Source organism: Tursiops truncatus, chromosome 17, assembly GCF_011762595.2.
Source record: "Tursiops truncatus isolate mTurTru1 chromosome 17, mTurTru1.mat.Y, whole genome shotgun sequence".
Taxonomy (NCBI): domain Eukaryota; kingdom Metazoa; phylum Chordata; class Mammalia; order Artiodactyla; family Delphinidae; genus Tursiops; species Tursiops truncatus.
Window position 1 is genome coordinate 32396430 of NC_047050.1, and position 72089 is coordinate 32468518.

General features: G+C 40.2%; 2 protein-coding genes, 1 long non-coding RNA gene and 1 pseudogene across 3 annotated transcripts; 1 reads left to right on the plus strand and 3 right to left on the minus strand.

Annotated features, from left to right (window-relative positions):
- Positions 1–1277: 1277 nt before the first annotated feature.
- LOC117308685 (UDP-N-acetylglucosamine--peptide N-acetylglucosaminyltransferase 110 kDa subunit pseudogene) lies at positions 1278–4585 on the minus strand (annotated as a pseudogene).
- A 3074-nt stretch (positions 4586–7659) lies between these two features.
- Positions 7660–20858, minus strand: LOC117308641 (uncharacterized). The gene is made up of 8 exons (XM_073794249.1): positions 20421–20858; positions 20195–20370; positions 19840–19886; positions 13301–13588; positions 12347–12517; positions 10743–12045; positions 9731–9826; positions 7660–8556 (listed from the first exon to the last, which is right to left on the minus strand). The coding sequence occupies exons 1-5, from the start codon at positions 20856–20858 to the stop codon at positions 12384–12386; spliced, it is 1083 nt and encodes a 360-aa protein (XP_073650350.1). The 3' UTR covers positions 7660–8556; positions 9731–9826; positions 10743–12045; positions 12347–12383.
- LOC117308720 (receptor-interacting serine/threonine-protein kinase 2-like) lies at positions 20370–38903 on the plus strand. Its single transcript, XM_073794571.1, is given in 9 exon segments — positions 20370–21029; positions 25726–25899; positions 28532–28688; positions 29563–29597; positions 30019–30105; positions 36540–36675; positions 36678–36697; positions 37765–37814; positions 38651–38903. Coding segments are annotated over 9 exon segments (999 nt in total). The 5' UTR covers positions 20370–20856; the 3' UTR covers positions 38818–38903.
- A 13000-nt stretch (positions 38904–51903) lies between these two features.
- Positions 51904–53396, minus strand: LOC117308722 (uncharacterized). Its single transcript, XR_004522892.2, has 2 exons — positions 52964–53396; positions 51904–52005 (listed from the first exon to the last, which is right to left on the minus strand). It is a non-coding gene; the product is annotated as an uncharacterized lncRNA (long non-coding RNA).
- Positions 53397–72089: the final 18693 nt, after the last annotated feature.

The following is a 72089-nucleotide window of genomic DNA, read 5'->3' on the forward strand; positions in this document are numbered from 1 at the left end:
CTTCGAGCAGCGGCCGCATGCCTAGCATGTCCTTACCTGCTCTCAAGGCTGACTGCTTCCCACACATATGTTGCCTTGTTTAAGCCTCAAGCCCTCAATCCTTTGTTGAAATACAATAATTTCATTCCTATGGTTTTCAATACCAAAAACTCAACCTCCAGGAGGGCTAAAGTCTAATTTGTACTCCAAACCAAGTAGCAGTGCAGTTCACTACTACTGAGGCTGAATCCATAAAGACTTCAAGACCACGTCCAGAAGACAAGTTATTATATATAATACCCTAGAAGGTCTGAAACATAATTATCATATACATAGCTGGTCCTTCAGAGCTTTTTACCTATAACATGTTTTTTGATGAAAGTTATTTAATGTACTAGAGATAACTGTGACTTACTGATCAAATATTTGAATACTTATACTTACCTGGGATTTCATTTCTGCTGAAAGAAAAAGGAAGAACAGGACTCACTAAAAAAAAAAACAAACTTTAGAAGTGAACGTAAAAATCTTAACACACACTATCACTTTTGGAAGCAGCATAGAGGGGCAGTCAATGGTAAACACTGGTGAAATAGGTCAAAACTCTAGGCCAAAAATCCATTATTATTATCATCAGTGACAGTACCACAACTGTGCCCTTCAGAATTAATAATCACTCCTAAGAATCTTCATTTGGCACCAGATGATGCGGTTAAGAGAAACACTCTGGGAGGTTTTGAATCAGACTTGGTTTTTTGTTAGCCAAGTTACAGGAGAATTTTTAAAGTGGGGGGAAGGGAAGAAGGAAACGGACCAGGAGAAGAATTGAAGCCATCATCTATAAACCAACAAAGCACTGATAGTTCCAAACATTATGTCAGAAACTAAAATGACTGATATAGGCTCAAGTGGTTTATAAAACCTATAAAAAGACTATACCAGCAAAGTCCCCATTTATCTGTAGAGTTCAGAAACTAAAACAAGGAATATTTTAGCTTAAAAGCTTATCTCAAGAGAATCATATACACTTCACATGAATAAAAATACCTGAAACCAAACATTTTTAAAAGCTCCAATACCCAAAATATAAAGAAAAATATTAATTCAGAAGACTCAATCAATCCATGATAATCACAAAACGGCTGGGCAATCTCTATCTCCCTTCCACACTAACCATCCATCCCATGGAAGACCAAGGGAGATCAGACCTTCCAGACTTACCTTCCAGACCTTCCAGACACCTGGCTGCTGCAAAATTCTATGGAGACTCCTTGTGCAACAGCAGTTTCCCATCTCTTGTGTCTCTCCCTATCATGATCATGATCATGCAGGAAGCAAGTCTGGCTGTGCTATTTCTTATCATTGTCTGTCACCCATCTGCAGCATGGTATTGTACAGATAAGGAAAAAGTAGTTCCCTTTCCCCCAGAAGGTTGAGGCTCAGGTACAGGGTAATTCTCCTGTGCACACAGTCATTATTTAGGCCGACTCAGTGACTTCAACAGGCTTAATCATGTGATCAGGTTTGTTGCCAGCTGCATAATGCTCCCACATCTGTAGACAGAGCCGCTCTAGGTCCATTGTGTATTGTTTGGTGTTGAACAGAAGGCTAGATGTTCTCTGCTTCCAGACTTTGCCACGAATTTTCTTCAGGTATTCTAGATCAGTTCCCAGTTTCACAGCTATGTCTTCATATTCTTGTCTATTTTGAGCAGTAAGCTCAAGACAGCCTAAACAAGTGAGCTGGGAAGCTGCAATTCGGGAAGCAAGAGTCTCTCCTGGCATAGTCACCACGGGTGTCCCTGACCAAAGGACATCCATCCCTGTGGTGTGTCCAAGCAGACATCAGCCAGTTGGCCTCTCCGAACATGTTCCTCTTTAGGAGCAACAGGTGAAAAAATGATACGCTTCTGGGGGAGGCCCATATTTTGTGCATACTGTTGAATATTAGGTTCTCCTACTGCTGGAAAACGCAACAGCCACAGTACGCTATTGGGAACACGCTTCAGGATATTTGCCCACATCTGCAAAGTAGATGGGTCAATTTTATATAACTGATTGAAGTTACAGTACACAATGGCATCTTCCGGTAACCCGTACTGAGAACGTGTGGTTACAATAATGGTACGGGGAACCTCCTCTCCAGTGGCAGCCTTAATGTTGATCTGGGTAGTTGCCAGTCCATTGCTAAGACTGAATCCATTAATTGTTATCTGAATTTGTCCTCTGTTAATCATTTCAATAACTGCCTCTGCAATAGTATTCATAGGAATGACAGGCATATTAAGAGCCGTATTACTGCTGTCTGCGTTGTCTCCTCCATCAGGACATTTCATCTTGACAATCTGCACATCTGGGAGACTATCAAGAAATGCTTTGAGGTCGATGCCATTCAGCACAATCCGATTGTCATAAATGTGCCCATTGGACTTAAAATCGATGACTGCCTTCTTCTTCAGGTGAGGGAACATATTGGCATGATCACCAATAAAGAAAGTATGGGGCATATAAGCCAGTTTCTCAGAATACTGCTCAGCAACTTCAGCAGGTGAAGTTTCCTGATCAGTGATGATATAATCCATGAAAAGCACGCCACTGGTCCCAGGGTAGCCCAGCCACATTGCCTGAATAGGAGCTGGCCTGAGAGCAAAGAGTTCATTTCGAGCACCCCTGGTATAACCATTCATATTTACAAGGATGTGTATACCATCTTGATGGATGCGATCAGCTGCTTTCCCATTGCATGGAATCTGAGAAAGATCAATGAAATGATGGGCTTCTGCCATCACCTTCGCTCGGAAGTTTGTGCCATCACCTGGGCTCAGGGCATAACAGAATACCTCAAATTTATCAGGATTGTGCATGCCTGGAATAGACTGCATAAGATGAGAAGTAGGATGATTCCCAAAGTCAGAACTCACGTATCCTACACGCAGTCGACCATCACTGAGCTTCAAGTCTTTTGGATGTTCGTACGGTGGTTTATGAAGGGCACTGATCTCATCCAAGCAGAGGTTTCCATGGCTCTCAGCCATGAGAACCTTCCTGAAGCCATGAGAAAGAGGATAGAGCATACTATGATGAGGCTGCACAGAAGGCAACCTATTCTTCTCCAGCTGGTCAGCCACAATGCTGACCAACTTCTTCATTCGCTCATCATAGTCTGTCCAATCACAGACAATCTGCAGGCAATGAGCCAAATCACAATAAGCGTCAGGAAAATCAGGTTCAAGCTTCAGAGCAGTGCGATAAGAAGCAATTGCTTCTGGAATATTCCCTGAATACTTGTGAATGGAAGCCACATTGCTGTGGGCATCCGCAAGTGCAGGGTTAATCTGAATGGCACGAGTATAACACTGCAAGGCTCCCTGAACATCCTGCATCTCCTTTAGGGTGTCTCCCATGTTACAGTAGGCATCAGCAAAGGTAGGACTGATTCGAACAGCCTCCTTATAATGCATCAGAGCTTCCTGCAGTTTTCCCTGCTGCTGCAATACACTTGCTAAATTTGAATGGGCAACAGCAAACTCTGGGAAGACTTCTAATGCTTTACAATACAAGCGAACTGCCTCTTCAAAGTTTCCCTGGTCTCCTTTGATATTGGCTAGGTTATTCAGAGAGTCTACATGGGTGGGACACAGCCGCAGAGCTGTATTATAACACTCTTCTGCTTCGGCAACACTGCCCTTCTCTTCCAGAGCGTTGGTTGGCTAGGTTGCAGTAAGCATCAGGGAAATGTGGTTGCAATTCAATAGCTCGCCTGTAGGTGTCTACTGCCAGATCCATCAGGCCTTGCTCATAGTATACACAAGCCAGGTTGGCATGTACCACTGCATGATTTGGGCTCAAGCTTAGGGCACAAAGGTAAGCTGCCACAGCTCTGTCAAAAATCCGTGCCTCTTTCAAGACATTTCCTAAATTGATATAAGGATCCAGAAAATTGGGGTCAAGGGTGACAGCCTTTTCAAAGTGATGAATTGCAAGCCAAATCTCCCCTTGTGCATTGAAAACACAGCCAAGATTACTCCAAGCTACTGCAAAGTTCGGTTGCGTCTCCATTGCTTTCAAATAACATGCCTTGGCTCCTTCCAAGCGACCCAGGGCTTTGAGCAGGTTCCCCAGGTCACTGCAAACACACTACAAATCAGGATTGCACTGAAGAGCAGAGACGTAAGCTTGTACTGCCCCTTCCATGTCGCCTGCTGCTACCAAAGCGGCTGCCAGGTTAATATAACCATCGATGAAATCTGGTTTGAGATGCAATGCATGCCGGTAATGCTCAATCGCTTCCTGCAACTGCCCTCTTTCCTTGTACACATTCCCCAAATTCGAATAGGCTTCTGCCAGAAGAGGGTTCTGTTTAATTGCCAGAGTACTAAAGTGGGCAGATCTGTCCAGCCTTTGACACTGGAAGTGTAGAGATGAAAGTAATAAAAGTACTCCAGTATTGTCTGGCTCTTGTCTCCACAGCTGCATGCAGTGTCTCTCAGCTGCCTCAAAATCTCCTGCCTGATATTCTCATGTGCCAACTCAGCTAACCCTTGGAAGGAAAGCATACGTTTCATTGGTTCTGTGCTGTCGGCCACATTGCCCACAGAAGACGTCATCTGGAGCTTCTGGAGAGAGTGAGAAAAGGGGGTAATTGAGTCCCGCTGCCGCCACTACTGGCAAGAATGTTTCTAGAGGTAGCAAATACGAGGGCAGCAGCCATACCACTGCTTTGGTAGGCTTAAGCGGCGGCAACAGTTACAGGCACCGAACCTTAGGAACTCTGGTTGGCCATCTACCTCTCATGCTCTTGAAATCTTAATTCTTAACCCTGCCCTCTTCCACCATTTTTCTCCTAATCAGGGAATAAAAATTACCTATACACTTGCCTTAGAAGAAATCAAAAGTCAGTAGTCCAAACACTGTTTAAAATTTTGTTTTCTGTCCAGTTGGGAAGGAAATACATGATTGACTTTACTTCATCATTCATGTAGTCAATGTGGAAAACATTAGGGCCGTGAATTTCAATACAGTAAGATCAGAAAGTTTTAAATTGGCCTTCCCAAACCACTAATAAGTAACCGATGTTGCATATAATGCTAAAATCTTAGAGACTGAGTTTGATATTTTAAAAGTTCTGAAAGGATTAGCTAATTTCTCTTCATCATACTTCTCATGCCTCAAACCTGAGTATTACTTTTTTAAAAATAAATTTATTTATCTTTATTTATTTATTTTTATTTTGGCTGCGTTGGGTCTTCAATGCTGCGTGCAGACTTTCTCTAGTTGTGGCGAGCGGGGGCTACTCTTTGTTGGGGTGCCTGGGCTTCCATCACAGCAGCTTCTATTGTTGTTCCACAACTCTATGGGTTCCTTTTTAGGTCCTATGAAGAACCCTAGAAATTAGTTCGTGGAATTATAGGTTTTTGCAAAAATTGTCAAAAGTGAGATATTTTAACTTCCATCAGTTAAGACCAGCGTCTCTTTCTTTGCCAATTTTCCTTCTATCATACTCCGCTATGTTGGATCATATTGGAATGGCCACAGGCTTTTTTGAAATCTTGCTAAGGAGATTTTCTTTTTTCTGTGGTACGCGGGCCTCTCACTGTTGTGGCCTCTCCCGTTGTGGAGCACAGGCTCTGGACGCACAGGCTCAGCGGCCATGGCTCACGGGCCTAGCCGCTCCACGGCATGTGGGATCTTCCCGGACCGGGACACGAACCCGTGTCCCCTGCGTTGGCAGGTGGACTCTCAACCACTGCGCCACCAGGGAAGCCCTAGGGAGATGTTTTAAGTGAGGCTATTATGTGATTTTCAGACACCGCCATATGTAATTGACTATATACCATCCCATTACAGGAATAACTTCCAGTACTCATACTGACTACTCTACTGACTTAACTAGCACGAGACACAGAAGCATAAGGACAAACACCACCTTACAATATAGCCATGTCTTGCACTTCACAGCTCTCAAAGCATGTGCGTTTGAAGAAGAAAAAAAGAACTGAAAAGTACAAAACCAGAAGCTAATCTGTGGAAAATTATTTCAATCATCAGGCATGTGAAAGATAAGTCAAAGATTCAGTTCTCATCAATGCTTAGTCAAAACGGAAATTTTCTTCTGTCAAGAATATACTCCAGGGGCTTCCCTGATGGCGCAGTGGTTAAGAAGCCACCTGCCAATGCAGGGGACAAGGGTTCGAGTCCTGGTCCGGGAAGATCCCACATGTCACGGAGCAACTAAGCCAGTGTGCCACAACTACGGAACCTGCGCTCTAGAGCCCGTGAGCCACGACTATTGAGCCTGCGAGCCACACCTACTGAAGCCTCCGTGCCTAGCGCCCGTGCTCTGCAACAAGAGAAGCCACCGCAATGAGAAGCCTGTGCACCGCAACGAAGAGTAGCCCCCAGTCCCTGCAAGTAGAGAAAGCCTGCGCACAGCAACGAAGACCCAACACAGCCAAAAATAAATAAATAAATAAATAAATGAATGAATGAATGAATGAATGAATATACTCCGTCAACAATGTGTGTAATGGAATGGTGTGAATGAGTATTTTATCAGAATCCCTGTAATGCACAAACCTATAGCAGTACTGAAATCAGTAATGCATTTATAATAGTAAATACTTATGAGGAAGTAATGCATAGAGGTTTTCTCAAAGTTAACAATGAAAATTAATGTGACATTATCAATAATAAATTGTGAAGCTGAAATAAACTTTTCTAAACTATTAATAACTAGAAGCAAATTCTAATCAACCATGGTACAAGAACTCTATGTGTAAAAACTACAAAGTTTATTTCTTAAAATTTTATTTCGAAAATACATAAACTGTCGTATGAGGAGGCAGTTAAAGAATATATAGCTAAAAGAGTGGGGGAAAAGTTTTATAGAGACACATCTGGCAGTAGTTAATTTTTAAATGTCATTTTTCTAGATTTTGTGACACCTATAGTATTGATATTTGAAAGCATTTAAAAAATTGTAATTTGAAGATTTGCTACTTCCAGGTAGAATAAAATATTTTGAAGCAAAACAACGTTTCCACTGAGAAAAACAAAAAAAGCCAAATAAAATAGCCAGCATTCAATCAAAAACGGACTTGAGGATATGGGGAGGGGGAAGGGTCATCTGTGACAAAGTGGGGGAGAGGCATAGACATATATACACTAACAAACGTAAGGTAGATAACTATTGGGAAGCAGCCGCGTAGCACAGGGATATCAGCTCGGGGCTTTGTGACCGCCTGGAGGGGTGGGATAGGGAGGGTGGGAGGGAGGGAGATGCAAGCGGGAAGAGATATGGGAACATATGTGTGTGTGTGTAACTGATTCACTTTGTTATAAAGCGGAAACTAACACACCTTTGTAAAGCAATTATACCCCAATAAAGATGTTACAAAAAAAAAAAACACAAGAAAATATATAGGTGAAGTGTAAAAGGGTTGGAATAGATATACCATAACAGTAAAAACAAAACAAAACAACAACAACAGAACTGGAGTGGCTAAGAAAATATCAGAAAAAAATTACATTTTAAGACGAAAATTTTTACTAGCGACAAAGACATTTTAAAATGATTATTCCATCTAGAATGCATAATAATTATAAACTTATATGCACCTAACAACAGGACTTCAAAATACAATGAAGGAAAATCGGCACAACAGAAAAGAGAAACAGACAGTTCTACAATAATAGTTGGATACTTTAATACCCTTCTTTCAGTAGCAGAACAACAGAAAATCAACAAGAAAATAAAAACCTTGAACAGCATTATCAATCAAGTAGACGTAACAGCCATCTATAAAACATTCCACCCAACAGCATCAGAATATACATTCTTTTCAAATGCACACGGATATACTATATGCTAGGCCATAAAACAAATTTCAGTACATTTTAAAGGACATAAACAATACAAAGAGTGCTCTCAAATGACAACAGAATGCAATAAGAAATCGTTAACAGAAAGAAATTTGTTGAAAATCACAAATGGAAATTAAAGAATATATTCCTAAATAATTCATGGGTCAAGTAAGAACTCATAAGGGGAATTAGAAATAATTTGAGATGAATTAAAATGAAAGTATAACATATGAATACTTGATTGGTCCCACATACTCTTCTGAAAAGCAGAGGGGTTAGACAAAGAGATCTAAATTAATTAAAAAATCATTTATTATTCTGGGAATAAAAAGAACTGGGCTTAGTCTCAGTTTTGCCTTTATCTTTGTGTCTGTTGATTATCTTGGAATAGTCATTACATAGTCAAAATACAGTTGCCAGCTCAGGAATCAAATACTGTCATCTCTAGGGCTACCATAACAAGATACCACAAACTTGTTAGCTTAAAAGAACAGAAATTTATTTTATCACAGCTCTAGAGGCCAGAAGTTCAAACTCAAAGTGTTGAGAGGGCCATGTTCTTTCTGACGCCTCAAGGGGAGGATCCTTCTTTGTCTTAACCAGATTCTGGTGGTGGCCATCAATCACTGGTGTTGGCAGTTGTTTGATTTGCAGCTGCATCACTCTGGTCTCTTTCACTGTAGTCACATGGAATTGTCTCTGTGTGTTTCTGTCTCTGGAAACAATTTGAATAGAAATTTCTATTTTTAAAAAACAAACTGTTGATTATTATGCTCTATTTAGATGCTTCCTATAACCCACACCCACCTCCATTTCCCCATATGTATTTGAGAAGGAAAGAGGAACTCCTCTGAGCTATCCTATTGGAAAGAATCAATAATACAATGTTTTACTAGAGATGCCTCTTATCTAAAATATTTGAATTAAATATAAAATCTGGGGAAATTATCGCCCAGTTTCCCTCTTCTAGAGGCATGTTCTAAATGATAGGCAGCAGAATATTTTATACCCATGAGGTTTGCTGACATTATTGATTTGGTCCAGGATCTGTATTTTCTCTCTAAAGAAAACAGTATTCTCTCTTTACTTTCTTTAATATATAATGTTGGTGTCTTAAGTTTATTGTCAGAGAGGATGCTTATATTTCAAATGGTTTGGTTGTATTTCACCAGTATTATTACAAGATAGTCAAACAATGGCTGGGCTCCAGGATAGACCTCAGTCCCTTTGTTCCACTGGGATACTGATCTGAAAGCCACTGTTTTCTTATATTCCAAAGACCAAATAAATAAAACAAATAAATAAACAAACAAAAAAAAAAGTCAATGAAACTATTTTAAAACCAACTCTCTTTTCTTCCTCATCCATGTTAATTCTCTTCTACCTAAAATTGCTTCCTGGAAGTGATTTTTATGTTTCTTAGAGCTTCTTTATGTATATATCCACACTAATGCAACAAAAACTGTGCCTTGTAGATCTTATACTTTTTCCATTTGAATAACTATTTTCTCATGTCATATAGAGTTTATCCATTGTCCTAGATATGCATTTTTCCTGTGTATTTGAGCATCATAGGAAGATAAATTCTACTCTTGAAAATGTTAACTGGTCACTGAGACGCAGAAAGCTATTATTCTTACCAGTTTTCAATAGTGAGTAGATTTTGTAGGGGTGGAATTTTAAGATGTAAGTATACTGTTTTTCTACACTCAAATTCCGTTCCCCTTATCATAGAAATTGACCAGTGAAGTGTGCTGCTGACTTTTCAGAATCCGTGTACATATAATCCATTAGGGTATTAGATATAACATTGGTCAGAAAAGCATACTGTGAAATGTTGCTTTTATTTAAACTCCCACTATTTTCACTACATGGTTTCAAGATTTTACTTCATTATTGTCCTCTGGTGGTGGGCTCTGTGAACTGCATATTTACGGGTCTGGAGCACATATCTTCCTGGAGGTATACAACTCCTCAGGTACCAGCTAAAGAGTAGATGATAAGAAGCATTCAGATTTATTAAAACTCATTAAGAATATCAGTAGCCTGACTGTTGTTTCTAAAAATATAAAATATTTATCCTTCTGTTGTCAAACAACCATATTTCATGAAAAGAAGTATAAATTCTTTTTTGCTTGCAATAGAAGAACAATAATTGAAGATATTCTTCATTTGGACCAAATACCTTCTCTGAAAATATAAGTTAAAATAGGAGTTGAAATTTCCAAAATATTCTTTAGGAAATAAAACTCCATATATAATTTCAAATTATAATTTAATTTTACCTTAAATTTAAATATCTATATTGAATTTAATTTAAGGAAGGAAGAAAGAAAGAAGAAAAGAAGGAAAGAAAGAAAGAAAGAAAGAATGGAGGGAGGGAGGGAAGGTGGGAGGAAGGAAGGAAGGAAGGGAGGAGGGAAGGAAGAAGGAAAGAAAGAAAGAAGATAAAGTAAAATATAATAAGGTTATTAAATTAAAAACTACTTATTAAGAAAAAAAACGAACGGATAGAACCTTTGGATAAATGGTGGAAGCAGAGCTATACAGACAAAATCTCATACAGAAGCATACACTTACAAACTCACAAAAAGAGGAAGAGGGGAAAAAATGATAAATCTTGCTCTCAAAGTCCACCTCCTCATTTTGGGATGATTCTTTGTCTAAATGAGGGAAGGAAAGAAGGAAGGAAGGAAGGAAGGAAGGAAGGAAGGAAAGAAAGAAAGAAAGAAAATAAAGAAAGAAAGAAAGAAGATAAAGTAATATAAAATAAAGTTATTAAAATAAAAATAATTATTAAGAAAAAAATTTTAAAAAAAACAGACAGAACCCTAGGACAAATGGTGGAAGCAAAGCTATACAGGCAAAATCTCACAGAGAAGTATACACATACACACTCACAAAAAGAGGTAAAGGGGAAAAAATGATAAATCTTGCTCTCAAAGTCCACCTCCTCAATTTGGGATGATTCGTTGTCTATTCATGTATTCCACAGATGCAGGGTACATCAAGTTGATTGTGGAGCTTTAATCCGCTGCTTCTGAGGCTGCTGGGAGAGATATCCCTTTTTCTTCTTTGTTCTCACAGCTCCCAGGGGCTCAGGTTTGGATTTGGCCCCGCCTCTGCGTGTAGGTCGCTGGAGGGCGTCTGTTTTTCACTCAGACAGGACGGGGTTAAAGGAGGAGCTGATTCGCGGGCTCTGGCTCACTCAGGCCGGGGGGAGGGAGGGGCACGGAGTGCGGGGCGAGCCTGCGGCGCCAGAGGCTGGCGTGACTTTGCACCAGCCTGAGGCTCACCGTGCGTTCTCCCGGGGAAGTTGTCCCTGGATCCCGGGAACCTGGCTGTGGCGGGCTGCACAGGCTCCCCGGAAGCAGGGTGTGGATAGTGACCTGTGCTCGCACACAGGCTTCTTGGTGGCGGCAGCAGCAGCAGCCTTAGCGTCTCATGCCCGTCTCTGGGGTCCGCGCTTTTAGCCACGACTCGCGCCCGTCTCTGGAGCTCCTTTAAGCAGCGCTCTTAATCCCCTCTCCTCGCGCAGCAGGAAACAAAGAGGGAAGAAAAAGTCTCTTGCCTCTTCGGCAGCTCCAGATCTTTTCCCGGACTCCCTCCCGGCTAGCCGTGGTGCACTAACCCCTTCAGGCTATGTTCACTCCACCAACCCCAGTCCTCTCCCTGCGCTCTGACTAAAGCCCGATCCTCAGCTTGCAGCCCCGCCCACCCCCGCAGCTGAGTAGACAAACCTCTCGGGCTGGTGAGTGCCAGTTGGCACCTATCCTCTGTGCGGGAATCTCTCCGCTTTGCCCTCCGCACCCCTGTGGCTGTGCTCTCCTCCACGGCTCCAAAGCTTCCCCCCTCCGCCACGCGCACTCTCCTCCCGCGAAGGGGCTTCCTAGTGTGTGGAAACCTCTCCTCCTTCACAGCTCCCTCCCACTGGTGCAGGTCCCGTCCCTATTCTTTTGTCTCTGTTTTTTCTTTTTTTCTTTTGCCCTACCCAGGTATGTGGGGAGTTTCTTGCCTTTTGGGAGGTCTGAGGTCTTCTGCCAGCATTCAGTAGGTGTTCTGTAGGAGTTGTTCCACGTGTAGATGTATTTCTGGTGTATCTGTGGGGAGGAAGGTGATCTCCGTGTCTTACTCTTCTGCCATCTTCCCCTCCCAGCTATCCGTTTTTTCTAGACTTTTCTTTCTTCAGTTCACAAAGGGGCCCCTGAGGATTAAGCAGAGGAACGTCAGGGTTTCTTCCAGGCCAGCTTCAGCCCTGGGATGTTCAGGGCAGACTCTCATTACAAACCTCAGTTTCTGAGGCTCCTGGCTTATGGCCATTTAGTATAGAAGGAGGCTCCTGGCTGGGGAAGGCTCAGACAAAAAGATGCAGGTTCTAATCTGTGGCAGTGGGCAGTGGGCGGGGGGGGGGGGGGGGGGGGGGGGGAGGTGGTGGTGTCAGTGCAGGAAGAGGCATTCCCTGCCTTAGGCATTTAAACCATTGCCTTCTCTTCAGGATGGCTCACCTGCAAGATTCTGTGGGGTCCGCCTCCTGGCACCATGCTACAATTGCCGGATTTTGGGTCTGGAGCAACCCAGGTCTTCGTCCGGCATTTCCGGAGAGTGCTTTCTCTTCGGAGCACGTCTGGGGACTGGCTTCTCTGCTTCCACCTTGGCTGGCGTGGCCAAAGGAGCATCTTCCAAGGGGAAGAGAGGGAAGACATTCCAGTTTGGAAGAATAAAAGCAAAGACACACTCTTCGCTACCTTGTCCTGCCCCAAATATAAATTCATAGCACCTTCACATTTTTACAACTATGGACTTAAAAAGACCAAGAGGGTAAGGGGCCTACCCAGTGTTACACAGGTAGTGGAGAGGTGTTCTGTTCAATGATTAGGTTCATGTTGGGGCTCCGGATTTACAGCTGATAGGAATGTGAGGACAAGCTCATGCCATTTCAAACATTTCCAAGTGATACTGAGAGAGATGTTAAAGGTGCAAAACAAGGGTGCTGAATGACCTCACAAAGTGGGAATGGTGGGCCCATTTTAACATGAAATTGAAAAGAAATTCATGACAAAAGGACATCATAGAAAATGACAACATAATCATAACACTCCCCTCTCCCGTGGAAGTAAAATTCATTAGAATCCTCTCTCTCTCTACCATGAAAGGATGAGATAAAGCCTCAGCAGCAGCCCCCGTGAAAAACATGGTCAACAGGGTGAAGAGGTGTTACTAAGACCATATGGTGCGACTCAGAGAAGCAAAGAGACAACTCTGCCCTTAGCCTGATGAGGCCCACAGGAAGGAACATTTGTGGCAACCTTGGATAGTGTGGCAATGAGAGAGAACCTTCTTTAGGAGGGGACTCCCTGCTGCCGACCTTGAAAGAGCAAATATGGGACATTCGTTTACTGTGGCTCTTGCAGAGGCGATGTGCCCAGAGGTTGGGCCACCCTGCTTGACAATCAAAGCACCTTGTATTCCTGTGCTGCTTGAAAGCTCCAATCGCCGGATTTTGGGTCTGGGGCAACCCAGGTCTTCGTCCAACCATTCCAGAGAGTGCTTTCTCTTCGGAGCACGTCTGGGGACTGGCTTCTCTGCATCTACCTTAGCTGGCGTGGCCAAAGGAACATCCCCGTAGAGCCGGTAGCCACCAACCAGGCAGTATGTCTCCCCGTGCCAGCCCAACTGCGTTTCTCCACACCCGCGGTACAGGACATGGTAGTGACCAGGTGTAGGACGAGAAACGGGAGGCACTGCTGCTGCAAAGAAAATCAGAACTGATCAGTCACTTCTGCTGTGCACAGTCTCCTGCCAGAATTTCCCTCTCTCATGTCTCTCCCAGTTTCTGGCTGAAGACCTTTTAATCTACTTGACGTCCAAAACACAGCCTTGGCCCATCATCTCTATGAGTCCCTAGAGAAGGGACACTGGCTGCAAAAGCAATCCCTAGAGCCTAGGGCTGCAGCAGATGAGGAAGTCTCTTCACCGTTCCCAGGGAAAACAGTAGAACCCGAAAGTAATTGCAATCATGATCCTCTCCATCTCTCCCTTCCGCAACAGAGAAAACATTTCTTGCAGTCTGTCACTTCTGAGGCTTTCATGGAAATGTCTTTCAAGTTTTGGAAAAAAATAATCTAATATAAATTGGTTAAGAACCCTGCCCACCTTGGCAACCCCTCTTGGCCCCATTTATACTGCCTATTTCAACCACACTGAATTCTAGCTGTCTAATACTTTTATGTCGATTAGAACAAGGACAAATACTGAGGCAGAGTGATCAGGAGACTCAGAACCGGGTTCTGGGTACCAAGTCTAGCCTCCTGGGACACCATCTCCTCAGCCCTCCATTCTCATTAGCACTTCATCACCCCCCCCCTTCGTTCTTACGGTCTTCCCATCAATATGGCAACACCCTCTCCCCTAGTACTCAGCAACTCAGTAAGGGATGTGTCTGAGGGGACCGATATAGATGTCTCCATGATAGCAAAGTGGTGCCTGGGTTTGGAGGTGCGGTTCAAGAGTGGTCCGGTTCCTCAAACCGCTCCATTTACAATTTGCCAACAAAAATGCACTTGTCTTTTGTTAATAGGCCAATCAGGAAAGGGTCTGAATGGAAGCATCCTGTAGCCCAAAGGGTAAGGCTACATTTATAAAGCTCAGAACCGTCCTGCACACTTGTCCAGGGATGACCTTTCACTTGTCCTCAGCAGTGAGAACTGTGCGTCCCTGAAGGCGTCCCAGGTCACCGGTATTACTTACATCTGGGAAAGTGCTCAGCTGTACGTAGTTGGCAACCCCCACAGGAACATGTGCCAGCCAGGTGAGGTTGTGTGTGTATCATACCTCCTGTAGAGTTGCCCTGTCTGGGTGTACCTGCTGCACTGCCCACCCAGGGAACAGAGCACAGGTTAGAGTACACATACACTATCCGGTCACACATTCTCACACAGACAGCCAAAAAGATTGGTATCTGGTGGAGAACTGGTAGGGAAGTTTCTCTGAGTGCAGCCCGTTTGCACAGTTATGCTGCCATGGAAACTCTGAGAATGCCTGTGAGGGCATCACTACCCAGTGAGGTCATATATGGAACCTTTGACTTGAGGGGCAGGCTTGAGGAGGAGGGGCAGTTTTGTGGAGGAGAACAGGGTAGAGGCAAAGGTACTCTGCCTCGCCCCTCACCCCTGGGCCTCCCCACCCATGCCCTAGTGTAGTAGACACCCCACGTGGGGTGTGCCAGTGGGCTGGCACAGCCGCAGGGGCCACAGGAGGGCAAGAGAGACCCATATCCTGAGTTTGGCTTGAGAGACAAGATTAACGTAAGAGACAGCTAGGTTGTATGGCACTGACCCTAAGAGGCAGAGATTTGTGTGGCCTGGGGAATCGGGGAAGGCTCCTTGGCAGTCGGCCTGAAGGACAAGTGAGATTTGGACCCATGCGCAAGAGAGGGAAGACATTCCACTTTGGAAGAATAAAGGAAAAGACACACTCTTCTCGACCTTGTCGTGCCCCAAATATAAATTCATAGCACCCTCACATTTTTACAACTGAGGACTTAAAAAAACCAAGAGGTTAAGGGGCCTACCCAGTGTTACACATGTAGTGTGTACTGTAATTGTATGCTTAGGTTCTCTCTCCCTTAGAACACTAAAAGCATTTTAAGGACAGAGACCATGTGTCTTTTGTTATCCCTCTATTTCCAGCACCTAGCATTATGGCACATAATATTTGTTAAATTTATTTGTTGTCTTAGGGAAGGTGAACTGGAGATCTGAAGAATCAGGAAGCCTTATTTCTCATTTACATACCTTTTTATAATTCTTGTGGTTCTTTGATATGGCAGTCCCTGGAAACTAATACACCCAGGTACAACTTTTTAAAACTTTTTATTTGGAGATAATAATAGACTCACAGGAAGTTGTAAAAATAATACAGAGAGGTCCCACATATCCTTCACCCATTTTCCCCCAATGGTTACCAGATGCTTTCAGACCAAAGAATAGAAAAAATTAGAATATGAGATGTTTTAAATTCTTGCATTTGTACTTTTTTAAGTGGTTTATTTTTCAACTTTTCTGTCTTGTTTCTAATTTAAAAGACTATGAGATATATCCCCTCTTTTTTTGGATTTCCTTCCCATTTAGGTCACCACAGAGCATTGAGTAGAGTTCCTTGAGCTATATACAGTAGGTTCTCATTAGTTATCTATTTTATACCTAGTAGCAATAGTGTATATATGTCGATCCCAATCTCCCAATTCATCCCACCTCCCCCACTTCCTCCCTTGGTGTCAATACGTTTGTCCTCTACATCTGTGTCTCTATTTCTGCTTTGCAAATAAGATCATCTATACCATTTTTCTAGATTCCACATATAAACATTAATATATGATAACTGTTTTTCTCTTTCTGACTTACTTCACTCTTTATGACAGTCTCTGGCTCCATCCACGTCTCTACAAATGACCCAATTTCATTCCTTTTTATGGCTGAATAACATTCCATTGTATATATATACCACATCTGTTTTATCCATTCCTCTGTCCATGGACATTATATGTATACATATAGCTGATTCACTTTGCTGTACAGTAGAAATTAACACAACACTGTAAAGCAACTACACTCCAATAAAAATTAATTTTTTAAAAAATTAGAAAAATAAATAAATAAAAAGAACTTACAGGAATAAAAGGCATTGAAGTTAAAAAAACAAGCAAAACAAAAAAACAGACTATGAGAGATTTCAAGCATGCCATTTCAAGCTACCATGTCCCTAAAATAGCACATGCAGATATAAATAACCTTTATTCTCAGTAAATGGAAAATATGACTTAATATGATTCTACAGAATTTTGAATAGATGAATTCAACATATAGGTGTGAGCCTTGTTTTTTAGCCTAATTTGCATAATTATTCTCATGTTTTTTGTTTCTCATTTAGTTGATGTAGTTTAGCATCAGTATTCTTTAGGTTTCCTGTCATCAGCCATTCATTATGGGCATTAATTAAACACTGTACATATCACTAAGAATACATATTTTTTAAGCTGTATAATGGTGAAACTATCATGAAAGCTAAAGTTTGAGGTTGTGATAAAAAATTGAAGCCAGATATTTAGAAGGTCTGCAATAAAAAGAATCTTAGCATTTAAATGAGTTTAGAAGCACTGAAATACAGGAATCAGCAGATCAATATTATACTATCTATCTCGAAAAGAAATGAAAGAAGGTGTGTGGAAAAACAGCACTCTCATTTGTCTGCAGAAAAAGAAAGCTGGAACAACCTCAGTGAAGGTCAATTCAACAATACAAACCAAAATTACAAATGAACATAACTCTTTTGTCCAGCAGTTCAGCTTCTAGGGCATATATATGGATACACTTACACATGTATGAAATGACATATGTAATGATTACTTATTGCAGCATAATTTGTAACAGTAAATATGTGGAAACCAGCTAAGTGTCCACCAATGAGGGGTAAATTATGGCATATCCATCATTTAAAAAAAAAAAGTTGAGAAAGCTTTTTATGCATTTTTATGGAAAGATATCTGAAATAGATTACTAAGTGAAAGACAAGCAAGGTGAACAGGTATATACTGTAATACTAATTAAATAAAAGTAAGAGACATAATATACACCCACATGTATTATTTATTTTGTATTTAAACCTATTAACCTTTTATTGAAGTGTAACATATATATATATACAGAAAAGTGCACATTGTGTAACCTCAAAGAATTTTCATAACTGAACATACCCATGCAACTGGCACCAAGAGTCTAGGTCCTAGATCAAGAAACAGAACATTTCTATCACCCCAGAGGCCTCATCCTGTCCCTTCTAGTCACTATGACCACTCTACAAGAGTAGACATTACCCTGATTTCTAAAAGCATAGGCTAGTTTTGCTTGTTTTTGTACTTAATAGGAATTGACTCATAAAATGTATACTCTTCTGTGTCTAGCTTTTTCATTCAGTATTGTATTTGTGCAATTCATCAATATTGCACACTGCTCAATATCATTGCTGTTTAGTATCCCACTGTGTAAAAAAATGGGCCACAAATCATTTACCCATTCCACTATTTATGGATATTTGGGTAATTTCCAGTTTGAAGCTATTATAAATAGCACTACTATGAAGTTTCTAGTATATGCATATGCATGTCCACATACCTAGGCAAGGAATTGCTGAGGATCTGCATATCTGCAATTTTAATAGTACTGCCATACAGTTTGCAAAAGTGATTGTACCAATTGACACTCCCACCAGCAATGTGCAAGAGCTCCAATTGTTACAAAACCTCACCCACACTTGCTATATTCTGTCTTTTTAATTTTAATTATTCTTGTATTTGTGTAGTGATATTGCACTGTGGTTTTAACTTGCAGTTCTCTAATGACTGATGAGGTCGAGCACCTTTTCACATGCATTTACTATTTGCTATTTAGATATACCCTTGTGTGAAGTATCTAGGTGTTTTGCCTAATTTTCTATTGAATTATCTGTCTGTTACACTTTTAAATTTTGAACCGTGTGAATACTAATTTTTAAAAATTTTAAAGTAATGTAATTAAAATATACATAAATTTTATAGTGCTCTATGCTGCATGTTCTCTCCTTCGAGATTTATAATATACTAGTATTTCAGAAGCTCTAAAAAGTCTTAAAATTTTCACCACAGAACAGTCGGAGAAACGCTGTTTCCATTCTTGTCTAATTTTTAGCTTTCATGGAATTAATAATTGCTTCCTTTTTCTACTTGCTTATATTTTTAAGTTCTCTCTCGAATTTTATCACGTATTTCATTAGATCTATCAAACATCTATCAATATAACTACCCAAATAGTCAAAATTAGTAATCTAAATAAATTCAATTACACTAACCAGTCTTTCTGCTTGGAGTCTGCCATCTTCCTTCTCTGGTGAAAACGACTGCTCTCTAATTCTGCCACATATCTTTCACCCTGGAATTTCCCGTCACATTCTCCTGGTCCTTTTTTCTGGATCCCACATCTTTCTCTTTCTTGTCTTGCTCTCATGTTTCGTTGGAGCACATCCTCTAGTAACTTTCCCTTAAAAAAAAAAAAAAAGGTGGACGGATGGATGGAAAATAAATGTTTTCATCCTTGTATATGTGAAAATGTTTTTATTCTACTCTTACTCTTGATGGATAGTTTGACTATAGGATTCTAGGTTGGAAGTTATTGTCTTACAAAACTTGAAATTTCACTGTAGTGTTTTAGCATAAAAGTGTTATTGTTGAGAAACCCAATGCCATTCTAATTCTCATCCGTTTATTCCTGCTCCTTCCATCTGAAAACTTTTAGAATCTTCTCTTTATTCTTAGTGTTCTGATCTTTTTAATGGTGTGCTTTAACATAGGTCCTTTTTCAGTCACTGTGGGTAGCTGGTGGGTCCTTTAAATATGAACATCTTTGTCTTTTGGTCCTGGAAGAAATTCTTGAATTATTATTTTGATCATTTCCTCCCTTCTTAATTTTTGTTCTCTTTCTCTAGAATTCTGTTTGTAAACTGACTGGATGAATGAATGAATGAATGGGGTTCTGAGCACTCTTTGTAGCAAAAAGCTTATTAAGGAATGAACCACAGATTATCAGACCATATCTTTAATGCTAAGTATTTCATTTTAAATTATCAAATTTTAAAACACACTCTTTCATTACAGCTTCCATTTATTGTAAAATGTAACACTGCTACTCTCATTTCAGGCAATACAAAAATACAGGAAGCACTGATTTTCTGTAGGCAGAAATCCCTGATTGAAGTCAGGCATTCCCTATTACTTTTGCTTTAGAATTCATTAAATGCCTAGCATGGACTTGGTATTGTGTATAGTATTTGCACCACACTTTGCAAAATAGCCATTTCAGGTGTAGAAAAGTGTTTGTTTAAGGTAAAAAGATCTTTGCAGTCTTTTTTGGTTGGCATTAAACACCGCATTCTTCCCAGATCTACAAGAAAGAAATGTTTGCAGTCTTACCTGGAATCAAGGGAGGGACTCTCTCACGGTTACTTTTCAATCTCTGTCTGTAATTATGGACGTCAGGAGAGAAAAAAAAAAGTCAGAAAAATAGGTCCCTAGTAGAGAAGCACTCAACAGGAACTAAACATCTGAACGTTTAGACAGGATTAAACTCTGACAGGGCTTATCAGCCACCCCCACACGACTGAAGTAGTTGGAAGTGAGGTTAGACTGGAGTCCAGGTAAGCAAGTGAATCTACACCCCTACCTGACTCACCGGGCTGAGAAGCGCGGAGCCCTAGTAAGTCACCACCGCACGTCCTCAAAGGGCTTTCCGCGCAGGAAATGGCAGCTGCCACACCCACCCCGCTACCTCTGTCTGGTGTTTGGCGACTCCCGGAAGACGCGCCGATGGGACCAGGGGAGATTCCTCCTGGGTGGGAGGGTCCGCTGACTGAGTGTGAAGCTGCGGAGAGGAAATTTCCCCACAAGAAAACCTTTCCAACCTTGTGGGTTGCGGGGAGAGAAGACAAATTGAGCGCCCCTGGCTCACTTCCCCACTCCCAAGCCCCCGCCCGAGCCCCGCCGGTGTGGCACACGTCGTCTGGTCGCCACAAGGCGGAGATCTCGGGCCTGAGGCCGAGGCCGGAGCCTTGCTGGGAGGATCGCGGGCCACTCATCCCCGCCTCGGCATCCGCCGCTGACGTCGCGTGAGAAGTCTGGGGAGGGAGGAGCTCCGAAAGGCGGGCTCGGGTGGCTGGCAGCGCCTGGGAGGGCCAGGTCGGAGAGAGGAAGCTCCTCCCCCGTGCGCCCCGCCGCCGCAGAGTTGACCAGTCTCTAGAAGAGAAGAGTCCGCTCCGGCTCCGGATAAGCAGCGGCTTGGCGTGCGCTGCGCGGAGAATGGACGGCCTCGTGACCTCATGTCCGGCAGGCTGTAGTGCCTGCCGAGCCGGCTCGCGCAGGGGGTGGAGCCGCGGGAGCGGCGGGCACTTCCGGAATCGATCGGCTGCTTGAGTGCCCGCGCCACCCGCTACCATGAACGAGGAGGCCATCTGCAGCGTCCTGCCCACCATCCCGTACCACAAGCTCGCCGACTTGCGCTACCTGAGCCGCGGCGCGTCCGGCACCGTGTCTTCTGCCCGCCACGCAGACTGGCGCGTTCGGGTGGCCGTGAAACACCTGCACATTCACAGCCCGCTGCTCGACAGGTAGGGCGCCCTGGCGGCTCCACCGCGGAGCCCCGAAATCTGCGTTCCCCACCCCACTGGCTCTAACCCCCGGCAAGCGGGCTCTGAAGCCCAAGCGACGGTGACCACTTGGGATCGGCCGCACACCTCGTCACCTCTAGGCAGCCGTTCAACGCTTGGGCTAACATGGTGGGGAGAGCAGGCTTCTCTGGAGATGCAGCAATCACGTTTCTTTTCACTGCCCTCTCCTTTTTTTCTTACTCCTGGGCCTCCTTTCTCCAGACACCAAAAATCAGCAATCACAGCCCAACTCTAAACGTCCTCTTTATTGAAGTTGGGTTCTGTTTGCTTTGTTTTTCCCTTTTTTTTTTTCTTTTTTGAAGTCGAATTCTAGGGCTGCACTGCCCAATAGGTAGCTCTTAGCCATAGGTGGCTATTAACTTTTTTTAAAAGTGGCTATTAGAAAATTTCAAATTGTATATGTGGTTCACATTATATTTTTATTGAACAGCACTGCTGTAGAGTCTGGGACGTTTTGGTTTGGGCTTTTTGTTGTTTTTGGTTTACACATGTAGGCATGAAAGTTTAGATATCAAACTCAATTTAGTTTCTCCTCTTACCGTCACAGGGAAGGAAGCCTGTCTCTAGAGGAAACTTGTATTATTTTTGCTAACAATAAACTGAAATCAGAAAGCTGTTAAATGACCCAAACTTTTGAATGTCTCTCCCATCCTGGACCAAGTTTAGTGCAATGTCCAGATTTCAAGGGAAGGCTAGATTAGTTCCTGTTTCCAGAAAAACCTTTCAACCGTGTATATTAATCAGTGAGTCTAGTCACTAGTCTTGTGTATTTTCCTTCCAATAGGAATTTAACTAGGCCCTGCATTCAATTCTTAGTGAGTTAACATCCATGACTGCAACATTCTCCTCTCCTCCCCCTATATCTAAAGTGAAAATACATCATGCTAGATGCCTGATTAGCTAGAGGCTGTCAGTATCCAACAGCAGATAAATTCCTCAGCTTCAGCCCTGCTAATGGTATTGACTTTCATCTGCCTGTGGCTTTTACTTGCTCTCTTGCTATCAGGCTTGGATGGGCTAGATCTCACAGTAAGTTTGAGACACCTCTAGAAATTGTTCCCGCTTCTTGTGTACCATAATCCTGATTTAGTGATATACAGGGTATATTTACCCTGGGTCTTGAATTCTGTGGAGCAATTACTGGGAAATTATGTGTATGTAGTCAACTTTGAAGGGTGGTGGTTGATTAGAGAGGGTAGATGTATTTTAGAATCAACTATTAAAATATGTGGAAATCTAGCACTGATGGACTCCTTAGGTATTTTAAAGGAGATTGATCCTCCCATTTTGGATGCTGCTTCTCAAGATTTTAATTTATCTAAGTTTTGTGCCATTTGGGGCCAAGAAATGAAGGGAGTTCCCTCTCGTGCTCATTAACAATTTCATAATCTAAAATTCTTCACTAAATCGGGTGGGAAATTAATTCTGCCGTCAAAGACGCCATAAGGACCAGTGCAACACTCTGGCATTACTGCATCACATTTTTTCTTCCACTTGTTTCCTAGAATGTTAACATTAGCTGTATTTATGTAGTCTGAGCATAGGACTGGGCTCTGCAGTTGACTCACAGGGTGTCTTATGTCCTCACTTATGAAGTGGGAATAACAGATACATGTACTTCTTGGGCTCTGGTGTGGATAATGTTTGCATTGTTCTTTGAGATCACAAAAGAAAACTAAGTTTATGTGCTGTAACATGTTCTTATTTTAGTGATTGGTGAATTATTCTCTGTAACCTGACTTCTGCCCATGAGAGGACCTTCCCCAGCAATCTCCCAACGCCTTATGAATAGGTGAGTCTGATAGGTTGTTCAAATACCTTGTGTAAACAGTGTAACTGTTTTGTAACTGAAATTTGTTATGGGTAATTTTGGTAATATGTCTGTAAAAGCTGTTTTACATTTTTATTTTTTTAATATAAAAACCTAGTTTTAAACTGTGTTGGCTTTTTCTGTTTTCCCACTCATTCTTCCTGAAATCTGACTTCAAGAATTTTCCTTCTCTGATTAAGCAGTGAATGGAAAAAACAAAGGCTTTAGCGTCCCACAATTGCAATTCAAATCTGACTCCAAATCTGCCACTTATTGTTGGCATGACCAATAGAAATTATTAATTTATGTGAGCCTTCGTGCTCTCATATATAAAGTAGGGGTAATGAAACCAACTGTAGTAAAGTGGCCAACAAATAATAGGATCACAAGAGAAGGAAGAATGCATCATACTCTTCATGGGAGGGGGAATTAGTACATTAAGTATCAATAAGATATCCCCTAGCATGCCCTCTCTATAATTCTTTCTCAGAGTATCCAGGAACCTTCCCAGCAAAGGTGCTACTCAATAACTGTCTTGTTGACCTACATTTCATGAGGCAAATACAGACCTGTTTCAGCTTAGGAAATATAAATTTAATTAAAGCAGGTCTCACAAACTGGTAAAATGGGTTGCCTCACAGTTGGGATATTAAGTGGCTGAAGAGCAGGGAGAAGAAGAGAAACTCTTTTATGCATTCTTGTAATTCTTGAATTTTGAAACATGTAAGTATATTACCTCTTCAAAACATAGATGACTAAGATGTTTTTGCTTTATTTTGCTTATTGTTTGTTTTTAAAGGAGGCTTCATAGTCTGGTCTGGAATGTCTGTTGCTTTTCTTATTTCGGCAGCCATTCATCAAGAGTTTGGGTGGTTTAAGCACCAACTAATCATCACTGTTTACCTAATAAGCTTCTCCTAGAGACAGTTCTCTTTCTATTACTGCTGCTACCAATACCAAATCGTCCATGGAAAAAAATTGGTGACAAATGCAGTTCACTTCATATATATGTACACACACACATACGTATACACACACATACATACACACACATATACACATATATATATGTATATACCTCCCTTAGTCAATCAGGTCAATCAGTCAGCCACCAGAGCCTGGGTATTCTATTCAGCTAGTGTTTTTCTTTCTATTTACACTGCAACCTTTATAGTTTCAGACTCTCATTGCTTCACATCTTAACTAGTATTATAATCTTCTAATACCCGGCTTTCAAACTCTACCTCCTTCTGCTGATCCTACACCTTGCTGCCAAGTTAATCATCCTAAAAGTTTGTTCCACTCCTGTCGCTCCTGTGCTCAATAACCTGTAGTCACAACTCAGTGACTACCAAATCAAGTGTAAATGCTCTCACCTGGCTTTAAGGCTCTGAGATGAGGCCCTACCCTACCCTATTCACCTTCACTCCCTTTACACACGCTGTTACACATCCTGATTCATATTAAACAATTTGTCATTTTCCAGATATAGCCTGTACTTTAACTTCCTTGAGTTCATTTGATACACATCTATTAGACAAATTCTGTGTGCCAGGTACTGTTCCAGATCCTGGGGAGACACAGATGAAAAAGAAAGGCAAAATCTCTCCCATCTTGGGGAGGGACCACATATCTTGGATGCCCTTTTTCCAGTGGTTGAAATTCTATCCATCCTTAAGGTACTGTTGACATCTCTCTCTAAAGGCTGTAGCAACTCCCTTAGCCCAGATTTACTAGTTCTCTGAGCTCCCTATATTTATTTATTTATTTGCGTGCTTATTTACTTGTTTTTGATGGCGCTTATCATATTCTGCCTTATATTTTAAGTATTTGGTTTTCTTTTTTTGCTTTTCTTATTTTTTAACTTTATTGAGGAATAATTGACAAATATAATCATATATATTTAAAGTGCAAAACATGATTATTTGCTATACATATACATCATCATGGAATAATTACCAATATCAATATAATTAACACATCCAAAGACATACAAGTGACCAATAGGTATATGAAAAGGTGCTCAACATCACTAATCATTGGAGAAGTGTAAATCAAGACCACAGTGAGTACTTATTTTTCTTAAAAAGATTTCTGGACAGTTTGAGGTCACAGACTATGTGTTTTGTTTTTTGTTTTTTTTAAACTTACTAGTCTCCATAATGCTGAGCACAGTTCTTTATTCATAATAAATGTTCAATATTTATTTGTTTTATGAATGAAAAATCAAATGAACCTGGGATCCAGAGTTAGCCCAGGGATCCATTCTAAGCATTTACCTGTTCTCAGTGTCCTTTTCCTGTGTTCCAGTATATAATTTCTAAGCATTATTGACCCTTATGCAACTATTATCATCTAGTCATTAAAATCTACAACATTTAAGTGTTTTAATATTCAGGATATTTAGAAAATTTTTACATGGTATGCAACCATAAAATTTAATATAATAGTCTAATCAAATTTGATCATTTTAATACAACATAAACTTAATGTAATTAGTTCAAGCACCTATCATTCTAATATAGACTTTATAAACTTAAACATGGTATTCTTTCCCTTTCCTGAGAAGAGTACAATAATAATCTGTATGTAGCACTTTTTTCTGTCAGTGGCTTATACAGGTATTTTGGTCTCTAAACAGACCTATGGAATATATAGGGTAGATATTATCCCAACTTTAAACACGAAGAAACTAAGAGAAGCTGCATAATTTACATGAGGTCAAAAGCTAATGAATGAAAAAATCCAGGATTAATTAATATTTATGGGCTTGATAATTGTGTATTTTTCCTTACTTTGAAATAATTATACGTTTTCTTTCTTTAGTGAAAGAAATGATGTCTTAAGAGAAGCTGAAATTTTACACAAAGCTAGATTTAGTTACAGTCTTCCAATTTTGGGAGTTTGCAATGAGCCTGAATTTTGGGGAATAGTTACTGAATACATGCCAAATGGGTCATTAAATGAACTCCTACATAGGGTAAGTATTATACATTTTCAGTCATTATAATTCTGTTATTCAACCTATATAGTACTTTCGTTTTACAAATGATCAGATTATTTAGGGATATATAGATGAATCAAAATAAGAATAATGAAAAACTTCACCATTTATGGCTTCTTTTGTGTTGTTAAAACTACTGTGGGGCTTCCCTGGTGGCACAGTGGTTGAGAGTCCGCCTGCGGATGCAGGGGACATGGGTTCGTGCCCCGGTCCGGGAGGATCCCACATGCCGCGGAGCGGCTGAGCCCGTGAGCCATGGCCGCTGAGCCTGCGCGTCTGGAGCCTGTGCTCCGCAACGGGAGAGGCCGCAACGGTGAAAGGCCCGGGTACCGCAAAAAAAAAAACCAAAAAACCAAAAAAACTGTGGAGTCAGACCCTGCATTCTAAGTGACCTAGATTATTTTGCTTAGGTTACTCTTCCTGAGGTTTACATTGAATTCGAATATCCACATGTATGTATATGTAAGAGAGGAACAGGAGAGAGAAAAGATAAACTCTGCACACCATACAATTTATTGTTAGTTTAAGCCAGATTTCATTTTATGTTAAAGACAATGTAGGGTTCAAATTAAATGTTAATAATACCAGTTCATAAAGTTCTGAATTAATAGACCAAATAAATCTGAGTATCAAATACATGAGCTTTTCCAATAATAGACAATGGCATGAGCCATGTACCTTTTTCCCAAGGTATCAGTTATCTGGCTTTAATTGTGAAGCCCATCAGTAAACAAATATGGCCCGGTTGTGGGGGGTGTCCTCATTCTCAAAATATGTGTATCCATCTATTGTTGTTTGCTTGCTCTCATATTACTAAGATTATCTCTAGCCTGCAGTTTCTGTCAAGAAATATTTTTAAAGAACTCGGTCTCTTTTGTGAGGGGTGCTTTAGTTAAAACTGAGTAGTAACATAATCTGTAAAATCTAGTCACTGAACACTCCTAAATTCTGATACATCACAGTGATCTATAAGCAAACAAGAGAGAATGGGTGCCACTGTCACCACTCATGGAGTGACTTCCTCTGTATTTCGGGATACAACACATTCTGTTTGTGACAGGACCATCTGAAACAAAGGCAGAGTAAAGTAACTAGTGTCAGTGTATAAGATTTGTGTAACCAACACAGCAAGTAAGATACAAATACTAATTAAACACAGTTTCCTTTTGTTAAATGAGTATAAGCATAAATTCTACTGTTGTCTTCCCATACCCCAGCACCACAGTAGATGCTCTGGTACCCAAATTTGGAGCCCATTAGAAATTCTAGAGCCTCCTACAGGGGGATTGCTGACTCCTGGAAGGAATCATAAAATACATAGTGAGCTCTCATCTACCTTCCTCTCCATGATCAAAAGCTTCCATATAGCACTATACTGCAGAGAGGCCTTGTTACTTCTTTAAACTATATAATTTTCAGAAAAAGTTACCTTTTTAAAGATTAAAAGATTCAGTTACTCAAGGGGATGGGAATCTGTGTATACAAGAGGAAGTAATGTTGAACATTTGTGTTTTGTGTTTCTTTTGGTGTCCTGTATTATTAGGTCAGGATTTATCTTGAAGCACGTTCCCCCAACCTCACAAAAGATTGATGAAAGAAATCAAAATACTATGTAAAGACAAGTATTTTGAGCCACTCCCCTGCCAAGTTAGTTAATCAATGAACTATAAGCTGACCCATCTGCAGAAAAAAAATTCTTAAGAACAGTTTTGAGCTCAGTGGAAGCATACTTTTTCATATTATTTAGTAAAATGTACCCAGTGGCATGGTCCCTGTTGATTCATAGTTGGATATTCCCAAATTATCTAATTTTTCTGAGTATGTTCATTCTCCTGGGAAGCTGTATTAACTTTTATGTTCAGAAAACATTTAAGAAAGTTCAGATGACTGTCACTTGTAAGTACCAGGAAATAGAAAACATTACATTTTTAATGTTTCTATGTTATATATACTTAGAAATGAAGATGATTTTTGTCTCCTTCACAAAAGCAAAACTCCCAAATGCTAATTTTTCAAGCTGAAATGCAAGTAAATATATGATTTAAAAATATGAAGTATTAATGCTTAGTAAGTAAATGTATTATGGTCATAATTTTAATTGATGCAGTGGTTATCATCGTAATCAAGTATGGTTTTATATTAATAGGAAATTTAAAATATAAATTTTGAATAGAAACAAATTGTGTGTGTGTGTGTGTGTGTGTGTGTGTGTGTGTGTGTGTGTGTGTGTACACATTCATGGGCACAAGTTATTTGATAAGAAGCCATAGAATGGGAAGATGGGTATGAGTATAAATACATGTCTGGGTATTATACAGATAAAAAATAATTTAAAACTGTCTCAACTGAAGAAAGACCCCATACCATGTAGTTGCATTACCAGTATAAACTAAAAGGAAATATCAGTACTGTAAAGTCATTATTTTCTCTAATAATTGAGGAAAGTAAGATACAAGGATGTTAAATAACGTCAAATTGATAATATAACAAAATGAGTATTTTTTGCCCTGAATTTAGTTATACCAGATATTTAGTTTAATACTATATTTCCTCATGGAATATTTCATTTTCTAAGTGGAAATAAATTTGGCCACTGATTTTAGTTTTGTTTCTTTCCACATATATGAGGAAAAATGAATATCCTGATGTTCCTTGGCCATTAAGATTTCGTATTCTGCATGAAATTGCACTAGGTGTAAATTACCTGCACAATATGAATCCTCCTCTACTTCATCATGACCTGAAGACTCAGAATATCTTATTGGATAATGAATTTCACGTTAAGGTAGTTACTTTTTTTAAAAAAAAAGCTTATCTGCATCCTTGTGTTTAATAGTTTTAAAGACTTTTTAGTTATTTCTTCTATCTTACCAATTTAATATCTCTGCCTTTTCCATAGCCCCTAATTCAGTGCCACTTCTTCCTGCTGCAGTGAGTTAGTTATTCCTAGACTACAGACATTGGTAAAATTATGGTTCAAAATACAGTCATTCTGTTCTTAATTTAAATTGTCGATTATACCTTTGTTAACTTTTCATTTTGAAATTATTGTAGATTCATAGATGGTTGCAAAGATAATACAAAGGAGTCCCATGTACCCTTCACCCAATTTCTGCCAGTGGTTACATCACATATAATTATAGTACTATTTCAGGACCAGGAATTTGGCATTGGTACAATGCATGTATATAGTTCTGTATCACTTTATCATGTGTAAATTTGTGTAACCACCACAGCAATCAAGATATAGCACTACTCTGTCACAAGAAAGATATCACTTATGCTACCCCTTTATAGTCATACCTTCTCCCCTCCATCATACCTAACTACTGTCAACCACTAACCTGTCTTCCATCTCTATAATTTTGTCATTTCGAGAATACTATATGAATGGAATCATACAGTGTGTGATATTGTGAGACTGCTTTGTTCACTTAGCATAATACCTTTGAGATCCATTTAAGTTGTTGCTTGTGTCAACAGTTGGTTCCTTTTTCATTGGTGAATAGTATTCCATGGTATGGGTGTACAAAAGTTGTTTAACCATTCAGCTGTTGAGAGATATTTTGGTTATTTTTAGTCTTTGGCAATTACAATAAAGCTCCTATGAACAGTCCTGTGCAACTTTTTGAACAAACGTAAGTTTTCATTCCTCCTAGGTGAATGCCCAAGAGTGTAACTGCTTGGTCATATGGTAAGCATATGTTTAGCTTTTTAAGAAACTACCTAGCTCCTTTCCACAGTGGCTGTACCGTCGTATATTCCACCAGCAATGTATGAAAGACCCAGCTTTTCTGCACCCTCACCAGCATTTGGTATTCTCATAGTTTTTTATTCTAGCATTCTAATAGATGTATAGTGATATAGCACCATGGTCTTAATTTTCATTTTCCTATAATGTTGAATATTGTTATTTATTTATTTGCCATCTCTATATCCTTTTCAGTGAAACATCTCTTCATATCTTAAGACCATTTTCTACTTGGATTCTTTGCTTTTATACTATTGGGTTTTAAGAGTTCTGTATATTTTTTAGATATAAGTCCTTAATCAGATATGTAGTTTGCAAAAATTTTCTGCCAATCCAAAGTTTGTTCTTTTCATCCTTTTAACAGGGTCTTTCACAGAGCAAAAGTTGTAATCTATTTCTTTTATGATCATGCTTTTGCTGTCATGTCTAAGCACTCTTCACGAAGCCACAGGTATTGCAGATTTACTTCTATGTTATCTTCTAAAAGTTCCATAGATTTATGTTTTACATTTAAATCTGTGATCTGTTTTGAATTAATTTTTTGCATAAAGCATAAGATTTAGATACCTAAAGGCACCAGAGCAGTAGTGATTTCAGTTACCCTATATGTAACTGATGACAGCAAATAAAAGGTAGTTGCTGAGAAATTAATACTAAATGTAACTCACTTTATTTTTACATAGTATTTTGCTACACTTCAAATAATATACATAATTGAAGATTATTATAAGTATCCAAAAATGTTCAAATAAGTAATAAGGAAGTTGGAACAATAGAAAAATAAATATAAAAAGTGTGAGAAAAGTTAAGTGAAAAAATAAACCTTTATTGAAGGCACTCCCTCTGCCTAGAATAAAATGGAAGGAAAAGGAAGAGAGAAGCAAGCTGCTGCCTCAATACTACTTAAAAAAAAGAGACAAATCTATTCATCAGTTATAGAACCATACAGGTAGAAGTGACCTATTCTAGTCCCCTAATCAGCTGGTCCTCTGAATCCTCACTACAACAATCCCTCATCTCCCAAGGCAGTTACCCTGTGACAAGAGAGTGTTTAAGCTCCGTAACTGAATGACTGTGACATTTTTTTATACGATCAGTCAAAACTCCTTCTCTGTTGCTTCCACTCATCGGTCCTAGTGATAAAGTGAGTTCAAAGTCCAATTTTATTTCCACCTGACAGTGCTTCTGAGATTTGAAGTTAGCTATAATCCCCTTACTTCTCACATACACTTTTCCCTTTACACATCTTTAGTTTCTTCAGCCAATTTCCTTATTACATAGGTTTTAATCCCAGGTGCTATCTAGATGCATCTGTGTTTAAATCTCTCTTAAATTTTGATCCTCAAAACTAATCCAAATACCCATATATACCTAACACAAGTTTGTGTGGCCAACACATTAGTGAGGTCAAACAAACCAAAATGTCAGAGTTTGGAGCAGAGAAAGGTTTATTGCAGGGCCAAGCAAGGAGAAGAGGTAGCTCATGCTGAAAAAACCCTAACTACCCAAAGGGTTTCAGCAAAGCATTTTTAAAGGCAAGGTGAGGAAGGGACACACCTTGGGTATGTGGTCAGCTCTTGCACAAATTCTCTGATTGGTTGATGGTGGTCAATCCTTAGGTGCTAGAAGGTCTGGGGATTACATGCCCATGATCATCAAGTAGTTAATTTCTTCCATTTGTTGGTGGTTTTAGCATCTGAAAAACTCAGGAAATATGCATCAGATACTATTATCTAGGTACTTTAGAGAGGAGCTAAAGCAGTAGATATGTGGGGGGAGGTCTGTCCCAGGAAGGCCTCATAGGGTCCTGGTCAGTTACACCCTTGATGTGGTGTGATAAATGTAGAATCGTCCTTAAATACTTTACTTCGTATTCATAGTTCCTTACTAATTCGTCTTTTGGGGGGCAGTCCTATAACAACATTCAAGTTGGGCTCAGTGTCAACAAAAAACACTGAGAGGTTTTCTTTCTTTCTTTTTTTTTAATGTATTGTTACTTAAGTCATGTCTCCTTGTCATGTACTTCACAGGATATTTTCATCAAAGTTTATCTTGTTAGATTTGGGTGATAACTTCAGCTCTTAAGACCTTTTTGAATGTTTTTTCTGTAGTCCAAGGATTTTTAACTTTGTCCTCCAGCTTTGTGTCATCTTCAAATTTAATTAGCTGCTTTTTTGTATCTTCAAGTCATGATTAACTATTAAGCAGTACAGAGCTCAAATCGGAGCTACACAACATGGTCTGAAAACCTCCTTTTAGGTCAATATCAATCCTTTTATTAATTAGGGCTTTTGGAGAATAAGCATTCATTTTGTTTGGAATACTCCTAAAAGAGCTGTTATACAGCCCATATTTCTCCATTTTTTTCCATTAGAATATTACAAAAGTCCTTGCTTGACTGCTTTCCCAGGTGTCCTTGTTACCAAGTCCAAGTTCATACTGCTCACTGCAGGACAGGGCCAGTAAATCAACAGACGAGGTGTTGGGGCAAGGAATAGCAACTTTATTCAGAAAGCCGGTAGACCAAGAAGGTGGTGGACTAGTGTCCCAAAGAACCACCTTACCCCAGCTAGAATTCAGACTAAAAGGGGAGAGGATGTGGTTGGTTGTTGCAAATTTCTTGGACTCCTTTGTTCTTGCAGCAGTCCATGTAGGTCAGATCTTGATGTTCCTGTAAACGTCCAACAAGGCAAATGTAATTGTCTGTTCTGTAACTTTTTATCTCTGTATGATTAGAAAAGTGTTATACCCTTAAAGGTCAGAGCCTTGAGAATGGGCTGTCTTGTATATTTCAGGCTATAGGCAACATTCTTAACTTGTAGCAAAAGCAATAGAATACGAAGGTTACAGTAAAAGAAACAGATCCAATATGGAGTCAGATTTATTCTTCCTTGTTACATACTCATGACTTACTCCCTTTCCTTTTCTTCCTCATTATCAGAGTGGCTTTCCCTGACAACCCGCCTAGTTCCTCTGTATCCTCATACCTTGATTAATGCTTCTCCATAGTATTTTTCACCATCTTACAAAACATTTTTTATTAATATGTTTATTGACCGTCTTCCCCAATTATAATATAATAAGCTTCACAAAGACTAAAATGTAGTCTGTTTTATTCACTGCCACCTGCTTAGCATATGCCGTATAGAAGCATTCAATAAGTAGTTGTTGAATGAACAAATGAATGAATTCCAGATCTTCTATATATACCCGATAGGTCTGATAATTTAATAGTCAAGGATATTATTAAAGTACCTCAGACTGTTTTATAATATACAAACTGTTTTAACGTTTACTCTTTGACAGTAGTCCTACTGACAAAAAAGGAAATGAAGTCTGTCATTCCTTTATTAAGTATTTGTGGAGCAACAGTGTTGTGCTAGACATCCCAAGTACTTGGGATATGTCGCATGAGGTCTGAAATTGATCACTGGGCTAATATAATTTTTCATTAGTTCTTTCTGGCTCTTTTATCAATTACTCATAAAGTAACCCTTTCATTAAATTTTTAAACCTGGGATTAAGGGTAGTCTCTGCCAATATATAGATTTGCAAAATCAATATTATTTTCCCTTTTTAAAAATCAGAATGACATTTGCTTTTCTCGTATCCTGTAATACCTCTCCATCACCATGGAGGTATTTGCGAGTATTCTAACTAAACCTGAAATATATGTAAAATGACCTGAGATTTGTCCTTTATAAACTTTTCAACCTCCTTGGACTTTATTTTCTTCATCTCAGTCCAGAAACTATTCTTGATACAGAAAACAGAAGCAAAGTAATAGGTGATGATGATCCCTACTTTCTCTTTTTCATTGATCAGTAGGGTAGCCGTGGTCTTTCTTTGAAATAAATAGAATTTAAAATAGTTTGGCTTTGTGTGTTTTTTTTAAACTTTTATTAGCTTTAACACATACAAAACTGTGACCTTTCTAATACTATTCTTATAAATTATGATACTCTTTTATATGCATCCTGTGTGTCTCTACTTTTTATTTTATAAATGTCCCTTAAAAGTCAAAGTTTACCAGTGACTCATGAAAAAGTAACAGTTACCTGATCTACCTATCTTCTTGGAAGGGCCTTTAAATGAAGTGCAAAAAATCTTTTAAAATACTTAATGAAATTAAATGGAAACACACCTTGCTACAGTTTTTTGAAGTAAATTTTTATACTGGAATGCTAACCAGAAACATAGTATCTAAAAGAAAAATATACTACCAATTAAGATCAACCAGGACTTTTCTACTTTAAAAAGAATACATTCAATTTGTTTATCTGCTGGTCAGTATCAATTAGTGCACCTTAAATACAAATGAACCTGTGGTAGGCTTATTTGAAATAAATGTTTATATGTACCATGTTTGATTTCTCAGCTATTCTGTCCATCATGTGTGGAACTTCTAAGAATACTTAAAGTTATTCCTCATAGCTTCTTACTGATAACTTTATAAATTTACAGACATGGATAGTACTATATAAATGAAAATAGCTATTCTGGTAGGGTAATAAGACTATGGATGATTTTTATGAATAGTGTGTTTTAATTTCCTCTAGTATTTTAATCTTTTTTTAAATTGAAGTATAGTTGATTTACAATATTATGTTAGTTTCAGGTGACAGCAAAGTGATTCAGTTTTATATATTTTTCAGATTATTTTCCTTTATAGGTTATTTTGAGATACTAAATATAGTTTCCTGTGCTAATACAGTAAATTCTTGTTGCTTTCATCATCTTTTTTAGCTAAAAAGAACCTTTACCTTTGAAATGCATGTTAAGATCTTGTATAGAATAGAAAAGTTCCTATCCTCTGTCTTCATTGCTGAATGATACCAGGACCCTCAAGAAATCATGGAACTTGTATTCCTCTCATCATATTCTTCACTTTTTTTTCTTCTCTGGAAGATCCAGATTTAATGAATCGTGTCTTTGGTATATGGTGTTTGCAATAGAGAAGGGGGACAAATATGGTTCCATGTGAAAGCCAAACTAAATTAGCTGATAAAGGGAATTCTGATTAAGTTTTCTAGGTGAGATTTAAGAACATAGGTGAAGACCTTAGGTGAAGTGAAAGGAGCACATAAGGAAGCAAGCTCAGAATACATTTTCTCCAGCACTGTATTCAAACCAGTATTTAGCCCAGTAGTTTGCAATTTGTGGGTCAGGTATAAGATGGACCACATCCCAGGTTTTGTTTTTGTTTTTTAACATTTCCCACTGTGGCACAGAAGTAAACTTTGCTTCTCATAGTAATGCTTATTATCCTAGCAGATGTGCAGCTGGAGTACTTTTTTTTGCTTTTAGAGAATGAGTGGGAGGAATAAGAGTTTGTAGTGGCAAGTAGAAGTAAGTAGGATATACGGTTCCCCAGAGTCTTAATACCACCTCAAAGTGTATTAAAGGCCCTGAAACTATGTACTGTGCTTATTAGTATTGTATGAATGAGAGCAATCTTTAGAGGCTTATTCCCATGTACAAAACATTAATAATACTAACACACAGGGGTCATTTACTATGTGTCAGATACTGTTCTGAGTGCTTCACTTAGAATAACTAGTTTAATATCCTCAGTACAACCCTGTGTTATGTTATTATCCCCAGTTTAAAGATGGGTAATCTGAGGCACAGAGAAATTAGAAAACTTGTCCAAGGTTGCACAGCTAATTAAGGGGTAGAAGTGGAATGTAAATCTAAGTAATCAAGGCTCTAGAACCCATGTTCCAGAACACATATTATATTGCCTTTAGAAATCAATCCAGCTTATCTTCATGTAGTGGCACCATGTTTCCTCTTGGTCTTTTCTAATTATTTTTCTTAGACTTACCCTTTTATTATGATACTGTATGAAGGATTCATATAGGCTACCCCCTCCCTTTTTGGAGTGGGGCCATAATTTTTTTTAATCTCAAATTCATCTAAACACTAAATAACTTATTTCTTCTCTTAAAGCTAGTGAACATTTTAAGAGTTAAATGTTTGAACCACAAATGGTGTGCTGGATAGAGCTCATTCCACTCTGTTGACTCCTAAATTGTGCCGTGTGAAGGTCTAAGTGATTTAAGTTAAATGTCTTCAGAGTTTTCCTATACTCTTTTGTTCACTAAATATTGTTTCTGTTCTTACATTTTTGTCTCCCTTTTAAAAAAAAACATTGGAACGTTTTAGATACTTAGTTATAAGATATTGTGTATTGATAGTATCTGCACAAAATTTACAAGTGAAGTAAAACTGTAAAGGACATATCAAAAGTACAGAATGTTTGTCAGTGATAATGCTTTAGGCACTCCTTGTCATGGACATAAATATGTTTTATATGCTAATTATACTATTGTTAACAGATATTCTTTTAGTGGTAGGCATAAATCATATAATAATGAGTTACACTATATTGGAATTTTACTTATTTCAAACTTTAAGGATACTATTTTTAGCACATTATAAATAAGAACATAGAAACCTGAGTTGTAAACAATACCCAGTGACAATCGTATTAGATATGACTAGTTTAGCAGTTTTGTGAGGTATAGGAAATTTTGAAAGCACATGATATAAAGCTACTTGTCACAAAAAGTGAAGTGTATATACTCATTCAGAATAAAAGGCAAAAATACTCCTGTTTAAGTTTTCAAAACTTAGTCTCTTTTAAAATTTGTAATATTATGCTGAACTTCAAGTCAGTTTATATTGCTTTTAGAGTTGTTGGGTTCAGCACTATGGAATCCAATTTGTTAAGAAACTAATAGACTATTATAGAAATAAAATATTAATATATGTAGCATTTACTCTGGTCTCATGTCTAAATATAATAAATATAAACAAAAACAATTCTTGAACTTTTTTAAAGAGAAAATTTAAAAATTCAATTACTCTTTTCCCTTCCAGATTGGCAGATCTTGGCTTATCAAAATGGCGCATGATGTCCCTCTCACAATCACGAAGTAGTAAATCTGCACCAGGAGGGACAATTATCTATATGCCACCTGAAAACTATGAACCTGGACAAAAATCAAGGGCTACTATATCAAGCATGATATATACAGGTACAGCATGTTACTTTTGCTCAGAGTTAACCTTGTCTAAAAAACAAGATTAATCAATCCGAATTTTGAAGCTACATTTTAAAAGTATGATTTTTATGCTTCTCTCATAAGTGTGGTGAAAATAGAGACAGTGGTTAATGTTTTTCATATTAAAGATGCCTTGCTTTGGGAGTTCCCTGGTGGCCTAGTGGTTAGGATCCCGGTTTTCACTGCCGTGGCCCAGGTTCAGTCCCTGGTCAGGGAACTGAGATCCCACAAGCTGTGTGGTGCAGCCAAAAAAAAAAATTAAAAATTAAAAATGTGAAAATAAAGATGCCTTACTTTTTTTTTTAATATTTATTTACTTATTTATTTTGTTGCAGCAGTGGGCTCCTTAGTTGCGGCACATGGGCTCCTGGGTTGCAGCATGCAGGCTCCTTAGTTGCAGAATGCATGTGGGATCTGGTTCTCTGACCAGGGATCAAACTCGGACCCCCTGCATTGGGAGCATGGAGTCTTAACCACTGCGCCACCAGGGAAGTCCTGATGCCTCGCCTTAAGCTACTTTTACATCCTTAAAAATTATTAAAGCATATCTTGTTGTCCTATCAATTTATAATATTCAAGGGTTTTTATGTGACCTTGATAGGTGGAGGGAAACAGTGCAATTAACATTTAACACTACCAAAAGAGACAGTACTTACACCAGAAAAAGAGTCAATAGAATAGGGCTACATGAGACAGCCTTTTTTATTGCTCTTTATTTTGTGTGAATAATAGAATCATGTAATTAAAGGGCATAGCTTATCTAGGTGTTAAAGAATCATCCACAAGTTATCCTTGCCTATAACTTCAAGTTCTTATTACAGTAATTTCCTAATTTTTCAAATTGAATTAATTCCCTTTCAAAATAAAACTGTATATGAATATTCATCATCTTGGTTCTATATAGTGATTCTTTAAGCAGCATTTCACTACATTATTACTTTAAAAAATGGTATCTCACAGTCAGCTTTTAAAATCAGTACCATTTTAGTTTATTATAAATAGTTTATAAAGTACTATATGTATATTTTTATCTTAAACAGCTATGCAGTTATCACGTGGGAAGTCTTATCTAGAAAACAGCCTTTTGAAGGTAAGTGTACTTTGACTTCCTTATTCTAGGTGACATCATATTGGTAAGTCATACTAAGAACTATCTGAATAAAGATCACTTATTTTAAATCTGCCTAACAGTCATTTTGTGGAAAACACACTAGAAAAACAACAATTTGTCATTGTGAATCCACTGTATGATGGAAAGTACTGGATTAAGGATCAGAAAAATGTGTAGATTCTTCTTGTTCTGATAGTAATTAACTCTATTATAAACCACTAAATCTCTTAAGTCCTCATTTTTTTTATCTGCAAACTAAGAATTTTGAATTCTTATTTCTAAGATTCATTCCAGCTATAAAATCGTTTGTATGAAAATTTAACTAGTGCTTTTTCTAAAGACCAGCAAATACTGAAGAATACTTTAAAAGTTTTCTGATAATATTGTCTCTTTCTTTATTTTGAGGTTCATTTAGGTCAGTTTGCTGTGTAACAACCTCAGAATCTCAGTAGTTTACAAACTAAACATTTTTCATTCACATTGGGTTATTAGTTGCTGTGGCCCTTCTTGGCTCTGCTAGGTTCTGCTCAGCTCTGCTGAGCTCTGTTTTACTCTGCTCTCTTCATACTCCATTGGCCAAATCAAATCACATGGCCAAGCCCAGAATTAAAGAGGTGAAGATATAAACTCCTCCCACGAGAGGCAGCAAGTCTGGCAATAGCTGGGATCTAAATATTCCTTTGACAGAAAGGGAAGTAATGAATTATCCCTAAGATTTTAAGATTCCCTCATGTTCATTTGGTTGGCTTTAGAATGTATTTAATATATTAAATCATAATATATTTCTAATGAATGAAATATATTTGTTTTGACAGAAGTCACCAATCCTTTGCAGATTATGTATAGTGTGTCACAAGGACATCGACCTGACACTAATGAAGAAAGTTTGCCATTTGATATACCTCATCGAGCACTTATGATCTCTCTAATAGAAAGTGGATGGGCACAAAATCCAGATGAAAGACCATCTTTCTTAAGTTAGTGTACAGTTTTAATCTGGGCCTTTTGAATTACAAAAATAAAAAATACGCTGTAAATAAAATATTCCTTGAACAACTACGAAAGTTAGCTGACAAGCTCAAAGTTTTTTTTTTCTAATTCAAAGTTGTTTTTATTTTATGAGATGAGATTGAAGTGGTAAGGAGAGGCTGTTGACTATCATCATAAAAAGGTTAGAAATTTATTCCAAGTACAATGGAAAGCCATTAAAGTGAGTTTTTCAGGGAAATAACATGATTAAATTTAGGTTTAGGAGATATCACTCACTGCTATGTATAAAATTGATTGGAGAAGGGCAAGAGTAGAATTTCCAGACCAATCCTGGAGATCAAAAAATCGGATAGAATTAAGATTTATTTCAGAAGTAGAATGAATCATCACCTAAATGTAAACATAGAAGAAAAACTTCATGATCTTGGGTTAAGCAAAGAGCTCTTATATATGACATCAGAAACAAGACCTATTAAAAAAATTCTTTGATAATTGAACTTCAAAAAAATTGAAAAATTTTACACTTCAGAAGATGCTATAGAAAATGAAAAGACAAGCTGTAGACTGGGAATCTTCTTTCCAACTAAAAAAAGAAAACCAAATATATTTTCCATTCAAAACTTATGTCTAGTGCTCATCAGCATTGTATTTAAAAAAATCAAAAGTTGCTATAATAATGGATTAACATCTTATCTCCCAGAACCATGTAATAGGGTGTGTGTGTGTGTGTGTGTGTGTATATATGTGTATATATATGTACATATATGTGTGTATGTATTGGCTTGGCCAAAAAGTTTGTTTGGCTTCTTCTATAAGATCTTACAAAAACCTGTACGAACTTTTTGGCCATCCCAATACATATCTCCTTTGTCCCCAGTGCCACTTCCAAACTATAATTTCTTCTCCATTCCCTAAAGACTCTAGCTCTTCTGAAGATCATGCCATTAGGCAGTACTTCTCTACAAACTTCCTGGGTTTTCCCTATTGTTCATTGGAGAACAATGGCTTTTGGCTTACTTACTTCTACATCCTGCATTGATCAGTGCTGCTGAATATTTGAGAGGAGTGCTCTGCGGATCTCTGGAGTTCTCTGTGTACTTCTCCTCTTTGGTGCTCTGTCCTATAAACTCTATCTGCCTCCGTCTACCCTAACTCCCAGCCCTGTCTCTTCAACTCTGAGCTTCCTCTGGGCCCCGCCTTACTTCTCTACCCTGTAGTATAGCTGGAAACTCTCCCAAGGCAGTTAGCTTGGGTAGTCAGGCTGTCATAAGGCTGACCTCAGTTGTTTCCTATCACTTAGAGATCACTGTCCTTTGTTGCCTGATATCTAGTGTCTTGAAAACCACTGTTTCATGCATTTTGTCTGGCTAATGGTTGTTTAAGGCAGGAGGGTGAATTGGTCCTTGTTTCTTCATCTTGGCCAGAAATGGAATTCATTGGTTTCTCTTTAAATTAATGGCTAAAACTAGGCACTAAACTCTACTTAGCAATTCTGTTATGTTTCTCAAATACATCTACTATTCCATTCTCATATATCACCTGTTCTTAAGTTGTGGTGCAGGGACCTCTGGAGGTGGGGTTGGTTCCTGAGACTTTTATAAGTGGTTCACAAAATCAAAACTTTTCAAAATAATAAATATTAAGGTATTGTTTTCCCTTTTTACTCTCATCCTCTGGAAAAATCTTTCCAGAGACTAAATTAAGTATGATGATATCATTGCTCCAACGGATAATGGAATGTGTTTTCATATACTCTGATGTGTTAAAATTTTCTGTTTTAATCTAATGTAGTAAATATCAATAGATATGACCAATATATACAAAAGCTCTTAATAATTTTGAAGAGTTCTGAGACCCAAAAGTTTGCAAATTACAGACTAGATGATCATCTTGTACTACTGTAGGAGATGCGTAAGTCCCATACTTCATGTTTCCAAAGTGAAGATGAAATTCCATTTCAATCCCTAAGAAGGAAAGCATGGGAGGAACATTTCTAGTCCTATCTGCCCCTCAGCACTCCTCCTCCTCATTTGTTAGTTTTAGAGAAAAAGCAAGCGTACTTATCTAGTCCCTTCTCAGTTTTCTCCTCCTTTTAGAAGTAAGCTTATCTAAAGGATGCACACATTTTATGCTTCCCCATATGGAAGCAGGTGAGGCCTGTAGCTGAGTGAGTAAAACTGTCAACTGAAGGTACAAAGTGTTACTAAGCCCATATGCTACAGATCTAAAAAGGGACAGATTCCAATTAGCTTTATCAGTAATAAAGGTGATGTTTTGATCATCATCTCTCATTATTGTGTGGCTTTTCTTAATAGATTCTGAACTTAGGAAGACAAGACAGGGGTAATGCATATTGTACCTTATCTTCCCTTCTTAAACCTCCTACACCCTATGTTCTGTATTTCTTTTGAGCTTTGAGAAAGTAGAAACCATGAGAGAGAACTCCCTCGTAGTTCCACTACCAGATCTATAAACTTAGTTGTACTTGACGTGTCTTTCCTGCTTTATCTCTTTTACAGTGGGAAAAAAGTGTTCTTACACAATTGTAAACAGTATTACTTGTGCTCTGGATGCCATTCCCTTACTCTCTTCAGCATTCTGTTCTTTATATTCTCTCTCTGCTCTTGCATTGCCAATCTCTGCCTGTCTACTGGATCGTTCATCTGTCATACAGATCTATGCTATTATTATATCCTGTCTTTATATAGGAAAAAAATTCTTGACCCCATATCATCCTTCAGCTACCACCTCATTTTTCTACTCCCATTTAGATCTAAACACCTTGTAGGAATTGTCCATACTTATTGTCTCTACTTCTTCACCTCTAATTCAATTTTTAACAAACTTCCATCAGTCTTCTGTTTTCATATCTCCACTAAAGCTGCATTTGTTCAAGTTACCAAGGATAGCAATTTTGGAAAATACTGCTTATCTTACTTGGCCTCTCAGCAGATTAGATATGGCTGACTCTTCCCTCCTTGAAACGTTCCCTCTGATACCTTCCAAGACACAAGAGACCATACTCCCTATTATCCTCTCTTCCTCTACCTCTTTTTTTCTTCCTCTGCTCAATTTCTAACTGTTGGAATGCCTCAGAGCTCTAATATGGGTCCTTTACTGTTTGCCATCTGTACTTTCCCCCTAGATGATCCAGACCAGATCATGGCTTTTATACCGTCTATATGTTAGTGATGCTCAGTTTTATATCTAGAGCCCTGGCCTCTCCCTTAAGCAACAGGTCCATATATTATTGTAGTGATAGTGGTAATTATGATTGTTTCTACTCATTGGCTATTATGAATCATGCTGCTATGACTGTTCATGTGCAAGTCTGTGTGTGAACATATATGTTTTCATTTCTCTCAGGTAACTACCTGAGTGGAATTGCTTGGTTGTATGGTTGTATGGGGACTAGTGCCTGTGTTCTGGTGGATGAGGCTGGATCTTGTCTTTCTGGTGGGCAGGTCCACATCTGGTGGTGTGTTTTGGGGTGTCTGTGGACTCGTTATTATTTGAGGCAGCCTCTGTGCTAATGGGTGGGGTTGTGTTCCTGTCTTGCTAGTTGTTTGGCATAGAATGTCCAGCACTGTAGCTTGGTAGTCATTGAGTGAAGCTGGGTGCTGATGTTCAGATGGAGATCTCTGGGAGATTTTTGCCATTTGATATTATGTGGAGCTGGGAGGTCTCTTGTGGGCCAGTGTCCTGAAGTTGGCTCTCCCACCTCAGAGGCACAGCACTGACTCCTGGCTGCAGCACCAAGAGCCTTTCATCCACACGGCTCACAAGAAAAGGGAGAAAAATTAGAAAGAAAGAATTAGTAGCAGTACAAAGAAAGGAGGGAGGGAGGGGGAGGAAGGAAGGAAGAAAGGAAGAAAAAAGAAAGAAGATAAAGTAAAATGAAATAAAATAAGATAAAATATAATAAAGTTATTAAAATAAAAAAAATTATTAAGAGAAAAAAAAAACGGACGGATAGAACCCTAGGACAAATGGTGGAAGCAAAGCTATACAGACAAAATCTCACACAGAAGCATACACATACACACTCACAAAAAGAGGAAAAGTGGAAAAAATCATAAATCATGCTCTCAAAGTCCACCTCCTGAATTTGGGATGATTGGTTGTCTAAAGGAGGGAAGGAAGGAAACAGAATGAAGATAGAGTAAAATAAAATAAAGTTATTAATATAAAAAGTAATTATTAAGAATAAAATTTAAAAAAAAAAACAGATGGATAGAACCCTAGGACAAATGGTGGAAGCAAAGCTATACAGGCAAAATCTCACAGAGAAGCATACACATACACACTCACAAAAAGAGGTAAAGGGGAAAAAGTGATAAATCTTGCTCTCAAAGTCCACCTCCTCAATTTGGAATGATTCGTTTTCTATTCATGTATTCCACAGATGCAGGGTACATCAAGTTGATTGTGGAGCTTTAATCCGCTGCTTCTGAGGCTGCTGGGAGAGATATCCCTTTCTCTTCTTTGTTCTCACAGCTCCCAGGGGCTCAGCTTTGGATTTGGCCCCGCCTCTACATGTAGGTCGCCGGAGGGCATCTGTTCTTCGCTCAGACAGGACAGGGTTAAAGGAGGAACTGATTCGGGGGCTCTGGCTCTCTCAGGCCGGGGGGAGGGAGGGGCACCGAGGGCAGGGCGAGCCTGTGACGCCACAGGCCGACGTGACGTTGCACCAGCCTGAGGCGCGCCGTGCGTTCTCCCGGGAAGTTGTCCCTGGATCCCGGGAACCTGGCAGTGGCGGGCTGCACAGGCTCCCCGGAAGAGGGGTGTGGATAGTGACCTGTGCTCACACACAGACTTCTTGGTGGTGGCAGCAACAGCCTTAGCGTCTCATGCCCGTCTCTGGGTTCCGCGCTTTCATCCGCGGCTCGCGCCCGTCTCTGGAGCTCCTTTAAGCAGCGCTCTTAATCCCCGCACCAGGAAACAAAGAGGGAAGAAAAAGTCTCTTGCCTCTTCGGCAGCTCCAGACTTTTCCCCAGACTCCCTCAGGCCACCCGTGGCGCACTAAATCCCTGCAGGCTGTGTTCACGCAGCCAAACCCAGTCCTCTCCCTGCGCTCCGACCAAAGCCCGAGCCTCAGCTCCCAGCCCCACCCACCCCAGCGGAGGAGAAGACAAACCTCTCGGGCTGGTTAGTGCCAGGCGGCACCTATCTTCTGTGCGGGAATCTCTCCACTTTGCCCCCCGCACCCCTGTTGCTGTGCTCTCCTCCGTGGCTCCGAAGGTTTCCCCCTCCGCCACCCACAGTCTCTGCCCTCGAAGGGGCTTCATAGTGTGTGGAAACCTTTCCTCCTTCACAGCTCCCTCCCACTGGTGCAGGTCCCGTTCCTATCCTTTTGTCTCTGTTTATTCTTTTTTCTTGTGCCCTACCCAGGTACGTGGGGGGTTTCTTGCCTTTTGGGAGGTCTGAGGTCTTCTGCCAGCGTTCAGTAGGTGTTCTTTAGGAGTTGTTCCACGTGTAGATGTATTTCTGGTGTATCTGTGGGGAGGAAGGTGATCTCCCCATCTTACCATTCCACCATATTCCCGGAAGCCCTTTGGCAACTTTTAAAAGTGAAAAAGACAACTGCGGTTGAACACAAAAGGAAAAAATGGGACTTCCTGTTGGCGCAGTGGTTGAGAGTCCGCCTGCCGATGCAGGGGACACGGGTTCGTGCCCCGGTCTGGGTAGATACCACATGCCGTGGAGTGGCTGGTCCTGTGAGGCATGGCCACTGAGACTGCACATTCAGTGCCTGTGCTCCACAATGGGAGAGGTCACAACAGTGAGAGGCCCACGTACTGCAAAAAAAAAAAAACCAAAAAACTCTAGAATGGATGAATAGCAGAATAACTGAGGCAGAAGAATACATAAGTGACCTGGAAGATAAAGTAGTGGAAATAACTACTGCAGAGCAGAATAAAGAAAAAACAATGAAAATAACTTAGGACAGTCTCAGAGACCTCTGGGACAACATTAAATTCACTAACATTCGAATTATAGGGGTTCCAGAAGTAGAAGAGAAAAAGAAAGGGACTGAGAAAGTATTTGAAGAGATTATAGTTGAAAACTTCCCTAATGTGGGAAAGGAAATAGTTAATCAACTCTGGGAAGCACAGAGAGTCTCATACAGGATAAATCCAAGAAGAAATACGCCAAGACACGTATTAATCAAACTGCCAAAAATTAAATATAAAGAAAAATTATTGAAAGCAAGGGAAAAGCAAAAATAACATACAAGGGAATCCCAATAAGGTTAACAGCTGATCTTTCAGCAGAAACTCTGCAAGCCAGAAGGGACTGGCAGGACATATTTAAAGTGATGAAGGAGAAAAACCTGCAACCAAGATTACTCTACCCTGCAAGGATCTCATTCAGGTTTGATGGAGAAATGAAAACATTTACAGACAAGCAAAAGCTGAGAGAGTTCAGCACTACCAAACCAGCTTTACAACAAATGCTAAAGGAACTTCTCTAGGCAAGAAACACAAGAGAAGGAAAAGACCTATAATACCCAACGCAAAACAATTAAGTAAATGGGAATAGGAACATACATATCGATAACTACCTTAAATGTAAATGGATTAAATCCTCCAACCAAAAGACACCGACTGGATGAATGGATACAAAAATAAGACCCATATATATGCTGTCTACAAGAGACCCGCTTCAGACCTAGAGACTCACACAGACTGAAAGTGAACGGATGAAAAAAGATATTCCATGCAAATGGAAATCCAAAAAAAGCTGGAGTAGCAATTGTCATATCAGACAAAATAGACTTTAAAATAAAGACTATTAGAAGAGACAAAGAAGGACACTACATAATGATCAAGGGATCGATCCAAGAAGAAGATACAACAATTGTAAATATTTATGCACCCAACATAGGAGCACCTCAATACATAAGGCAAATACTAACAGCCATAAAAGGGGAAATCGACAGTAACACATTGATATAGGGGACTTCAACACCCCAGTTTCACTAATGGACAGATCATCCAAAATGAAAATAAATAAGGAAACACAAGCTTTAAATGATACATTAAACAAGATGGACTGAATTGATATTTATAGGACATTCCATCCAAAACAACAGAATACACATTTTTCTCAAGTGCTCATGGAACATTCTCCAGGATAGATCATATCTTGGGTCACAAATCAAGCCTAGGTAAATTTAAGGAAATTGAAATTGTATCAAGTATCTTTTCCGACCACAACGCTACGAGAATAGATATCAATTACAGGAAAAGATCTGTAAAAAACACAAGCACATGGAGGCTAAACAATACACTAATTAATAACGAAGTGATCACTGAAGAAATCAAAGAGGAAATCAGAAAATACCGGAAACAAATGACAATGGAGACACTGTGATCTAAAACCTATGGGATGCAGCAAAAGCAGTTTTAAGAGGGAGAGGGAAGTTTATAGCAATACAATCCTACCTTAAGAAACAGGAAACATCTCGAATAAACAACCTAACCTTGCACCTAATGCAATTAGAGAAAGAAGGACAAAAAATACCCCAAAGTTAGCAGAAGGAAAGAAATCATAAAGATCAGATCAGAAATAAATGATAAAGAAATGAAGGAAATGATAGCAAAGATCAATAAAACTAAAAGCTGGTCCTTTGAGACGATAAACAAAATTGATAAACCATTAGCCAGACTCATCAAGAAAAAAAGGGAGAAGATTCAAATCAATACAATTAGAAATGAAAAAGGAGAAGTAACAACTGACACTGCAGCAGTACAAAAGATCATGAGAGATTCCTACAAGCAACTCTATGCCAATAAAATGGACAACCTGGAAGACATGGACAAATTCTTAGAAATGCACAACCTGCCAAGAGTGAATCAGGAAGAAATAGAAAATATGAACAGACCAATCACAAGCACTGAAATTGAAACTGTGATTAACAATCTTCCAACAAACCAAAGCCCAGGACCAGATGGCTTCACAGGCGAATTCTATCAAACATTTAGAGAAGAGCTAACACCTATCCTTCTCAAACTCTTCCAAAATATAGCAGAGGGAGGAACACTCCCAAATTCATTCTACGAGGCCACCATCACCTTGATAGCAAAACCAGACAAGGATGTCACAAAGAAAGAAAACTACAGGCCAATATCACTGATGATCATAGATGCAAAAATCCTCAACAAAATACTAGCAAACACAATCCGACAACACATTAAAAGGATCATACACCATGATCAAGTGGGGTTTATTCCAGGAATGCAAGTATTCTTCAATATACACAAATCTATCAATGTGATAAACCATAATAACAAATTGAAGGAGATAAACCATATGATCATCTCAATAGATGCAGAGAAAGCTTTCGACAAAATTCAACACCCATTTATGATAAAAACCCTGCAGAAAGTAGGCATACAGGGAACTTTCCTCAACATAATAAAGGCCATATATGACAAACCCACAGCCAACATCATCCTCAATGGTGAAAAATTGAAACCGTTTCCACTAAGATCAGGAACAAGACAAGGTTGCGCACTGTCACCACTCTTCCTCAATATAGTTTTGGAAGTTTTAACCACAGCAATCAGAGAAGAAAAGGAAATAAAAGGAATCCAAATCGGAAAAGAAGAAGTAAAGCTGTCACTGTTTGCAGAGGACATGATCCTATACATAGAGAATCCTAAAGATGCTACCAGAAAACTACTAGAGCTAATCAATGAATCTGGTAAACTGGCAGGATACAAAATTAATGCACAGAAATCTCTGGCATTCCTATATACTAATGATGAAAAATCTGAAAGTGAAATCAAGAAAACACTCCCATTTACCATTGCAACAAAAAGAATAAAATATCTAGGAATAAACCTACCTAAGGAGACAAAAGACCTGTATGCAGAAAATTATAAGACACTGATGAAAGAAATTAGAGATGATACAAATAGATGGAGAGATATACCATGTTCTTGGATTGGAAGAGTCAACATTGTGAAAATGATTCTACTACCCAAAGCAATCTACTGATTCACTGCAATCCATATCAAACTACCACTGGCATTTTTCACAGAACTAGAACAAAAAATTTCACAATTTGTATGGAAACACAAAAGACCCCGAATACCCAAAGCAATCTTGAGAACGAAACACAGAGCTGGAGGAATCAGGCTCCCTGACTTCAGACTATACAACACAGCTACAGTAATCAAGACAGTATGGTACTGGCACAAAAACAGAAAGATAGATGAATGGAACAGGATAGAAAGCCCAGAGATAAACCCACGCACATATGGTCACCTTATCTTCAATAAAGGAGGCAGGAATGTACAGTGGAGAAAGGACAGCCTCTTCAGTAAGTGGTGCTGGGAAAACTGGACAGGTGCATGTAGAAGTATGAGATTAGATCACTCCCTAACACCATATACAAAAATAAGCTCGAAATGGATTAAAGACCTACGTGTAAGCCCAGAAACTATGAAACTCTTAGAGGAAAACATAGGCAGAACACTCTATGACATAAATCACAGCAAGATCCTTCTTGACCCACCTCCTAGAGAAATGGAAATAAAAACAAAAATAAACAAATGGGACCTAATGAAACTTCAAAGCTTTTGCACAGCAAAGGAAACCATAAACAAGACCAAAAGACAACCCTCAGAATGGGAGAAAATACTTGCAAATGAAGCAACTGACAAAGGATTAATTTCCAAAATTTACAAGCAGCTCATGCAGCTCAATAACGAAAAAAGAAAACAAGCCAATCCAAAAATGGGCAGAAGACCTAAATAGACATTTCTCCAAAAAAAATATACAGACTGCCAACAAACACATGAAAGAATGCTCAACATCATTAATCATTAGAGAAATGCAAATCAAAACTACAATGAGATATCATCTCACACCAGTCAGAATGGCCATCACCAAAAATCTAGAAACAATAAATGCTGGAGAGGGTGTGGAGAAAAGGGAACACTCTTGCACTGCTGGTGGGAATGTGAATTGGTTCAGCCACTATGGAGAACAGTATGGAGGTTCCTTAAAAAACTACAAATAGAACTACCATATGACCCAGCAATCCCACTACTGGGCATATACCCTGAGAAAACCAAAATTCAAAAAGAGTCATGTACCAAAATGTTCATTGCAGCTCTATTTACAATAGCCCGGAGATGGAAACAACCTAAGTGCCCATCATCGGATGAATGGATAAAGAAGATGTGGCACATATATACAATGGAATATTACTCAGCCATAAAAAGAAACGAAATTGAGCTATTTGTAATGAGGTGGATAGACCTAGAGCCTGTCATACAGAGTGAAGTAAGTCAGAAAGAGAAAGACAAATACCGTATGCTAACACATATATATGGAATTTAAGAAAAAGAAATGTCATGAAGAACCTAGGGGTAAGACAGGAATAAAGACACAGACCTACTGGAGAACGGACCTGAGTATATGGGGAGGGGGAAGTGTGATTTGTGACAAAGCGGGAGAGAGGCATAGACATATATACACTAACAAACGTAAGGTAGATAGCTAGTGGGAAGCAGCCGCATAGCACAGGGATATCAGCTCGGTGCTTTGTGACCGCCTGGAGGGGTGGGATAGGGAGGGTGGGAGGGAGGGAGACGCAAGCGGGAAGAGATATGGGAACATATGTATGTGTGTAACTGATTCACTTTGTTATAAAACAGAAACTAACACACCTTTGTAAAGCAATTATACCCCAATAAAGATGTTACCAAAAAAAAAAAAAAAAAAGAAAATATGTAGGTGAAATGTAAAAGGGTTGGAATAGGTATACCATAACAGTAAAAACAAAACAAAACAACAAGTGGCTAAGAAAATATCAGAAAAAAATTACATTTTAAGACGAAAATTTTTACTAGCGACAAAGACATTTTAAAATGATAAAATGATTATTCCATCTAGAATGCATAATAATTATAAACTTATATGCACCTAACAACAGGACTTCAACATACAATGAGGCAAAATCGGCACAACAGAAAAGAGAAACAGACAGTTCTACAATAATAGTTGGATACTTTAATACCCTTCTTTCAATAGCAGAACAGACAGAAAATCAACAAGAAAATAAAAACCTTGAACAGCATTATCAATCAAGTAGACGTAACAGCCATCTATAAAACATTCCACCCAACAGCATCAGAATATACATTCTTTTCAAATGCACATGGATATACTATATGCTAGGCCATAAAACAAATTTCAGTACATTTTAAAGGACATAAATACAATACAGAGAGTGCTCTCAGATGACAACAGAATGCAATAAGAAATCGTTAACAGAAAGAAATTTGTTGAAAATCACAAATGGAAATTAAAGAATGTATTCCTAAATAATTCATGGGTCAAGTAAGAACTCATAAGCGGAATTAGAAATAATTTGAGATGAATTAAAATGAAAGTATAACATATGAATACTTGATTGGTCCCACATACTCTTCTGAAAAGCAGAGGGGTTAGACAAAGAGATCTAAATTAATTAAAAAATCATTTATTATTCTGGGAATAAAAAGAACTGGGCTTAGTCTCAGGTTTGCCTTTATCTTTGTGTCTGTTGATTATCTTGGAATAGTCATTACATAGTCAAAATACAGTTGCCAGCTCAGGAATCAAATACTGTCATCTCTAGGGCTACCATAACAAGATACCACAAACTTGTTAGCTTAAAAGAACAGAAATTTATTTTATCACAGCTCTAGAGGCCAGAAGTTCAAACTCAAAAGTGTTGAGAGGGCCATGTTCTTTCTGACGCCTCAAGGGGAGGATCCTTCTTTGTCTTAACCAGATTCTGGTGGTGGCCATCAATCAGTGGTGTTGGCAGTTTTTTGATTTGCAGCTGCATCACTCTGGTCTCTTTCACTGTTGTCACATGGAATTGTCTCTGTGTGTTTCTGTCTCTGGAAACAATTTGAATAGAAATTTCTATTTTTAAAAAACAAACTGTTGATTATTATGCTCTATTTAGATACTTCCTATAACCCACACCCACCTCCATTTCCCCATATGTATTTGAGAAGGAAAGAGGAACTCCTCTGAGCTATCATATTGGAAAGAATCAATAATACAATGTTTTACTAGAGATGCCTCTTATCTAAAATATTTGAATTAAATATAAAATCTGGGGAAATTATCACCCAGTTTCCCTCCTCTAGAGGCATGTTCTAAATGATAGACAGCAGAATATTTTATACCCATGAGGTTTGCTGACATTATTGATTTGGTCCAGGATCTGTATTTTCTCTCTAAAGAAAACAGTATTCTCTCTTTACTTTCTTTAATATATAACGTTGGTGTCTTAAGTTTATTGTCAGAGAGGATGCTTATAGTTCAAATGGTTTGGTTGTATTTCACCAGTATTATTACAAGATAGTCAAACAATGGCTGGGCTCCAGGATAGACCTCGGTCCCTTTGTTCCACTGGGATACTGATCTGAAAGCCACTGTTTTCTTATATTCCAAAGACCAAATAAATAAAACAAATAAATAAACAAACAAAAAAAAACAAGTCAATGAAACTATTTTAAAACCAACTCTCTTTTCTTCCTCATCCATGTTAATTCTCTTCTACCTAAAATTGCTTCCTGGAAGTGATTTTTATGTTTCTTAGAGCTTCTTTATGTATATATATCCACACTAATGCATATAAAACTGTGCCTTGTAGATCTTATACTTTTTCCATTTGAATAACTATTTTCTCATGTCATATAGAGTTTATCCATTGTCCTAGATATGCATTTTTCCTGTGTATTTGAGCATCATAGGAAGATAAATTCTACTCTTGAAAATGTTAACTGGTCACTGAGACACAGAAAGCTATTATTCTTACCAGTTTTCAATAGTGAGTAGATTCTGTAGGGGTGGAATTTTAAGATGTAAGTATACTGTTTTTCTACACTCAAATTCCGTTCCCCTTATCATAGAAATTGACCAGTGAAGTGTGCTGCTGACTTTTCAGAATCCGTGTACATATAATCCATTAGGGTATTAGATATAACATTGGTCAGAAAAGCATACTGTGAAACGTTGCTTTTATTTAAACTCCCACTATTTTCACTACATGGTTTCAAGATTTTACTTCATTATTGTCCTCTGGTGGTGGGCTCTGTGAACTGCATATTTACGGGTCTGGAGCACATATCTTCCTGGAGGTATACAACTCCTCAGGTACCAGCTAAAGAGTAGATGATAAGAAGCATTCAGATTTATTAAAACTCATTAAGAATATCAGTAGCCTGACTGTTGTTTCTAAAAATATAAAATATTTATCCTTCTGTTGTCAAACAACCGTATTTCATGAAAAGAAGTATAAATCCTTTTTTGCTTGCAATAGAAGAACTATAATTGAAGATATTCTTCATTTGGACCAAATACCTTCTCTGAAAATATAAGTTAAAATAGGAGTTGAAATTTCCAAAATATTCTTTAGGAAATAAAACTCCACATATAATTGCAAATTATAATTTAATTTTACCTTACATTTAAATATCTATATAGAATTTAATTTAAGGAAGGAAGAAAGAAGAAAAGAAGGAAAGAAAGGACGGAGGGAGGGAGGGACGGTGGGAGGAAGGAAGGAAGGAAGGAAGGGAGGAGGGAAGGAAGAAAAAGGAAAGAAAGAAAGAAGATAAAGTAAAATAAAGTTATTAAATTAAAAAATACTTATTATAAAAAAACTTAAGAAAAAAACGAACGGATAGAACCTTTGGATAAATCGTGGAAGCAAAGCTATACAGACAAAATCTCATACAGAAGCATACACTTAGAAACTCACAAAAAGAGGAATAGGGGAAAAAATGATAAATCTTGCTCTCAAAGTCCACTTCCTCAATTTGGGATGATTCTTTGTCTAAATGAGGGAAGGAAAGAAGGAAGGAAGGAAGGAAAGAAAGAAAGAAAGAAAGAAAGAGAGAAAGAAAGAAAGAAAGAAGGTAAAGTAATATAAAATAAAGTTATTAAAATAAAAATAATTATTAAGAAAAAAATTTTTTAAAAAAACAGACGGATAGAACCCTAGGACAAATGGTGGAAGCAAAGCTATACAGGCAAAATCTCACAGAGAAGCATACACATACACGCTCAGAAAAAGAGGTAAAGGGGAAAAAATGATAAATCTTGCTCTCAAAGTCCACCTCCTCAATTTGGGATGATTCTTTGTCTATTCATGTATTCCACAGATGCAGGGTACATCAAGTTGATTGTGGAGCTTTAATCCGCTGCTTCTGAGGCTGCTGGGAGAGATTTCCCTTTCTCTTCTTTGTTTTCACAGCTCCCAGGGGCTCAGGTTTGGATTTGGCCACGCCTCTGCGTGTAGGTCGCTGGAGGGCGTCTGTTTTTCACTCAGACAAGACGGGGTTAAAGAAGCCGCTGATTGGGGGCTCTGGCTCACTCAGGCCGGGGGGGAGGGAGGGGCACGGAGTGCGGGGCGAGCCTGCGGCGCCAGAGGCTGGCGTGACTTTGCACCAGCCTGAGGCTCACCATGCGTTCTCCCGGGGAAGTTGTCCCTGGATCCCGGGAACCTGGCTGTGGCGGGCTGCACAGGCTCCCCGTAGGCGGGGTGTGGATAGTGACCTGTGCTCGCACACAGGCTTCTTGGTGGCGGCAGCAGCAGCCTTAGCGTCTCATGCCCGTCTCTGGGGTCCGCGCTTTTAGCCACGACTCGTGCCCGTCTCTGGAGCTCCTTTAAGCAGCGCTCTTAATCCCCTCTCCTCCCGCAGCAGGAAACAAAGAGGGAAGTAAAAGTCTCTTGCCTCTTCGGGAGCTCCAGATCTTTTCCCGGACTACACCCACCCCACCCCACCCCACCCCACCCCACCCCCCGCTAGCTGTGGTGCACTAACCCCTTCAGGCTATGTTCACGCCACCAACCCCAGTCCTCTCCCTGCGCTCCGACTAAAGCCCGATCCTCAGCTTGCAGCCCCGCCCGCCCCCGCGGCTGAGCAGACAAACCTCTCGGGCTGGTGAGTGCCAGTTGGCACCTATCCTCAGGGGCTTAGTTACTCCACGGCATGTGGGATCTTCCCGGACCAGGGCTCGAACCCGTGTTCCCTGCACTGGCAGGAAGATTCTTAACCACTGCACCACCAGGGAAGTCCCTAAAGCAATTATTTTTTTAACTCTATGGCTTTAAATAATCCTTGGCTCTGAAATTCCCTGTACCCCTGAGCTACGTAACCACAGGCCCCTCTGCCCTAAATCCTTTTCTTACACTTTGTAGCTTTTTAAGCAACGCCCCTCTTTAGGAAGACATAATCCCTTCTCTGTAGAAAACATGAAAGACCTGAACAAATCAAGATTTCTCCATGGAGAATTCAGCTAGTCCTGTGCTTAGCTCTGAACAAGGAAATCCATGTCTACACCAAGCACGCCATTACCCGGACTAATGCCTGACTTGAATAACAAGCAAATTATTGTGCTTTTAATTGTACCCCGCTCGGTCACAAAGCACGTGTGAGAGAGGAATGTGCCCAGCTTCTCCAGGAGAAACAGGTCAGGCCTCTAATCCTCCTTTTCTGTCACCTTCCCCTCCCCCTTTCCAATCCTTTCTCTTCTCAGCAGAGCAGAGGGAAAAAAAAGAGACAGCTAAATTATGTTTAAAATGGAAGCGTCTAAAAGAAGAAAAACGGCGGTCAGTACTGACTTGGGAGAGGATGCATTATCTATCCACAGCCTCTGCAGTGTGGCCCATTTGAGGACAATCAGTGTTCCAACCGGCTTGCTGGAGGGCGATATCTGCGAGCCTAAACCAGGCTTTCTCAGCCTCAGCACGACTGCTGGGTGGGGTTGGATGCTTCTTTGCTGTGGGCCTGTCCTGTGATGGAAGGACTTTTAGCCTCGCGTAAGCTGTGACCATCCAAAGTGTCCCAAGACACTTTCAAATGTCTCCTGGGTGCAAAATTGCCCCTGGTGGAGAACCACGGCCCCAAGCCCTTCCATATTGGGATGTACTTGCTCTCTCTCCCATTCTCTCCCCCCCCCATACACAAAACCCAAGAAAATCATGGTTCCTGTGTTAAAACTGGGGAGATCAACGTGCTCTTCATGTAGGTAGAATGAGTGGAAAGGAAAAAGACACTGACTTGTGTGTGTAGTCAGGGGACAGAGTGGGAACCCCCTCAACGCCAAGACTGAAAAGAGTCTTAGGATGTGGGTGTGTTTCTGGCTCCCTCTGGGAAGTGGCAATGCCCCTGGTTGAACAAGCCAACTTTCGAACGCCTCTACCCTGTGCACTTTGGAATCGGGCTTGCTGTGGGTGAGATGAGGAGTGATGGCGAGGCTGCAGAGATGAAGGCGTCTATGAAGGTGCTGACTGTCTCCTCCCACACTACCTGGGACAGGGGAGAACTACCCAGCTTCGGAGAGATACCCATTGCTCAGACAATGACGATCCTGTCTTGGACCTAAACATCGGGATGAAAGAGGGCTACTGACAAGACAGACGTTGTGCAAGCATGGGGTTGCACTTTCATTACAGACATTGAGGCAAACATTTCACTCCTGGTGATATAAGGTCTCCCCTATTTTTAGGAACTTACAAGAAGCATTATTGCTTGTTCTTACCGGCCAGAGGGAAAGGTGGGAGAACGAGCACACTGCAGTGAACCCCCATATCCACTAGATGGCGGTGTACATCTTCCTCAGAAGCCAGGCGGGCAGCGCTCCGGGCAGCTCGTTGGCCTAAGCAAGACAAGGGCCACTTTTCTTTCCGGAGACAGGCGTCTCCTCTCATTGTCGGCACAAACAGCCCCAAACAATTGCACTGACCACACAGCTCTAAGCCACGTTCCAGGGCACTGCCGTCTGTTCAGGAGTGAATGCTGGGAAAATGAACCACGCTGCTAATTTGCTTGATTGGGGGGAAAATAAGATCTCAAGTGACAGTGGGTGTAATTTATTTTTCCAACAAGAATAGGGGCAAAGCCATTTCATCCACCCCCCCCCCCACAACTGCTACCATAAATGAAAGCAATCACCTAATTAGTCCTGAATTACTAACTGGCAGGGTAAAGATCTGCTGGAAGTCAAGCTGAAGTGGGGAGTCTGGAGAAAGGGATGTGATTTCTGCAGGGGAAGAGGGGAGGGGTAGGGCGGGGTGGGAGGGGCGGGAGGGGAGGGAAGGCCTGAAGCCCATTGTGAGGTCCTGCGCCCCTGTGGTCTGGGGGCCGTGCTGGCCCAGACCCTGGGAGAAAAAGAGGCTCAGTGATGTCTTCAGGCCGTTCATTTTGTGCAGGAGAATGACTTTATAAAGTGAAGGAAAAAGAACCTGTTGGAGAAAACCTATCCGAGAGTTTCTCTGAAAATGCTACAGATGGAGATGAACTGGCTTGGGAAGGAGAGCACAGCCCTGTGGCGCCTGGCCACCCCGCTGCTGGTGGACCCCCCCAGGAAGGTTCTGTCACGGAAACGACAGGCAGATCTGAAACCAAGTTGGGCTTTACGTCATTAAGAAATCCCCCAAAGGAATGGAATAAAGGCCTCCTTTCACACTTTGGGTTTTGCATGTGTCCTGAGCAAGCGCCTCTTCCCCAGCTGAGACAGCGCGCTGTCCCCGCGACCCAGTGAGCGGCCCTCGTCCTGCGGGGAAGGCAAAACAGCAGCGAGGTGGGTGCGCGCCCAGAGCTGCCCCTCTCGCAATTGATTTGTTCAGGGATGACTTCTTGCGTTCTAGTTAGATGTGACTTTAATCGAAGTGCTTTCCTAAGGCGATTTATCACAACTGTGAACCGTCAGTCTGCACAGCTGCTGCTCTTTTAGGGAAACGCACAGGCTCGGGAGGCGGAGGGGCCGGCGCGGGCTCCCCTCTTTCCCACGGACCGGCCCGCGTGCCCCTCGCCCACCAGAAATATGTGCGCCGCGTCCTCAGAGGCCGCCGGTTCTGTGCTCTGGCTCCTCTGCTGTTTCTGGCTGCTGAACAGCCATCTCCTCTCTCCTGGGAGGGGCAGCTGGTTTCCTTTTGGGGCGCTCCCCTTCTCCCCGTCTCAGCTCCTGCAGCGGAGACGAGGCTGCCCCTCTCTCCCTGCACGCTGTGGGCTGGGTGTGCAACCCGGCTCGGGCCACAGTCCCCCACCGTCCCCGCCGACCCAGCGCGGCGCCCACCACAGCCGGCAAAGCCCACACGGGGCGCCCAGTTAAAGCTGAACCGCAGATGAAAACCACGACTTTTTAGGGTGTCTTCAACATTGCATGCAACATACTTCTACTAAAAAAATTACTGTTTATCTGAAGTTCAGCTTTAACGAGGCGGGCATCCTGTATTTTGTCTGGCAGCCTTCTTGGTTCTAAAGAAAATGTTTGTCCAGAGCAGGTCAAATTGGAATCAGCCTAGGACTTTTAACTGGAGCTTTGGGGAACAAATACTTAAAAGGTATCTGTTGGGACTGCTAGGCTGGTAGGATTCATGCTTGCAACTGCTGGGAGCCAGCTTTGCTATCATGTGGGGAGAGCTGCTTGAACTAGAAGCCAACACCACAGAGAGCAGACCTGTTTCATTTGAACAGGTGGATCCAGCTGTTCTTGAAGCTGGCCCGGTGGGTGGTAGAGGTCAGGGTGCTGATGGCCAGGAGGGATAATAATTTCCTACCCCTCAAATCTGGGAAGTGAAAACAGCAGGGCTGAATGTGCCCACGGGGCATGGCTTCTGTTCAACTGGAAGAGTGGTGAATGGCTATTGGGTGACCAAAACAGTCGGTCTACTATATTCTTACTTTGTTTGCTAATTGTTTTGCTGCATGTAAACTCTTTGTTGCATTAGCTCTTGTTCATGACATCATGTCTGGAGACAGGGTCTGATAGACTTACATGTGGAATTGGAGACTTCAATTTCAAATCTGCCTCTGCCTGGTTGAGTGGCTTTAGGGTCCTCGTAACCTCTACAAAGTTGAGTTTCTGGGTCTGAAACCTAAGGACAGAGGTGATCGTAATCCATTTGGGCTGCTATAACAAAATACCAGAGGCTGGGTAGCTTATGAACAACAGAAATTTATTTATAGTTCTGGAGGTTGGAAGTCTAAGATCAGGGTGCGAGCAGATTCACAGTCCGGTGAGTATCCTCTTCCTGGGTCACAGTTGGCATGTTTTCTCTGTAACCTCCCATGGCAGAAAGGTCGAGGGACCTCTGCGGGGTCTCTTTTATGAGGGCACTAATTTTGTTCATGAGGGCTCTACCCTCATGACCTTATCACCTCCCAAATGCCACACCTCCTGATGCCATCACTTTGGGGGTTAGGATTTCAACATATGAATTTTGGGGGAGGCAAATGTTAAATCTATAGCAGAGGTACTTTCCCCATAGGATGGGGGAGAGGGAAAGTATGTAAGCACCTGTCATAGGGCCTGGTGTGGAGCAGGTGCCCCATACAGATGTTATTACAAAATATTGAGTATAGTTCCCTGTGCCATAGAGGAGATCCTTCTATCTATTCTATGCCTTCTTTGAATGACCGTAGCACTTGTTGTCTGTATCATTTTTATGTCTGTTGTTGCTTTGTGACTGAAAACGAAAAATTTCTATTTGTCCATGTCCTGGCCCTTACATAAAAATGTGTTCATTTATCTATTTCATATTTATTGACTACATCTTAGACACCGTGTTAACTGCTGGTTCTAGACGTTAGTAAAATATAGACCTTACTGCTCAAAGGGTCACAGTATTTGTGGGAAAGCAAAAAATGAACAACCTATGTCTCTAAGAGCTTTGTACTTCCCAAAGAGAACACACCTCGTAGGTACAATAAATCCATGTATCATACGTAAATGTATAAATAGTTAATGGGATTATACACCTGAGATAACTGCTTTTCGATTCTGAGGAAATGATGATTATATTTCACCAGGAGCTCAATACCACTCTGAGAATGAGGGCTTAACCCCCGACTTGACTCACTGCCTCGCTTTCCTATATAAAAATACACAAGTCTGTACATACGCTCTAGAAAAAGGCTTATCTGGCATGAATTTCAGATAGCAAGAAGAAAACTTCAAGAGGTTCAGAGAAGCATCCAGAAGCTCAGATGACTGGCACTAATACAACTTGCTTGACAGGAAAATAGAACTGTAAATCTCACAAAATTAGATGATCTTTTAAGAATTTCAAAACCTCCTGCTATTAATTGGAAATCCTAGAAGAATAGCTTCTTTTAAAATGTACTGATAATATGCTTTACAGCTTAATATTCAGAAGCCTATGTTTTGGCTAAGTGAGCTTCAGGAAGGAAGGAAATTTGCGGTTTACCTCCACTTACTTTGGAACCGCTGGTTCCAAACATCTACTTCTATGCACAGTCATCTTATCATCTGTAAAATGGAGGCAACTCTAAGACAACAGAGTTACAGGGATGTTGCACAGCTCCATGTGTCATTGTCTTCATTTGTTTCAGAATACCAATAACATCTAAGCGACTACTGAAAGAGTGCTATATTATTTGGGGTCATCTAGTGCAGCTCTGTCAAAGTAAAGAAAAGGGACCTAGAATGACTATAATTTTCCCAAGAGGACACAATTATTTTATGGTAAATCTGGGAGAAGAACCCTGATCTCTTGGATCCCATTCCATTGTTCTTTCATTGGGTTCTGAACAACCCAGAGAAATAAAGAGAAATAAAACTCCTGTGTGCTGTGTCACTGGTACAGGACACGGCAAGATTGGAATTGGAGCACTACATATTAAGAGGTATCTGAGAAATTCTTCAAACTAATTGAGATATATACCAGGTACATAGAAAACAGTATGTTTTATGAAGATGATTCTGTGCAATGAACAGAACTGGTAACACACACTGGAAGGTGAATTCTCATTTTCTGGCACCTTGAAAACGCCACCTCAACATACACGTGAAAATAAACATTTGAACTGGGTCATATTTAATTCTGCATGCTCTTGTAAGTCAGCAAAATATTCCATATATCATTTAAGTTGTCACTCACTTTTTAACTTGACTTTCAATTTCTAAAAGTCTTTCCAAACATAAAACAGAGGTGGGAAAATGGTATATGGGAAGCTGCAGAGATGAAATAAGCTTATTTCATTAGGCATAAAGATGAATATCCAAACAACTTCTTCATGGCTGAAAGTGTCCAAATCTACTGTCTTCATTTTGTAGTCAAGACTTCCGGAAAAATATGCTAATGGATTCCTTATTACCCAAATGCCCCATATCAGTTTCAGTAGGTATCATTATATATTATGGAAATTTTTCTCAGTGACAGTGAAAGACATCCTGGCTGAACATCCCCCTGCCCATGACACAGAGATGATGGTCTCAAGCTATCTTGAAGGCATTGGAGCCCACACTATCCGTTACTAATGTTAATGGAGGATAAAACTTCATATTCTGTTTGCTCTATATTTGTTCAATCACTTCTTCCCTTCATTAAACTGGATGGCCCATAATTGAGTCTGTAGTGTGTCTATCATTGGAAACTGAACAAAGTTTTGTTGGTTTTATTAATGTCATACGTTTCTAGGGAGGGTCTATTCAATAACTAAGTCTAGTTTCACAGTTACAAATAAATTATGATGTAACTTTGAATAAATTAAGCTCATCATAAAGGAAGGATACTGAGAGTTGCTACTACCCCTTCCTTGAGGGACTCTCGTAAAGCGCTAAGTAAAGTAACAGAGGTGTATATGTATGCATGCATTTTCAGTGATATTTGTACAGACTTAAAAAGAACTCTACAGAATGCATAATAAAAACCTTAATGCTGTGTGTCCCTAGTTCCCAGCTCTCTCATTAGAACTACTTAAATGAACACAATCTTATCTGTTAGGATAGCTATCAGAGTACTCCAAATATTACTTCTTGCAGTACCCTGTCCCAACCATTTGCCATCCTCTTCCCATTAGTCCTCAAGTCAGAAGCCCCGAAGATCTGTTCATTAATTTATGAACACATTTCTTCATCCAGCCAAGAAAATTGATTGATCCCTTACCAAATTTCAGGCACCATTCTTCAGTATGATGTATAGGCATGTTCAGGAAACACAGCAGTGATTAACACAGATGAATATAGTCTCTCTTGAGCTGAGGGGGGAGACAAAAGTAAATAAGCAAATATAAAATCATAAGTATAGGGCTTCCCTGGCGGCGCAGTGGTTGAAAGTGCCCCTGCCGATGCAGGGGACATGGGTTCGTGCCCCAGTCCGGGAAGATGCCACATGCCGCAGAGCGGCTGGGTCCGTGAGCCATGGCCGCTGAGCCTGCGCGTCCGGAGCCTGTGGTCCGCATTGGGAGAGGCCACAACAGTGAGAGGCCCGCGTACCGCCAAAAAAAAAAAAAAGCTATGAAAACAAAACCTATGGATGGAGACCTCCATGAAAGATGGAAGAGTATAATAATGGCCAGAGTACATTACTGTGGCAGAAGCAGCAGCCCTTAAGGAGGACAACTTTATAAATTACAAATTGGATTTAAATAGACAGGGAATTGAAAGTGGAGACATTATTTTCTGCAGAAGATGATGGACAGGGGAGAACAAAGAAAATAAAACTGAGATTGTTAGTGAAATACAATGCTAAGCATATAAGTTAGGACTGAGTCCTTAACTTTCATTTTTATTAATGAGTGGGTGAGTATAGATTACTGACTACACAGAACCAAACCTGGGAACACATTTTATATTTATGATCTTTGTGCCTAAAACTAGATTCTCCTGCAATTTAATATGACACTAGGACAATGACTGGTCAAGTTTTAGATTAATCACTCTTACACAAAGATTTTTCATTCATATAATCTCAAACAAATACTGCGTCACCAATTAAGTTCCAGATCCTATGCACTCTGGCTGAAGATATAAATATCTTGCAAGCCCAGCGTCACTTTCCTCTTTCTCTGGTAACAAATCACACTTTCTATTATGACAATGGCCCCAGTTATCGGCCCAGGAATAAACACTAGACTCAGGAAGAGCCAATTAAAGCCCTCCTTTAGAGTTGATCGAGAGCTTTATGGTTAGAGTATTTCAATCTTACGAAATTTTTGTAAAACAAAATTATTTCAAAATCGACTAATTATTCTTTAAGTTCTAGAAACTGCATTCTGTGACTAAGAGGACAATTTATTTGCCGTCGTTTCTGCTCTGCCCACTTTATGTTTCTGTTATTGTGAGATAAAGGCAGTGGGGAATGGCAAACCGATTCTGATTCATTCAACACATGAGTGCTTCTTAGGTACAAAACACCATTCTGAACATTGTCCGAGGTAAAAAGATAAATAATACCTAGCCCCTTATAATACCTAGCCCCTTACCCTCAAGTTACCTCCACGTGTATGTTATGTATGTATACCCATACAATTAAGAAGTCTTTAGATGTTTTACCTTCAAGAATAATTCAGATAATGGATTATGGATATCATAAACATTTAAGATTTAACAGATTTGTTACATATAGACGTTGTATCATGGATTTAAAAGACCATAGCAAGCGGGCAGCGACGGGCGAAGCGACCGAGGGGGCGGGGCGGGCTGCGCGGCGGACGCGGGGGTCCGTGCCTCCTCGCGGTGGAGGGCTGGGGTTCGCCGGGGACGCCGGGTCGCTCCGCGTTGCCAGGTTACCGAGCGCGTGCCCCGCGCCCGCTCTTCCGCCCGGGCCGCCCTCGGCGCCGCCTGAGCCGCGGTGCGGGCTGCGTGGGGCGCCGGTTCCGCGGAAGCCTGGGTCGGGCGCTGCGTGCGGGACTCTCGTCGCTCGTGGACGGGGCGCGAGCGAGCGGGGGACGTAGGGCGCCGACCTGGGCCTCCCCGGCGCTCCGGCTCCGCTCAGGGCGCCCGCTCAGGGGCCTCCGGCGCGAGGCCCCCTTCGTGGTCAAGATGGCGGCGCCCAGGCGGGCCGCGCCGAGGTGAGCTGGAGCCGGGCCCGGAGAGGGGCGAGTCGGCCACTCCCAGGACTTGGACCCCGGGCTGGTCTCCCGTCTCCCGGTGAGCGGCGGGTGAGTGGGCGCGGCCGCGCGTAGGTCCGTCTCGTGGGGTGGTCAGCTCTTCGTGCGCCCGCAGACTTCTGTCGTCTGATAGTCAGATCTGGGGTGGCCCAGGTTGGAGGCGAGGGTGCTTGATTGGGGAAACCTGAGGGGTTTAAGGACTCTATTGGGATCGTTTCAGACCCCAGCAAGAAGCTGAGCAAGTTTCCTCCTGACTCTCTTGCCGGCTAAGTTTTCTCCCTTCTCTGAAGGTGCCAGCTTTTCTGAAAAACCTTGTTACCCGGGGAGATACAGTTGGTGGTTCTGACCGTGGAACGTAGGGCCCGACGCGGGGAAGCCTGAGCTGGTTCTAGTTACTTTGTTTGCAAAGCACTTGTCTTGTCTTTGGAATCTTTGTGTATGTAACCAACGTTGGGAAGAGCCAGCGTTTTCTCCTCCAAAACACTGCGAGGGGTAACTTTATACGTAAGAAACAAGTGGGCGTTCACATCCATCTCTTTTACAACCACTGAGTTTTGGTTGTGTTTCCTTTCTTTAAGTTTGTCTCGTTCTGAAGTGATAACAACAACAACAAAAAAAACAAAAAAAAGACCATAGCCAATTACACAAAGTATACTCTAGTCTCAGTCCTGCCATTAATTAGCTTAAGTCATTTAAATTTTCTAGGCCTCATTTTTCTCATGTGATGTTTTTTCTTTGAAAAAGTATAGTTTCTGGAAGTCTCTAATCTCTGTGTCATAGTTCAGCTTGGAGAAAACCTGTTCTTATCCAAACTCCATGACATTGAATTTCCAGCTTCAACTTTGGACTTTGAGTGAGTTGGGGGCAACTTTTTAAGGATATTTTCACACAGCTTTTTTAGTTAATATCAGTCTAGCTGACTTGTCATACTCAGACTTTCTCCCATATTCTTTTACCAGTGTGTTCCTTAGTCATATATATAAAGACTGTTGTGGGAAAAATGACCTCCTGGGTCAGCTTACTGCATGGTCATCGACACAGGGCAGGGAGTAAGATTCTGTGGATTTTACAGAAGCAGATACAGGTTTCATTATCCATGTCCTCTCCCCTTTCATCTTACAAAAACAGCAGGCTTTTCTTGGAGAACTGCCAGATAATGCCATCCTGCCTCCTCACGGGCCCTGGGGATGAGTCGCCCAGGGACTGAACTCCAGTAAAGCAGGTGATTGGCTCATGGGTAGGCATCTGACCTTGGCTAAGTCTATCAGACTCCTCCCCAGGACTTTTGTCTCAGAGCAAAATGGAAGAATTGCCTTTTCTCTCTGGAATTTCTAAGCTGGGGAGATATGACTCTGGGACTCCCAGTGACCATCCAGCACAAGAAGAGACTTTCTGTAAAATAAAGTCTTGCAGAGGTAAGCAGGGCTGAGCTGGAACCCTGCTGATACTCTGGAACTTCCAGATCCAACTGTATCTGGCTGCATCCCTGAATTTCTAGTACTTGTTTGTTGAGGTTGTTGTTGTTTGGTTTTTGTTTTTAAATTTCCTTTGACTATTTTGAATTTGTTTTCAGCCATGTGCATTTGAAAGCATCATAGCTAAAAGAGCTAATTTCCTACATTAATGTCAGGTTTGCTTCCTTAAGTGAAAAATCATATCAGCTATTTTCTTTAAATAAAATCCTTCTAGCCCAAGTTTGAGATATTCAAAACTCTGCCTCCTACCCCCCTCTTTTCCAACATTTACTATATCACCTTGAAGCATTTGTGACCACATCGTTCCCATCTAGACGCAGTTGAGAGAGAGAGCAAAGACTCCTGATATAAACTGCAACCTATACGCCTCCTACCTGGAAGCTTTAGAACATACTTGATTCTTGTCATTAAAGCAAATCTTTTGTTGTTGTCTCCAGGGCACAGAAGCATTTTCATGGCATAATGGAGTACAAAGTACATTAAGCCTAACTCTACTTCTCATCCTCTTTTACTTCAAATAGGCAGAAAAGAACCATCTCAAACACATTTTCCCAACAAATAAAATACATATACGATTATGTTTAGAAGACGTTTATGCAACATATAGTTAGACTGATTAATTAATGGACCTTTTGCCAATTGGCACAGTAAATATATATGTTCAATGTGCTCAATTAAAAAGAAGACAATAACATATTTTTACAGGTTAATTATCTGAGAAGAGTATTGTGCCAGCACACTTGATACTACAGTATTTCATGTTTGACAGGTAATCTTCTTTCAATTATATTTACTGCTAAATGTTTCTTGGATCAAGCTATTAAATTATAAGGTCAAAAGTAAAATGATATGAAATTACAATGATAAAGGGACACATATCCCACTTTATGAGAATAGAAGTTCTAATTTCTTTTCAGTACTACTAGTAGTGACCACAGTACTAATTTGAGCCCTTACTATGAGCCACTGTGCCCATATACATTTAGTTCTTACAGTAGTTCTGCAAAGGGCATATAATAATCCACAGTGTAAAGCTGAAGAAAGTGATTCTCATAGCTGAAAGTCACATAGCTGGTGAGTGGCAAAGTCTAGATTCAAACTTAGAGTCGTCTGACAATGCCCAGGTTGTTGACCACTATGTACACTGCTCAATTGTTGCACCAATAAAGAAGTGCTTGAAATAATTATAGATTTGCCTACCCTGAAACTGCAGTGATTTAAAGACATCAAAGTTGCCAGTTGCTTAACCACATCTACTTACAGTAAGAAATTACATTTTATTTCATTTCTAAAACAAGATTAATTCTGCAGGCCCATCGAAACTTGAGCACACAAATCCTACCTCCAAATGAAAGATGCTTGTTTTCCATTATTCAACAGATGGCCCTGTACAGAGGCAATAAATATATAGTAGAATTTTCATTCAAATAAATGAGGAGAGGTTTCTTCTTGTCCTGATTCAGTGCCCATCATTATGGATTATGATGGCTCTTCCCAAACTTTACTTCATTCACTCCACTCTTTCTACAAACTCCAGTAATGGAATTCATCATTCAGATATATGTGCAAAGCGAAAGGACTGTATTAATACAGTTGCTGAAAGTCAAGTTGATAGAGCACAGGAAATACATCCTAATAAATGCAACATTAACGTTTGTGTGGGCCTTGGAGTGAGGGGTAGAAGAATTTTCAGTTTAATGGAATATTTTGCCTCTTGCTATGAAAGTGTGGCTTAATAGTCTTGTAATTGGTCATTTACAGAATCCTCCATCTCTGGGTTTCATGCTTTCTTTACTCTGCAGCTGTTGATTCCTTCTCTTGTTCTGGATGGAAGATAGCAACGAAGCCACTTCAAAGGGCTCAGCCTGCCTTTCTGTGTTATTGTTTAGATGAAGATATTTCCATTTATTAAAGCACACTATTTAAACATTTTTATCATGTTTCAAACTTGACTGTGTCCTGAAGGTATGAGCACAGGCAGACATAATGGGGGATGTTTTCCAGGAGAGAACATACCCTTATCAAAGGAATTATGAGAATTTTCATGTATGGATTGAGAATCAAATTCTGGAGTTAGACCTGAATTTAAATTCATACTCGCAACTTATTACCAGTCTCATCTTGATCAAACGGTTACCACACTTCTCATCAATTTCCTTATCTTTGAAAGTGGAATAAGAGAAGTATGCCTGGTGGAGTTACACATCAAGCTCATCTGATAGAATATTCATAAGGATTTTGCACAAAATATACATAGAAATATTTTAGCACTGAGTTTAGCATGCGAGTCATCTTCAATACATTTAAGAGCTATTATTTTATTATTATTATGCTATTATTAAATATCACTATTACTTAAATTTCATTACTGCTAAAATTGCTGTAAAACTACCGCAATAACCCATGATGAATTCCCCTCTTCTGTTTCCTTTGTTTAAATGGAAAATATATATATAAATCTAGACAGAGAACACTTTAGTGATCCTATTCAGTGGAGTGAGAATTTCCATGGCACTGATTAAAACAAATCCTGAATTGCATGGACTTAAGATAGCAGAGAGGGGCTTCCCTGGTGGCGCAGTGGTTGAGAGTTCGTGACCCGATCCGGGAAGATCCCACATGCTGCGGAGCGGCTGGGCCTGTGAGCCATGGCTGCTGAGCCTGCGTGTCCGGAGCCTGTGCTCCGCAACGGGAGAGGCTGCAACAGTGAGAAGCCCGCGTACCGCAAAGAAGGAGGAAAAAAAAAAAAAGATAGCAGAGAGGCTAAGAGATTTGAAGTTCGACATCCCCAAGTGTGAATTCTACTGTGACCCTCTTCTAGCTCTAGAACCTTGAGGAAGTTACTTAAACTTTCTGAGCTTTACTACTAGTTTCCTCATCTGTATCTTTTTCAGGACTATTTATCAAGCATCTTCCTGTTCTCTATGCTTGTACGTATCAATGAATAAATTAGACAAGAGCCTTTGCCTGCGTGCTCCTTCTTGCATGCTTTCTCCCTCCTTACACTCTCGTGTGGAAACGGATGTTATAAATAAACTCTATGCTTTGTCACAGGTTGATGGGCGCTACGGGATAAGGAAAAGGATGTGACGCTCACTGAAGAGGCTTGGGTTGGGAGTGCTGGAGGAGTGTACAGGTAGGTTCTGATTTTAAATAGGGTAGTCAGGGTGGATTTTATAAGTTGACATTTGAGCAAAGACTTGAAGTGAGGGAGTTGTCAGAATGTATGATGGGGAGACCACTCCCTGGGAGCAAGAATAACCAGTCCCAAAACTCTAAGGCAGAAATATGCCGGGCAGCTTGGAGGAATATCAAGGAGGCCACCCTGGCTGACTTAGTCAGTGGGGAGGAAGAGACAGCAGGAGGGCTGGAGGTCGGATATGTGATGGGATGGATTGGGTAAGTCCTGGGAGGCCATCACATGCATTGTGTCTTTTACTCTAAATGTAGGCAGCCAGGGGCAGGATTTTAGCCGAGGTGTGGCATGAACTGTCTCTTGTTTGAAAAGCATAACTCTATCTGTGGTCTTGAGGATGTGGGGAGAGAGTGGAGTCAGGGAGAATCTCGGGAGGTGACTACAGGATCCTCGAGGTCTATGTTGGTGGCCTGCACCAGGCTGCTAGCGGCTGGTAATTCTCAGAAGTGGAACATTGGGAAGGAAGGTTGTGACAGCATTTCGTGGTAGATTGAATGCAAGAATGGAAAGGAAGAGGGGGTCAAGGGTGAATTCGAGATTTAGGGCCTGGGGAACTGGAAAGGTGTGGTTACTGTCACCTAAGATGGAAAAAGTTTGGGGTAGAGCATGTTTGGGGGATTAAAGACCAGTTTTGGAGGTATAAGATTTGAGATGTTTTCGTGACATCCAAGTAGAGATGCTGAGTACACAGTTGGATACACAAGTCTGCAGTTCTGAAGAAAGGTCTAAACTAGAGATACACTTTAATACAATGGAGATATTAAGAATAGTTACATGGAAGCGCTATTTTAAAGGTAAAATGAAGTAATGCAATTAGCACTCTGTCTTCTCAAAACATTTAATAACTGTTAGCTAAAATAATTATCTGAAATGAAAAAATACCTATAGTTTGTTTTGTTGTTTGCAGTAAAAGTGAATAAAATGTCACAATTATTTTAATAGTATTTGTGACACAGTAGTTTTAGTTAAGACACCATGACTATAAACATTTACACTAAACCTTTCAGTCTCCTGCTTTTCACTCTGATAGGGTACTTGGAACCATATTTTGTAAGGTTTAAGTTAGTTGTCATAGGGTACCTCTTTAATTAGAAGTAATTCTGAACTGTCTAGTTCCATGCAGTTTTATATACATATATGTATAATTATTATTTTATGATTTATCAAACTGTGTTGAAAATTTGCATCACTGATATACATTAGAATTTAAGCATTTACCCAGGTACTCAAGGAAAAAAATGTACTTGTCTTGTAATTTCCATAGGGGTACTTGCTTTCACATCTTCTCTTCACTTTGCAATTGAAAACATGGCAGGGGAAATATTATCTTACTGGTCTTTGAGTTCCCCTTAGCTATCTGCAACTCCTTAAACAGCCTTTGTGGCTTAACCAAAATTCTCTTCCATCTTCATTCCGCTAACAGATATTGGTCTAAGCATGTACTTATACTAAAAAATGCATGACCACGTTGTCTCTACACATCTATAATTTTATGTTAACACTATCATTATGTAAGCTGTACTTTAATTGTAATTATAACAGATTTTATGTCAACACACATCCATTTCTAGTGTTCATCTGGTGTTCAAGGGGAGAGCAGCATGTCGTAAATTTTATCAAAATATAACATCTGAAGAATAGAACAGAGGGTAATTGTGTAATTCTGTATTCACTCTAATTAAGTTCAGTGGAGTTGGCATAATAGAATTAAGATGAAAAAAAAAAGACATCGAGGTACCATGGCTCCCTCTCCTAACACACCCTTTTCGTATCCGAGAGCAGAGACTCAGCACCTTTCTGTACAGAAATGGAGACAGGAAGAGGCCAGAGGATGAATGACAGGCACGAATGAGGTGGAACTTTGAAGAGCAACATGGAAATGAAATACTTCTTTTGTATTTGGTAGGTAGGGAAAATGTACCAGCGTGTATGCCTACTGGGACCACGTTTTCCAGAACAGTTAAGCCCAGTGTCAACTGTGCTGTCCCACCTTCCTCGTAAGTAGGAACATACTGTTACTTGAATCTTTGCTTCCTGTTTCTTGATAGCTGGTTGAGAAGATTATCACAGGAACTGCATCTTGTTAGCAAATACATTGTTTTGAAATGATTGACACTCACTGAAGAGTGGCAACTCCAAGCTTGCTCTCTCTTGATCTTGGACTATTTAAGTCTGGAGTGCAGGAGTGGGTTATGGGGAAAGACCATTGGAATTCTTATGTCTTCAGCATAATAGTTATAGCATAATGGTTAGGAGTGTAGGTGCTGGTTCAAATCTCTGCTTTCCACTTGCTAACCATATGAGCTTGGGCAATTTACCTGATTACCTGAACCTCAATACTCCTGCCTATAAAATGATGTTAATAGTATTTCATCCCCATAGACTTGTTTTCAATGTTAACATGAAGTCACTTACACCAAGCACTTAATACAATGCCTACATCATAGTGAAGTCTATCATTATTACTATTACTACTACTACTACTATTATTATTATTACTGTCACGATGCCAGGTGCTATTTTTCCTATGCCTTATTCCATTATCTTCTGCCCTGTCCCCCCATTTCTGTCTTGTTTCTGTATAAGGGTAGGTTTGTCACAGAGCATTTTCTTTCCGTAATGTCTGACTCTTAGTCATCAAGGTGACTGGTCCACGACCCGGCATTCATTGCCGCTCGTTGAAGCAACCCATTTTGAGAAGGGGAGTTGGGTATTGATGCCAAGTTGGGTCAAGGAGAGAGAATTTTCTCTCTTCTGCACTCAGAGAGCTAAGTGAAATATTCAGGCCTCGGAAGGCGAATCAGGCAAAGGGCAACATGCTTAATTTCATACCTTAGTGATTAAGAACAAGTCAGACAGGCTGGATTTGAACTGATTTCCGTCATGTACTGATAAAGGGATCTTAGGTGCTTTTGTAACCCCTCTGAGGCTCAGTCAACATCTGAAAGAGACGAATAACATTATCAGGACCTAGCATACAGCCTTGTTGTAATAAGTGAGTAAATCCTTTTAAAACGTTCAGCACGTTGTTTGGCATATAAACACTTAATAAAATTTAGCTTCTTTGACTACTACCGCTGCTAATATTATTAAGTAGCTGAGCAGATCCGAGGCCTATTTTTTTCTTAGATTGCACATAATCATTTGGACAGCCAGCTCACATTGATCAACCGTTGCTTATATATAAACCCCCATGAACCCAAAGGTGCTTTAACTCTCTCCCAGTCAGAGCCTGTTCTGGAGGCAGAAGCAACACCGGCACTACCCCCGTCATCTTTGCCTTTATTGTCACTACACTCGCCTGCCGTACTGAGCACTTTCTGTGTGCCAGGCACCAAATTTAGCCCTGCGTATGCACTGTATCATATAGTTCTCACACTCAGGTGGGAGACATTATCATCGTCCCCAATTTTCAGATAAAGACGCCGAGGTGTTGGAAACGTAAGAAACTTGACCCACAGCAAGAGATGGAGCCGGAGTATTCAAACCCTTCTCTCTGACCTCAAGAACCCTTAAATATTAGCATACTACTACATCCTGGTAAGAAAATCTGCTTCCAGCCACTCTGGTGAGAGTAGAAATGATTCTCAGTCCCCACATTCCTCTATTGCCCATGCCACCGTAGCCTCAGGACTAGCGGGGAAAGGAAGTGATCTCTTCAAAGAGCAGCCAAAGGGAACCTACTCCCTTCTGCCTTTTCGTAATCAACTAACCAATATTTTATTTCCTTCTTAAGAGTCCCCACGTGTTCCTTTTGGTACTTAGCTTGGCCTTTTAGAATTCTGACATTCTGTACATGACTCATCCACTGTATTTCATGTTAATTTATTGAGGTCAAGTATAGGGTCTTACTCATCCTGAAGTCCAGTTATCCCCTGTCACATCTAACTCTGTTCTTTTCTTCTTGTAGGACATCTGCAGATATTTATTTGAATTTTGTTGAATTGTTCTCATCAATAGTACATTAAAAGTTATACAGAAAGTGCTTTCTTATAAGGAAAACCATCGAAATAGATTTCTAGCTCTTTACTTTTTATAGCACTATTGTAGAGATTATAGATTTCCAGGTAATATTTTTTAGATTGAGTTCTTCATATCATCTTATTTTTACATATAATGATAAATCTGAATTTTCTCTATCAAAGCTCTGAGACTTCACTGGCTTGTAACTTAGCTTGTTGATTATGTGTGGTTGACTTTTCCATTTACAATGATATTTGATCCTGGTAAGGATGGGGCTGGGTGGGAAAGTACATCTTAGGGCCATCAATTGGTTTTGTAGAGAACTAACATAAAGATCTAAAGTCTCATCATATTTCTGCAGAACTCATGAATCATTTTATTATAATTCCATTCATCCAGGGAGTATAAAACCATTTTCAAATTGTTATTCCTAATTTGTTCATCTTCTCTTCCTTAGTCTTAGTGAGAAGAGAGCAGGCTGAATGGAAGAAAGTCATTATGACCACTGGGGCCACTAGGGTAGGCATCAGTCCCAGAGTTTTGTTTTCATCTCTCCGCTATTAATATTGGCTAATGTCTTGAGTGCTTACTTGGGGCAAATTACTTAGCCGACCATGGCAAATGGATTGTGTCATTTCATCCCCTGATAGTCATACAATTAATGTATGTATTATTATGATATCCCATAATGCATATATGGAACAGAGCCTCAGAAGTAGTTATTTGCTCACCAAAATATGGTAGATGT

Bases quoted from the DNA above. Each gene is read 5' to 3' on its own strand.
- LOC117308641 (XM_073794249.1), bottom strand. From the start codon at position 20,858: ATGGTAGCGGGTGGCGCGGGCACTCAAGCAGCCGATCGATTCCGGAAG. The intron at 19,887-20,194 runs GTAGCGGGGTGG...CCATAATTACAG, and splicing joins TCGCCAAACACCAGACAGAG to ACAGAGATTGAAAAGTAACC. The intron at 13,589-19,839 runs GTAAGACTGCAA...TTTTCTTTGCAG, and splicing joins AGTCCCTCCCTTGATTCCAG to CAGCAGTGCCTCCCGTTTCT.